This window comes from Enhydra lutris, unplaced genomic scaffold, assembly GCF_002288905.1.
Source record: "Enhydra lutris kenyoni isolate GAN:26980312 unplaced genomic scaffold, ASM228890v2 scaffoldscaffold79, whole genome shotgun sequence".
Lineage (NCBI taxonomy): Eukaryota > Metazoa > Chordata > Mammalia > Carnivora > Mustelidae > Enhydra > Enhydra lutris.
The window spans coordinates 7956053-8028141 of NW_019154163.1; positions in this window are offsets into that span (position 1 = coordinate 7956053).

The window sequence follows — 72089 nt, forward strand, 5'->3', positions numbered from 1 at the left end:
GTGTAAAGAAAGTGGTCCAGTTTCATTCTTTTGCATGATGCTATCCAATTTTCCCAACACCATTTGTTGAAGAGATGTCTTCTTTCCATTGGATATTCTTTCCTGCTTGGTTGAAGACGGGTTGACCATATAGTTATGAGTTCATTTCTGGGGTTTCTATTCTGTTCTATTGATCTATGTGTCTGTTTTTGTCCCAATACCATAGTGTTTTGATCACTACATCTTTGTAAGATAACTTAAAGTCCATAATTGTGATGCTTCCAGCTTTGCTTTTTTTTTTTTTTTTTTTTTTTTTTTCAAGGTTGCTTTGGCTATTCGGGGTCTTTTGTGGTTCCCTGCAAATTTTAGAATTGCTTGTTCTAGTGCTGTGAAAAAAAATGCTGTCAGAACTTTGATAAGGACTGATTAAATGTATAGATTGCTTCATGTAATATAGCTATTTTAACAATATTTGTTCTTTGAATCTATGAGCATGGGATTTTTTTCTACTTCTTTGTGTCACCTTCAATTTCTTTCTTCAAAATGTAATACTTTTCAGAGTACAGGTCTTCCACCTCTTTGGTTAGGTATGTTATGGGTTTTGTGCAATCGTAAATGGGATTGATTCCTTGATCTCTCTTTCTGCTGCTTTATTATTGGTGTATAGAATTGCAACAGATTTCTGTATATTGATTTTATATCCTCTGACTTTACTGAATTCTCATTATCAATTTTAGGTGAAGTCTTTCAGGTTTTCTATATAGAGTATTATGTCATCTGCAAATAGTGACAGCTTGAATTCTCCTTGCTGATTCGAATGTCTTTTATTTCTTTTTGTTGTCTGATTGCTGAGGCTAGGACTTCTAGTACTATGTTAAATAACAATGGTTAGAGTGGACATACCTATCCTGTTCCTGACCATAGAGAAAAAGTTCTGTTTTTCCCCATTGTGGATATTAGGTGTGTGTTTTTCATAGATGGCTTTTGTTATGTTGAGGTATATTCTCTCTAAATGTACTTTGTTAAGGGTATTTGTCGTGAATACCCTTATTGTATTTTGTCAAATGCTTTTTCTGAATCAATGATAGGATCATATGGTTCTAATGTTTTCTTTTATTAATGTGGTGTATCAGGTTGATTGATTTGCAAATACTGAGCCACACTTGCAACCCAGGAGTAAATCCCACTTGATCCTGGTAATTATTCTTTTACTATATTGTTGGATTCAGTTTGCTAATATTTCATTGAGAATTTTTGCCTCTGTGTTCATCAGAGATACTGATTGTAGTTCTCTTTTTTAGTGGTGTCTTTTTTCTGTTTTCTTTCTTTGGTTATTTATTTCTTTAGTAATCTACACCCAACCCCAAGATCAAGAGTCGTATGCTCTTCTGAAGGAGCCAGCTACGCACCTTTTTATCTGGTTTTGGTATCAGGGTAATGCTGGCCTTATAGAATGAATTTGGAAGTTTTACTTCCTTTTCAATTTTTTTGGAATAGTTTGAGAATAAGTACTAACTATTCTTTAAATGTTTGGTAGAAATCACTTGTGAAGCTATCTGGCACTGGACTTTTGCTTGTTTTGTTGTTTTGTTTGTTGTTTTGTTGTTTTGTTTGCTGTGTTTGTGTGTTGTTTATTGAGAGTTTTTTTATTACCGATTCAATTTCTTTGCTGGTTATCGGTCTGTTCAAGCTTTTCCTTTCTTCCTATTTCAGCTTAGGTGTTTTATATATTTCTAGGAATTAATCCACTTCTTCCTGGTTCTCCAATTTGTTGGTATATACTTTTTCATAATATTCTCTTATAATTTTTTGTATTTCTGTGGTGTTGGTTTTTCTTTCTCCTCTCTCATTTACGATTTTATTCATTTGGGTCCTTTCTCTTTTCTTTTTGATAAGTCTAGCTAGAGGTTTATCAATTTTTTAGAGGTTTATCAGTTTTATTAAGTTTTTCTATGTAGTAGTTCCTGGTTTCATTGATCTGTTCTATTGTGTCTTTTTGTTGTTGTTGTTCTATTGTGTCTTTAGTTTCTATATCATTTATTTCTGCTCTAATCTTTATTATTTCCCTCTTGCTGACTTTAGGCTTCATTTGTTCTTCTTTTTCTAGCTCCTTTAGGTGTAGGGTTAGGTTGTTTATTTGAGATTTTTCTTGCTTCTTGAGGTAGTCCTTTATTGCTATATACTTCCCTCTTAGGACTGCTTTAGCTATATCCCAAAGGTTTTGTACCACTGTGTTTTCAGTTTCATTTGTTTCCACATTTTTTTAAAATTTCTTCTTTGATTTCCTGGTTGGCCAATTCATTGTTTAGCAGCATATTGTTTTACCTCCATGTGTTTCTTGTCTTTCCAATTTTTTTCTTCTGGTTGACTTCAAGTTTCATCGTGTTGTGGTCAGAAAAGTTGCATGGTATGATCTCAACATTTTTGTATTTGTTGAGGTCCAAGTTCTGACCCTATATGTGATCTATTCTGGAGAATGTCCCATGTGCACTTGAAAAGAACATGTGTTCTGCTGTATTAGGATGGAATATTCTGAATATATCTGTTAAGTCCATCTGGTCCAGTGTGTCATTCAAAGCCATAGTTTCCTGTCTGATTTTCTGTTTAGATGATCTGCCCATTGTTGTTAGTAGGGTGTTAAAGTCCCCTACTTTTATGGCATTATTATGAATGAGTTCCTTCATGTTTAATGGTTTTATATATTTGTGTCTCCCATACTGAGTGCATAAATATTCATTTATTCAATAATGAATAATGAATTAAATTCATAATTCAATATTCATACTGAGTGCATAAATATTCACAATTTTTAGATCTTCTTGTTGGATTGTCTCCCTTATTATGATATAGTGCCAATCTTTTGTTACAGTCTTTGTTTTAAAGTCTGGTAGTATTGCTACTCCAGCTTTCTTTTGACATTCTTTTGTGTGGTAAATATTTCTCCATTCTTTCATTTTCAACCGGAAGGTGTCTTTAGGTCTAACATGAGTCTCTTGTTGACAATATATGGATGGGTCTTGCTTTTTCTTTCTTTTTTTTTTTAATCTATTCTGACAACTTATGTCTTTTGATTGCAGCATTTAGTCCATTTACATTCAGACTAATTTCTGACAGATATGAAGTTAGTGCCATTGTATTAACTGTTATTTCATTGTTTCTGGAGATTTTCTCTGATCCTTTCCTGTCTTTGTTGCTTTTGGTCTTTCTTTCTCACTCAAGGTGTCTCTAATATTTCTTGCAGGGCTGGTTTAGTGGTCATGAATTCTTTTGTTTGTTTCTCTGGGAACCTCCTTCTCCTTCTATTCCAAAATGATAGACTTGTTGGATAGAGTATTCTTAGCTGCAGAATTTTCCCATTCGGCACATTGAATGTATCATGCCACTTTCTTCTGGCTTGCCAAGTTTCCGCCTGCTTTTGTTCATTTTGATGGGAGTTTTCTGTGCCTTCTGAATCTGGATGTCTGTTTCCTTTCCCAGATTAGGAAAGTTTTCAGTTATTATTTCCTCAAATAAATTATCTGCCCCCATGTTTCTCTCTTCTTCTTTTGGGACTCCTATAATATGAATGTTATTATGTTTGATGGAGTCACTGAGTTCCCTAAGTCTATTCTTATGTTCCATAACTCTTTCTCTCTTTTATTCAGTTTCACGGATTTCAATTATTTTGTCTTCTTGGTCACTAATTCCTTCCTCTCCTTCTTCCAGACTGATGATCATTACATCCAATCTGTTTCCAATTTCATTTACTACATTCTTCATTTCGGATTCTTTTGTAATTCTTTTTTCTCCATGGTAAGGGTCTCCCTTACATTTTCCATTCTTTCTCAAGCCCAGGGAGTATCCTTATGTTTTAACTTCTCCATCAGGCATGGTATTTACATTTGTTTCACTTAGATCTCTGGCCATAGCCTTACCTTGTTCTTTCATTTGGAATGAACTCCTCCATCTTGGCATTTTGTCTAAGTATCTGCCTTCTTCTCTGTGTTAGAAAAGCCAGTTTTGTTCTCTGTTCCTTAGAGTAATGGCTTTATAAAGAAGTCATGTAGTGTCCATGGCCTGGTGCTTCAGGGAGTGTCTCTAGTGTGTGCTGTGTGCACTCTGCTACTGTATTTTGGCTGCTCTATCCTTCAGGCCAATTGTCTGCAGAAGCTCTCCTTGCCTGCAGTGGGCCAGTGTTTGGTCCTTGGCCTGAATGTGGCAAGTTTTAACTAGGTGTGCTCTGGCCTGCTTGTTAAATGAGACCTGATACTACTTCCACTAGAACTGAAGCCCTGCAGAACTCTTGTTTGGAGATGTGTTGTGGACAGGGTCTCCTGGGGGAAGGATCCCACCACCCTGGGACTGAGGCAAGCTTGACCAAGAAGGGCAGTCCCACCAGAGTACAGGGACGTGGAGCTTGGTATAAGCAAGTTAGGGAGGCAATGTCAGCAGTGCACTGCTTCCCACAGATGGCTCTGTGTTTATGTTGAGGAGTGGGGAAGGGGCATGGTGCCAGCCAGTTCCTTTGCCCCTGGAGAGGTGTCTCTCTGTAAATACTGCTTCTCAGGGATGCACTGGGAGAAGAGCAAATAATCTACACCCTGTGTGTCCCAGGTGTTCTTCAGATAGCTGTTTCCATGCTGTCTGCACCCAAGTTGTTTGCCCGCCTTCTCTCCAGGAGCAGGGCAGTGCCCTCAGTGCTCTATCCCAGCCAAGCCTGCTGACCTTTAAAACTCAAGACCTACTAGTTTCAAGAACTAGGAAACCAGCCTCTCTCATTTTTCCAGCCAATGGCTTTGAGGAAATGTTCTCCTATGTGTTCCCATGTGTGCTGTACTCTCTTTTACCCTTCTCTTCAACCATAGCTTTCTTCCCTCCACTGCACCCATGATCCATTTCTCCCCTAAACCAAGTCTCCATATGTCTTACTTTCTTCAATGTGGTCTCTTCTCTCCTTTTAGTTGTGTGGTTTCTTCTTTCAGTCTTCAGGTTGATTTCTGGGGTAATTAGAGTGATTTGATAGTTACCCAGTTGTGTTCATGGATAAGATGAGCCTCGGGTCCTCCTACTCCACTGTCATCTTCACACAGTCTTTTAAAAATCTATTCCATTACTCTATGTCTTTTGATTGGAGTATTTAGAACATTTACCTTAAAGTAATTATTGATAGCTGTGTACTTATTGCCATTTTGTTTATTGTTTTCTCATCATTTTTACAGTTCTTCTGTCTTCCTTTCCTCTTCTCTTGCTCTCTTTCCTTGTGAGGGACAACTTTATTTAGTATTATACTTGGATTCCATTCTTTTTGTGTGTGTATTAGTTTTTTGATTTGTGGTTACCATTAGGCTCATATTAACATATCATATGCATAGCAGTCTATATTAAGTTGATGGTTCCTTAAGTTCGAGTACATTCCAGAAGCACTAAATTTTTATTCTCCTTTCCATGTTTATATATATGATGTCATGTCTTACTTCTTTTAATTTTATGTATCCCTTGACTGATTTTTATAGGTAGAAATTATTTTACTACTTTCATGTTTTATTTCCTGTATTAGCTTTATAAATGTCTTATCTTCTACCTTTGGTATGAGTTTGCATTTACTGTGAAATTCTTTCCTTTTATAATTTTCTTGCTTCTAGTTATGGCCTTTTCTTTCACTCAAGGAATTCCCTTTAATGTTTCTTGTAAGGCTGGTTTAGTGGTGATGAACTCCTTTAATTTTTTTTTTCTGGGAAACTCCTTATCTCTCCTTCTATTTTGAATGTAAATGTAAGGCTTGCTGGATAGATTATTCTTGGTTGCAGGATATTTTCCTTTCAGTACTTTGAATATATCATGCCACTCTCTTCTGGCCTGCAAAGTTTCTTCTGACAAATCAACTGAGAGCCCTAAGGGATCTCTCTGGTATGTAACTGTTTTCTTTTGCTGTTCTTAAAGTGTTCTCTTTATCATTACTTTTTTGCCATTTTAATTATTATGTGTCTTTGCATGGACCTCATTGGGTTAATCTTGTTTAGAGGCTCTCTGTGCTTCCTGGATCTGATTAGGGATTACTTCCCCCAGATAACGGATTAATTAGTAAATTAAAATGCCACAATTTGCTGTTCTTATTAAGAATCAACTACAGTTTTTGGAATAAGAGTTGCCCAAGTTGATTTAAGACTTTGGTTTATTTCCACAGCTCAAATAATGTTGATTTTGACAGTTTTTGTCCATTTGTTCATAGATTTTGTGGAGGGACAAGATTAGGAGTCTTTTACTCTGTCATGATTGCTGGCATCTCTCCTATAATGGTTTAAAAATATGTCTACAGGGGCACCTCAGTGGCTCAGTTGGTTAAGCAACTGAATCTTGATTTCAGCTCAGGTCATGATCTCAGGGTTGTGAGATCGACCCCTGCATTAGGCTCACACTGGTCGTGGAGCCTGCTTATCTCTGTGCATGTCTCTCTCTCTAAGAAAAAGTCTATAAAGTCTCTCTCTCAAAGAAAAAAAAAAAAGGTTTACAATCTCTCTAGTATCCATCCTTTAAATGGTGGCGTCCATCATTCTATAAATGTGGGTTGTATTTAGTGACTCAATCATAATAAATAGAAAAAACTGGAAGTAATAGTACATGACTCAGAAGGACTAAGTCACGAAAAGCATCTTTCTTGCTCTCTCTCTCGGACTATTCACTCTTGGGAAAGCCAACTGCCGCATGCTGTGGGCCACATAGAAGGGAGCATTTCTGCCCAAAACAATGTGATTGAACAATCTTACAAGTTAATCCTACAACCCAGTCAAACCTTCAAGGTAACTGCAGTCTGAGCAGACTCCTTATCTCCAATAGCCCAAGAAATGCTGTGCCAGAGCTATCAACTAAACTACACCCAAATTTCTAACTCCTACAAACTATATAATTAATGTTTGTTGTTTTAAACCACTAAATTTGGGGCAATGTTTGTTACACCACAGTAGATAGCTCATAAACCCCCTTATAAAAAAAAAAAAAGATTAAACTCTTAAGAGCAGTCTTGAAAAATATACGAGATGATAATCATTTCCAGTGCTAATCAAATATTACCAGGTCAAAGCCTATTCAAATGGATTCTAGATATAGTTCTTGACAACTATCTGTTATACTTCTGAAATGATCTCTATAGAGAAGGAGAAAATATTTATAAGCAGAGGGTCAGTTTCTGTAGTGAGTTTGGGAGTTTCTGAGCTGATCTAGGAAAAATATGTGACCACAAGGTGGCAGTAGCATACCATGAACTTTATTCAGGTAGCATTTTTAAATAGATTTCTATGACTAGGGGATGGGTTCGTTCCTTACAGCATGGGACCTTCCAGAGTCTCACCACTCAGAAGAAAAGGAAGCAAAGAAACTTCAAGGAAAGAAGGGAATAGGAACAGGGTCTTACTGTATAGGTAAAACCACTCAGCCCCAAGATGCGGACTCCTGCTCGGAGAGCTCCACAGGGCAGAAGCAGCTTGGGGTCATTTATAGCACCAGGGTTTACCTTATCTGTGACCAACAGATTTATAAGGACAGTTTTACAAAGCATGCAAATCAGGCAAGCCCCAAAAGGCTAAACATATGCTTATAAGGGCTACATTTAAAGCAACTGCATAAAATGTATACATTTGTAAAAATTGTACAAATTTTTAAATGTGTAAAAAATTGAGTTTGCCACTAGTGGGCGTTTAAGCTAATTGCTCTGGTCTGCTGTGAAGGAAATACAGGACTAACATATAGGGGCCATCTTTGGCTTATTTATATAACAGTTTCCCATATCACTTAATATGAAGACAGGACTCTGGGATCATGACCTGAGCTGAAGGCAGAGGCTTTAACCCACTGAGCCACCCAGGCGCTCTGCTACAAACTTATTTTAAAAAGTGACAGGACCAACGGGTGTTGTTACCAAGACATAGTTCCATATTTTAAGAAAACACCCAGCTACTGTGAACTCTATATGTATATAAAATAATTTGCTTGCTTTCGAATATTTTTATTAAAGCCTACAATTGCAATTTACTCTTCAATAACTGGCATATTTAATATCATTACAGTAAAAAACCCAACAAAACATTAACTTTATTTCTATTAGTCTACAAAAAAATCTTGATAACAGACACTTGTGAATATATTTGAAGATATTTAGGGGATAAAGTATCATTAATGTAGCCCAACTTAAGAACACTGATAAGTGGTTAAAATGGTTCTCAAATAAATTTGCCAGAGTAAGGTATAATTGCTCTACTGGTAAATTTTTCTTTTTCATTTTGGGGGGCAAAAGAAGAGGGAGAGAATCTTAAGCAGGCTCCATCCCCAGCACAGAGCTCAACATGGGGCTCAGTCTCACAACAGTGAGATCATAACCTAAGCCAAAACAAGAGTCAGACTCTTAAAAGACTGAGCCACCCAGGAGCCCCATCTACTGATAATTTTTTCTAATTATAATTGCTATAACCTTTTAATGTTAACATTTGACAATATTAAGAAACAGAAATAAGAATTTTAAACTAATGGTTAAAAATCAGTCTTCCGAAATTAATTTGAGCATTCTAAGCCCTGAGATTTAAATTTGAAAGTGTTATTTCTTACTACTACACTTTACACACAAATAAAGTTGTTGTATTAGTCAGGGTTCTCCAGAGAAACAGTGTTCTATCATATAGATCTATATCGATATCTATATCGATATCTCAGATATATATGTGTGTATATATAACTTTGTGATATATACATGTAACTTCATGTAATATATACACACATACACACACATATATATGCAAATGTGTAAGAGGAGATTTATTACAGGATTTGGTTTATGTAGTTATGAAGGCTGAGAAGTCTTATGATCTGCTGTCTGTAAACTGGACAAATGGAAAATCTGGCAGTATAATTCAGTCTGAGTCTTAAGTTCTGGGAACCAGGGGAAACAATGGTTTAACTCTTAGTCAAGACTGAAAGTCTAGGGGAGGGGGCAGAGGTGCTGGTAGAAGTCCTGGAGGCTGAAGCCTGGGAAACAGGAGTTGCAATGTCTGAGAGCAGGAAAGAGAACTCCTTTGCCTTTTTGTTCCATCCGGGCCCTCAAGAGATTGGATGGTGTCCATCCGCATGGGTGTTAAGATATTCTTTATTTAGTCTACTGATTCAAATATTAATCTCTTCTGAATACGCCCTAACAGAAACACTCAGCGAAAAAATAAAGTAAAACAAAACAAACCAAAAATGTTTTAAAGCTATCTGGGCATCACTTAGCCCAGTCAAGTTGAAGCCTGCTGTAACTTTGTTAAATTAACATTTGTTAAGAACTGCAGGTTGTCAAACGGCGATTCACGGCTCAACAAAAGACTGCAAGGGAAAGTGAAATAGAGAACTTTGTTATTCACAGGTTCTGGAGGAGATACATTGCATCCTCAAGGGGCCACATGAGGGTATTCAAGGCAGGGTGCAGGCAGAGAGAGCAGCGAAGGACCTAGGGCACACACCCTTATTAGGGTCTCTAGGTAGAGGGCTTGGGGTTCTCAGGCTAAGGACAGATTGGGCAATGCAAACCAAAAAGAGCAGAGTTTTGTAAGTTTCTTGGGGGGGTCTTATGTAAGACATACACAAGGGGAAGGCTCTGGCAGATGGGGAGAATGCTTATCACAAGGGCAGTTGCTGTAGTCATATCAGGAACTTATATTTTTTTAAAGAGTCCCTTTTTAAAAGATTTTATTTATTTATTTGACAGCGAGATCACAAGTAGGCAGACAGGCAGGCAGAGAGAGAGGAGGGGAAGCAGGCTCCCCGCTGAGCAGAGAGCCCGCTATGGGGCTCGAGCCCAGGACCCTGAGATCGTGACCTGAACCGAAAGGAAGAGGCTTAACCCACTGAGCCACCCAGGTGCCCTATCAGGAACTTACATTTACTTATAACTCTGTGGCCTGTTATCTAGGGGATTCCTGGGAAAGCTAGTGTCAGTTCAAGGTTCCTACAGGACTCTTGGCCATACAAAATGGATACTGAGGCAGCAATATTATGGAGTAGTTTAGCAAAACTCCCCAAAACATATAAAATCAACCCTCATGGTAGTCAACTACATATTACTTTTCATCCATCCTCCATTAAACAAATACATCCACAATAGGAACGTGGAGAAATTTAAAAAAAAATTCGGGTGAACTAAATAAGAAAATGTATACTAGAATGTATAAAATTTTAAAATATATATGCGAAATCTATGATGTTGGGTCATCATACTGAATACAAATCAATATATTTTATACCCATATGATACCTTGCACTGGATTTTTTAAAAGCTAAGATCTCACCATTGTTACATTAAACAAATGGAAAACTGATATGTATAGGGGATCCTCAAACTTAAAAATGGGTTCTACATATAAAATGTATTTGTAAAGTATTTTTTAAAGATTTTATTTATTTATTTGACAGAGATCACAAGCAGGCAGAGAGGCAGGCAGAGAGAGAGAGGGGGAAGCAGGCTCCCCGCTGAGCAGACAGCCCCATGCGGGGCTCGATCCCAGGACCCTGGGACCATGACCTGAGCTGAAGGCAGAGGCTTTAACCCACTGAGTCACCCAGGCACCCCTAAAGTATTTTCATTTTGTCATTCATTTCATCACTCAATCATACAAAAATACTTATTGAATACAATTTAGTAGGCAGGCACTGTATTAACTTCTGGGATTGTGTTTAGAATACCATTAATTCTACTGATCAACTTGGGAAAACTGGCATCTTTACTATACACTGTCTTCCAATCCATGAACACAGTGTCTCTCAACTAATTTAGGTCATTGACTTCTTCCACCACAATTTTGAAGTTGTGGCCAGTTTCCGTAGTGTAGTGGTTATCACGTTCGCCTCACACAATTTTTAAGTTGAAAGGTTATTTAACTATAAATTGAATTTCTTTCATTAATATGAACTTATTTAGATTTTCTATTCGTGGGAGAGTTGTAACAGTGTTTTAGTATTTTTTAATGTCTTTAGGGTATTAGTGATGTCACCTCTCTTACTCCTAATTAGAATAATTTTGTCTTGTCTCTTTTTTCTTTCAGACTTTGGCTGGTAGCTTATCAAATGCATTGATTTTAAAACCTTTTGTTTTTGCTAAATCCCTTTATTGTTTCCCACTTTCCAATGTATTGATTTTTGCTCTCATATTTATTATTCATTACCGTTGTTTGCCTTCACTTTGTTTTTTTCTAGCTTTTTCAAGTTTCAATTAATTTAAGACATTTCTTTAATTCTAATATAAGCATTCAATGTTAAAAATGTCCTAGTTCGTGTGCTATGGTGAGTGCTGTGAAGTGTGTAAACCTGGCAATTCACAGACCTGTGCCCCTGGGGCTAGTAATATATTACATGCTTATAAAAAATTTAAAAAAAAAATTTTAAATGTCCTAGTTCTGTATTAGAAACTTCCCAGTTTTGATGTTATATTTCCTTTTTATTCAGTACAAAACATTTTCTAATTTGCACCAAAATTTGTTAGACCAATCAACTTTTGGAGAAGTTGTTGCTTAATTTCCAAATATTGTGGTAATTATTAGAAGTCTCTGTTACTGATTTCTACTTTAACTCCATTATTGCCACAAATAATGCTTTCTGTGATTATATTACATTTGATCAGATTATCTTTTGGTCAGGTATATGGTGAATACTTCTGAATGTCTCACGTGAATTTGCAAACTACTGTTGTGGAATGGAGTGTTCCATAAATGTCATTTAAGTCAAGTTGATTGATAGTGTTCAGTCTTCTACATCCATGATATTTTCTGTCTACATATTTTAATAAATAATGAGACAGTGAGTGAATAATAATAATAAATTAATGAATAATGAGGGTATAGCTAAGGTCTCCAAGAATAATTTTGGATCTATTTTTCATTTTTTGTTTCATGTATGTTGAAAACCTGCAGTTAGTTGCAACCAAATTTAGGAATAACTTAGGTAATTTTCTCTGTTCTGAAGTCTTGTCCTTCCACCCTTCTTTTGATTCATGTTCACAAGATTTATCATTTTTCTTCCTGTTACTATTGTAACATAACTTTGTTACTCTATTTAAAGTGGGTATTCATAGGATACCTGGGTGGCTCAGTCAGTTAAGTGTCTGCCATCAGCTCAGGTCATGATCCTAGGGTCCTGAGATCAAGTCCTGCATCAGGCTCCTTGCTCAGTGGGGAGCCTGCTTCTCCCACTGTCTGCCACTCCCCCTGCTTGTGTTCTCTCTCCCACTCTCTCTGACAAATAAGTAAAATTTTTTAAAAAATTAAAGTGGGTATTCTTTTTTTCTAGGTGATTTATATTTCTAACAAATTATATTTAAATAATTACAGAGACACAGAATATTGCAAAGACAGTACTGAAAGTTACTCATACCTCTCATCTAGTTTTCCCCACAACTAATACTGTAGCATCACTGTAGTACAATATCAAATCCAGAAAAGCAATGTTGATACAAAATGTGTGTATAATTACATGCTATTTTATCTCATATGTAGATTGGTGTAGCCACCACAGTTTTAAATTCAGAACTATTCCATCATTACAAAGATTTCCTGTAACTGTCCCTCAGAACAATTTATTACTTAAAATATAACCCACGAGAAATTTAGTTGCCAAGCATGTTTAGATATAGGCTTAAGAAAAATATATACTGGCAACAGGCCTCTGGGGAAGAGGATGATATACATCCTTGAGGCCAAGCAGCTGGGAAGGCCCCGACCGCTCAGGCGCTCAGGACAGAACACCGCCTGCTTCATTTTTCCATAATCTCCCCTTCGCCAGAGAGCACCTGTGGCTAATTAGATGATCCCTTTGAATGTGCTTGCTCAACTATAAAGTTTACACTGCCTGGCCAGATACATTTTGCCTTCCTTCTTGTTTATCTACAAGGCATATGATTAATTTGTAGCCTTCTTCAGCTCTTTTGTTGATTACTCTCTGTATCTAATAAATACGGGACTGAGGAGTTGTTCAGGGCAACAGTCTTTTCTACTGTTGTCCCCTGCTCCCTTTCTCTTGTGGCTGACTTGTTTGTACCTTCTTCTCCTGTGTGCCATCAGGAAGCGGCAATTTCCCTTGTGCTACTCCTTTGTAATCACACCCACCATACCATCTGTCATACCTAACAGATGACAATAATGTTTCCATCTGAATGATTTTATGTTAAGTAATCATGCATATGTGACCATTTGAAATGAGTTTTTCATTCACTATACTACACTTGAGAAACATCCAAGTTTTGTGTCTGTCAACAATTCATTGTTGCTGAGTAGTATTCCATGGTATGGATGTACCACAAATTTTAACGATTCGCCTGTTGATGGAAATGTAGATTGATTTGTTTGTGACTATTCCAAATAAAACTGTTGTAAATATTTAAATATAGGCTTTTGGGTAGATACTTTTCATTTCCCTAAAATAAAAACCCATGACTGAAATTACTGATTCTTAACTGTGTGTTCAGTTTAAAAAGAAACTTCCAGGGTGCCTGGGTGGCTCAGTTGGTTAAGTGGCTGCCTTTGGCTCAGGTCATGATTCCAGGGTCCTGGGATCGAGCTCCGTATCGGGCTCCCTGCTAAGCAGAGAGCCTGCTTCTCCCTCTCCCTTTGCCTGCTGCTCTGCCTACTTGTGCTCTCTATCTCTCTGTCAAATAAATAAATAATATATATATATTTTTTAAATTCTAAACTGGGGGCGCCTGGGTTGCTCAGTGGGTTAAAGCCTCTGCCTTCGGCTCAGGTCATGATCTCAGGGTCCTGGGATCGAGCCCCGCATCGGGTTCTCTGCTCTGCGGGGAGCCTGCTTCCCTCTCTCTCTGCCTGCCTCTCTGCCTACTTGTGATCTCTCTCTGTCAAATAAATAAATAAAATCTTTAAAAAAAAATTCTAAACTGGTTTTTAGAGAGTGGATTTGATGTACCCATCAGGAATGTGTAGGAGTTCCAGTTTCTCCACATCTTCCTCAGAATTTTGTATGGTCAGTGTTATATATTTCATTTTTTTAAAGATTTTGTTTATTTATTTGACAGAGAAAGACACAGATGGAGAGGAAACACTAGCAGGGGGAGTGGGAGAGGCAGAAGCGGTTTTCCCATCAAGCAGGGAGCCGGATGCAGGGCTCAATTCCAGGACTCTGGGATCATGACCTGAGCAGAAGGCAGACGCTTAACGACTGAGCCACCCAGGCGCCCTCAGTGTTATATACTTTAACTCTTGTAACAAGTATGTAGTTTCATGTCATCATGGTATTAGTTTGGATTTCCTTAACTGCTAATGATTTTCAGTATCTTTCCATGCCCTTAGTGACATTTCTCTAGCCTCATCAGGAAAATGCTTTTACAACTTTCTTGCCCAATTTCTAACTATATGGTTTGCATCTTTATTGTTGAGTTTAGAGGTTATTTATGTGTTTTAGGCACAAGTCCAATGACATTAGTGCTCTGTGAATATTTTCTCTGAAAACGCAGACTGTTTTTCCATTTTCTTCATAGAAAACTATGCAGAGCAAAAGTATAAAAGCTTAGTTTAGTCCAACTTACCAATTAATTTTCTTTAATGGGTTGTGCTTTTATTTTCATGATTAAGAACACCTTGCCAAGCCTGAGATCCTGTATTTTCTATCACTAGGTCTAAATGTTTCATAGTTTTGCATTTACATTTAAGTTTATGATCCATTTTGAGTTAATTTGGGTAGAAGATACATGAGATTTATGCCAAGGCTTATTTTTAAAATTTATAAATATTTAATTGACCCAGAACCTAGTATTGAAAATACCATCTTTCTTTTATTGAACTGGTTTAGAAATTTGCCAGAAGCCCAAAATAGGTATATTTCTGTAGGTCAATTTCTGGGTTCTCTATGATTTCATTGATATGTCTCTTTCCTTTCATCAAAACCATGCAGACCAATAATGGTGACAATTCAATGTCAAAATCAGGTAGAGTGATAACCCTCACTATAGAAATCTTTTAATAAATTGTTTAAGCCATTCTAGTTACATTGTGTTTCCTACTGAGGGACATTTTAGTTGCTTCCAAATTTGGGCAATTATGAATACAGCTGCTACAAATATACATGTGCAGGTGTTTGTGTGGACATAAAATTCCAACTCCAATCAGTAAATAACAAGCACAATTGGTGGGTCATATGGCAAGAGTATGTTTACTTTTCTAAGAAGCTGCAGAAGCATCTTCTGAAGTGGCTGGCTGTACCACTGTGTATTCCCACCAGTAATGTATAAAGCTCCTATTACTCCACACCCTCATCAGAACTTGAGGTTGTGTTCTAGATTTTGATTAATAGGTGTGTAGTGTTATCTCCTTGTTTTAATTTGCATTTCTCTGTTAACATATAATGGGGAGTGTCTTTCATGTGCATATTTCCCATCTGTATATCTTCTTTGGTGAGGTGTAGGTTAAATTCTTTGGCTCATTTTAAAATCAGATTGCATTCTTATTGCTGATTTTTCAGAGATCTTTGTATATTTTGGCTAATAGTCTTTTCTCAGATGTCAGACTTGCAAGTGTTTTCCGTGTCTTTTATCAGTGTCTTGCAAACATCTTCTATCAGTTTCTGGCTTGTCTTCCTATTCTCTTGGCATTTTCTTTTGCAGAACACGTTTTTAATTCTAACGAAATCTAGCTTTCAATGACTTCTTTCATGGATTGTGCCTTTGGTGTTGTACCAAAAAAGTCACTGCCATATCCAAGATCATCTAGGTTTTCTCCTATTTAACATTCTAGGAGTCTTATAATTTTGCATTTTACATCTAGGTCTATGATCAATTTTTAGTTTTTGTACACAGTGTAAGGTCTGTGTCTAGATTAATTTTTTCACGTGTAAGTCCCAACTGTTTCAGCAACACTTGTTGAAGATACTATCTTTGCTGCATTGTATTGTCTTTGCTCCTTTGTCAAAGATCAGTTGATTATATTTATGCAGATACATTACTGGACTCTCTGTGCTACTCCATTGATTTATTTGCCTATTCTTTTGCCAAAACCACACTGTCTTTTTTTTTTTTTTTTTTTTGACAGACAGAGATCACAAGTAGGCAGAGAAGCAGGCAGAGAGGGGGAAGCAGGCTCCCCGCTGAGCGGAGAGCCCGATGTGGGGCTCGATCCCAGGACCCTGAGATCATGACCTGAGCCGAAGGCAGAGGCTTAAACCACTGAGCCACCCAGGCGCCCCAAAACCACACTGTCTTAATTGCTGCAGCTTTGTCGTAGGTGTTGAAGATGAGTATCTTCAGTTCTGACTTTGCTCAACCTTCAGTGTTTGTGTTGGTAATTCTGTCTTTTGCTTTTTCATATAAATTTAGAGTTAGTTTGTCAAAATCCACAAAATAACTCTGAGATTTTTACCTGGATTGCACTGAATCCATAGACCAAGTTGGGAAGGACTGACAACTTGACAACATTAAGTCTTCCTATCCATGAACATCAAATATCTACTTATCTAATTCTTTTATTTCATTCATCAGTGGTTTGTAACATATTCTCTTAGATTTAGACCTAATTATTTCATTTCAGTTTGTGTGTGCGTGCTAATATAAATGGTACTTGCTTTTAACTTCAAATTCTACTTGTTGATTGATGATATACAGGAATGCATTTGACTTTTGTCTATTTTTTAAAAAAGATTTTATTCATTTGACAGAGAGAGAGACACTGAGAGAGGGAACACAAGCAGGGGGAGTGGGAGAGGGAGAAGGCGGCCCCCAACTGAGCAGGGAGCCCAATGTAGGCTCCAACCCAGGACCTGAACCGAAGGCAGCAACTTAACTGACTCAGCTAACCAGGCGACCCAGCATTTGACTTTTAAATATTAACTTTGGATCATACAACCTTGCTATAATCACATTAGTTCAAGGAATTTTTTTCTTAATACTTTGGAATTTCTACATAATTATGTCATCTCTGACAAAGGTTGTTAAATTCCTCCTAATCAATCTGTGTTATTTCCTTTCCTTATACTATTGAGTTAGGACTCCGAGCATATTTTTTAAAAGTGAGGAGATGAAATACCCTTGCCTTGTTTCTGATCTTAGCAGAAAATTGGCATATATCACCACTTTTTATAATTAATTTTTTAAAAATATTTTTTACTTATTTATTAGAGAGAGACACAGTGAAAGAACACAAGCAGGGGAGTGGGAGTGGGAGAAGCAGGCTTCCCACTGAGCAGGGAGCCCAGTTCAGGGCTTGATCCCAGAACCCTGGGATCATGACTGGAGCCGAAGGCAGACACTTAATGACTGAGCCACCCAGGTGCCTGGCATATACCATCATTAAATATAATATTGCCTGTTGGGTTTTTGTGTAAGTTCTCAAACAAGCTGAGGATGTTATGCTCTATTTTTAAGTTACTGAGAATATCTTTTCTTGTGCATGGGTTTTAGATTTTGTGAAATGATTTTTCTACATCTATTGATATGATCATATATGATTTTTCTTTTTTAAGCCTGTTGTGGATTAGAAACTGATTTTTGAATGTTGAAACCATCTCACACACATAGGATAAATCTCATATGCTTGTGGCATAAAATTTTTATACATTGCCAAAGTTAATATGCTAATATTCTGTTTGGAATTTCTGCATCTGTATTCATGAAAGATACAGGTTTGTAGTTTCCTTATAATGTCTTTGTCTGGTTTTTGATATATAGTAATGATTTCATTGTATGAGTTAGGAAGTATTTTTACAGCTTCTATTTTCTGAAAGTGATTGTAGAGTATAGGTATAACTTCTCCCTTTAAACGGCTGATAGAATTCCCCAGTGAATTCATCTAGACCTTCTGATTTTCTTTTGGGAAGGTTGTTATTCATGGATTTAATTTAATACGTAATAGCTTTTTCGAATTGCCAATTTCTTAAGGAATTTCACAACTGTATTTAAGTGGTACTAATCTGTAGTTCAATTATATTTTCACTGCCTTTGCCTTTGGTGTAATAGTAACACTAACCTTACAAAATGAGTTAGGAAATGTTTTTCCTATTTTCTGCAAGACATCACATACAAATTGGTGATAATTCTTTAAATATTTGGTTTAACTTTCCGGGAAAACAAACTGGGTCTAGAGATTATTTTCCCAGGAGTATTTAAATTATAAATGTAATTTACTAAGTTGGTATTGGGTATTCATTTTATTTCTTTTGTAACTTATAATAATTTGTGTTATTTGAGGGATTGGTCCATTTTATTTAACATCTAATCCAAGGATGACAATTAGTGTTTCCCCTTATTATCCCCTTAAGGCCTTTATGATTTATTGCTGTATCTCATTTCACTTGTGTTATTGAGAATTTGTGACTTGACTTATTCCCAATCTTGGTAGGTTTGTGAATTTCAACCTTTTCAATGAAATAGCTCTCATTTTTTCTATTGTCTCATTTAACTAATTTAATGTAATTTAATTGATTTATGGTCTTATTTTCATTTTCTTCATTATTCTTGCTTTGGATTTAACTTATTTCTTTCCCTGTTCCTTAAAGTGTTTTGTTTACTGATTTGAAGTTTTTGTGTTTTCTATTAGAAGTATTCACTGATATAAAGTTCTCTCAGCACTGGGCTCTGTCTTACATTCTTTATATTTTAAATGTAATTAATTTTCATGTTTTTATTACTGTTAAGACATCATCTTTGACTAATTGCTTATTTAAAAGTATGTGGTTAGTCTCCAAGTGTTTAAAAATTTTCCTGTTACCTGGGCATGTGTGTGGGGGGGGGGGCTGTGCGCAGCAGGGAGTCTGTGGATTCTCTCTCCCTCTACCTCTGGCCCTGCCCCTGCTTGTGCATGCATGCATTCTCTCTCTCAAATAAATAAATATTTAAAAAATAACTTCCCATTACCTTTCAGTTACATATTTCTACTTTGACACTGTTGTGGTAAAAACCCTCTGTATGATTAAAATTCTTTTCAACATGTTGAGGTTTTGTAACCCAAAATTTGATTTTTTTTCTATATGGCCTATATGCATTTGAAAAGAAAGTACTTTGGCATTGCTAAATGGACTGTTCTACACATGTGAATTAAATCAAGGTAACTCATAGTTTTTATCAAGTCTCTACTAATTTTCTAATTCTATCCATTACTGTGAGAAATGTTGTATTTATCAATTCTATTTGTTAATTTTATTATTTCTGTATCTGTTATTGCTTTCTCTATTCTGGAGTTCTGTTGTTTGATGCATAAAATTTAAATCTGTTCTATATTCTTAGTTGATTGTTTTGTAATGCAATCTATTTCTTGCCTCCACAGTTTCTAACGACAAATCTGTCATTTACATTTTTTTCCTACAAGTAATGCATTTGACCCCCTCTGGCCACTTCCAGGATTATCTTTTGTTTTCAAAGCTTTGGTTATTAATGTGCCTCAGACAGATTTCTTTGGGATTCTAAGGTTTAGGGTTCACTAAGCTTTGTGAATCCATAGGTTTATGTGCTTTCAAACATTGGAGGAATCTTTGGTCATTATTTTGTCAAACACATTTCGGACTTAACCACTTTCTTCCCCCCTTTTACAACCCCAATGACAACAATGTGGGCCTTTTTTTTTTTTTTTTAACCTTCTCAAACACCATTGAGGTTTTCTCCATTTTTTTTTTTTAGTCTGTTTGATCTCTGTTGCTCAGTCTGAATAATTTCAATTGTTTTAAGTTCACTAAGTCTTTTCTCTGCCATCTCCATTCCATCTAGTTACCTATTATATTTCTCAGCTGTAAAATTAAACACTTGTTTTTTCATATCCTCTTTCTTGACTTTCTGGTATTTTGTTTCAAGTGTTTGTAATTGCTTGTTAAATAATTCCCATAAGGACTGCTTTAACATTCTCATCAGGTAATTCCAACATCTGTGTCATCCCTATGATGCAGCTATTTATTGTCTTTTCTCAAAGTTGAAATTCTCCTGGTTTATAATAATGGGTGATTTTTTAAATCCTATACTAGACATTTAGGGTACACGAGACTCTGCAATTCATTCGAATCTTATTTTTACAGACCTCCTCTGAGACAAGTCTGGGAAGGGAGATTCTGCCATCTAAGTACCAGGTAGGGGTGAAAGTATAGGTTCTCTTCTTGGCATTCTTTGAACTCTAAGAGTGAGGAAAGGCTCATTACTGTTGTCATATGGAGGCATGAGAGAACAGCTTATTTTATTAATTCTCCTCACTGTATGTCCTCTCCAGATACCAAGATGGATGGATCTTAATGAGGGCTGGGTGGTCAAAGTACCAGCTTTCCACAGGGCTTCTATCTGAAAACCAACAGGGAGTGGGAAGGGCTTTCCTTTTACTGGATGTGAATATAAATCCAAGATGTCTGCAAGGCCTCTACTTACTCTGTGATGGGATTAGTCTTGCCTTCAGTAAAGAAGTAAAGACTTTGCTGTGCAGTGGGTTTTCTCTGACACCATCCTGACACTGGTTGAGGGGCGGATGAGAGGCTCATTATAGCTTGGTACTGCGTAGTCTATGATCTCCACTCAGCCTTTGCTGATGGGGGTGTGGATTGAGTGATTTTTATCCTCAAGTTTGGATGGAGTAGGGCAGCATTATCTAACTGTAGGAAAAGGGTTCTCCTAGGGCTTTGTTCTATTTTGATTTTTGGTCTCTGCCTGTAGATCTATTTGCTAAATTCTCCAGCACTTAACCTGAGATGTATTAGGAATAAGGGGAAAACAAAACAAAACAAAACCAAAACAAAACAGGCATACAATGGGATACTATGCAGCCACCAAAAAAACCCAAAATCTTGCCATTTGCAAAGACGTGGATGGAACTAGAGGGTATTATGCTAAGCGAAATAAGTCAATCAGAGAAAGACAATTATCACATGATTTGATATGAGGAATTTGAGAGGCAGGGCAGGGGGTCATGGGAGAAGGGAGAGAAAATAAAAGATGGGACCACAAAGGGAGACAAACCGTAAGAGACTATCTGAGGAAACAAACTGAGGGTTGGGAGGGAATGTGCTATGATGAGTGCTGTGAATTTTGTAAGACTGATGATTCACAGATGTGTATCCCCGAAACAAATAATAAATTATATTAATAAAAAATAAATAAAAATAAGGAAAATGGTAACCATATACTTTAAGAGCCTCATTGGGTTTCATCAAAAAATAATATTCCACTTTTGGAAGTGATTGGAGAATAGATAGTACATTCTGGGGAGCATCCTCAGTAACTGGTATTTTATTTTAATGTAGTTTCAAAATTACATTACAAAATCTGATACACAGAAGACAGTATAAATTACATGTATATATAAAGGGTAATTTAACAAGCCTTAGGAAGAAAATATTCCCAGTATCACTAAAGTGGCATGCATTCTACTTTAATTGTATTTTCACCCAGAGGAACCACTATCCTGACTTCTTGTTAATACATTCGGCTGCACTGATGAAAACAACGTGAGATACATACATAACATATAGTTACAGTTCATTATTTTTCATTGCCATAATCCACTAAAAGAAAACACCACCAAAATTAATGTATCTATTCTGCTGATAGATGCTTGCATGTTTTCCAGTTTAGAGCTATTATGAATAGTGATGATACATTAACACATGTCTTCAGGTGAACATATATGTATCCATCTTTGTGGTCATATACATGTAAGTTAAATTTTGGAATCACAGGATATGTGCATGTTCAGCTTTACAAACATATCATTAAAAGGTCTTCTAACATGATTTTCACCAATTATACTCCCACGGTTACTCTATGAAAGATACCTGTTAGCAAAATACTCACCAATATCTGGCATCCTCAATCAGTTTCATTTTAGCTATTCTAGAGGGTGAATATTAGTACTGCTTATAGTCTGTTATTTTTCTGTTGCCAAATGAACTTGAGACCCTACAGCTGTGTTTTATGTGGAAAATGCTCAAATCTTTGGCAGTCTCCTATGGGATCAACTGCCAATTTCATACTGATTCCAAAGAGTTGTTCAGAAATTCAGAAAAAGAAGCAGCATTCTGCAAAAAGTCAGATATACCTACTATAGTCTGAGTGATGTCTTTAGTCATCTCATAGAAATTTGTAATTAGTTGTAATAAATAGATTGCAAATTACCTTAAATAGACCCAGGCCAAGGATTAGTAAACTACACCATGCAAGCCAAACCTGGCTCTCCACCCATTTATTTTTTAGGTAACCAATTCCTTTAACTTTTTTTTTTTTTTTTTATTAGGCAGAGAGCACTAGTAGGTACAGTAGGCAGAGAGGCAGGCAGAGAGAGAGAGGGGAAGCAGGCTCCCCACCGAAGCAGAGAGCCCGATGTGGGACTTGATCCCAGGACCCTGGGATCACGACCTGAGCCGAAGGCAGCGGCTTAACCCACTGAGCCACCCAGGCGCCCCTCCTTTGATTTTTTAAATGAGGTTAACACCCACATAAATAAAATTCACCATTTTATTAAGTTTTTTAAATTTTTTTGACACACAGTATTACATTGGTTTCAGGTGTTGCTACGTTTGGTATACTTGTACTTTATTAAGGTTTTTGGCATTTATAGTCGTAAGGTACACTGACCTATAGGTTTTTGTGTTCGTCTGACATTGATATCACGGAAATGTCTCAAAATGAGTTAAAGTGTTCCCTCAATTCTGTTTTCTGAGACAGGCTGAAGACAGGTGTTAATTCTTCTTTAACATCTGAAAGAAATCACCAGTGAAATCATGCGATACACTAGGCTATTCTTTTTGGCAGATTATATTTTAAACCATAATTTCCTAATGTTAAATCCATATAACATTAAAGTAACAATTTTAAAGTAAACAACTTAGTAGCATTAAAGTACATTAACACAATCTAGCTGCAAAATGTTTACCTCATTCAAAAGTAAAACACTATAGTCACTAAATAGTTTGTCCACACTACCTCTCCTCCCAGGTCCTGGCAGCCACTAATCAAAATTCTTTGTTTCAAACGAATTCTATGTATGGAATCATGCAACATATGACCTTTTATGTCTAGTTTCATTCACTTAGCATGTTTTGTAACTTCATCTACACTATATAGCATGTTCTCAGTAATTCGTGACTTTTCGTGACTGAATAGTATTTATTCCCTTTTATGCAAAATTTATCCAAAATTTTGTTATCTTGGACATTTGCACTTTATAGCAGCTGAACCATTTTAAATAGCAGTTATGGAAACAGGTTTCAATTTATGCACATTTTTGCCAACACATTATTTTTCATGCTTTTTAAATTACAAAGTAGTGGCTGTGAAATAATCTCATTGTGGTTCTGATTTGCACTTCACTTATGTCTCATATGAAGAATCTTTCATGTGTTTTTTGTCCATTTACTTTGAAAAAATGCCTTCTTAAAATGTTGCTCATTTTTATTTTTTTAAAGATTTCCTTTATTTGAGAGAAAGAGGACAAGCTGGGGCAGGGGCAGAGAGACAGAGAGAAACAGACACCCTGCTGAGTAGGGAGCTCAACGTGGGGCTCAATTCTGGGACCCTAGGACCATGACCTGAGCCAAAGTCAGTTGACTGAGCCACCCAGGTGCCCCAAAACGTCACCCATTTTTTAACTGTCAATTTGTTATTGAGACCTAAGCAATTTTTTTTCAAGATTTTATTTATTTACTTGACAGAAACACAGTGAGAGAGGTAACACAAGCAGGGGGAGTGGGAGAGGGAGAAGCAGACTCCCCGCCAAGCAGGGAACCCCATGCAGGGCTCCATCCCAGGACCCTGGGACCATGACCTGAGCTGAAGGCAGATGCCTAAGGACTGAGCCACCCAGGCGCCCCTGTAAGCAGGTTTTTAAAAAATATGTAATATGCTCTTGACACAAAACCCTTATTTAGTATATGGTTTGTAAATATTTTCTCATCTTCTGCATATTGTCTTTTTACTTTCTTGGTAATGTCTCAATGAAAGTATTAAATTTTGATAAAATTGAATATGTCTCTTTTTGCTTCTGCTTTAGGAATCACAATTAAGATACCATCAACAAATCCAAGGTCATGAAGATTTATTCCTGTTTTCTACTTAAAAATTCTAGAGATTTATCTCTTGTTTTAGAATGCTGATGCATTTTGAGTTTTGTAGATGGTGTAATGTAGAGGTCCAACTTCATTTCTTTCCATGTTGTTGTCCAAGCACTATTTGTTGAAGGGATGGTTCATTCCTGTAAATCATCTTGGGACCCTCATCAATAATAAACTGGATACAGGTGTATGGATTTATTTCTAGAACCTCAATTCTATTCCAACTCTACTAAGCTTTGAAATAAAAAAAAAACTTGAGTCCTCCAACTTTACTCTTTTTCAAGACTGATTTCGGTAAAAAGAAACCCTAGCAATTCTGTATGAATTTGCGGATTAGCTTTTTCACTTCTGCATAAAAGGCTGTTCAGATTTTGACAGGCATTGCATTAAATCTGTAGATTACTATGGGTGGCACTGACATCTTAAGAACATTATATTGCAATACATGAACACAGGATGTTTTCCCATGTTTTACATGTTTTCCTTTTTTTAAAGATTTTATTTATTTGACAGAGAGACAGTAACATAGGTAATACAAGCAGGAGGAGTGGGAGAGGGAGAAGCAGGCTTCCTGCTGAGCAGGGAGCCTGATGTGGGGCTCAACCCCAGAAACCTGGGATCATGACCTAAGCCGAGGACAGATGTTTAAAAACTGAGCCACCCAGGTGCCCCAGTAAAGTTGCTGGGTTTTTTTTCTTCTTTTTTTAAAGTAGGCTCTACGCCCACCAGAGTCCAATGTGGGACTTGCACTCATGACTGTGAGATCAAGACCTGAGCTGAGATCAACCAACTGAGCCACCCAGGCACCCCCATTCCAGCAAAGTTTTGCAGTTTTCACTGAATATTTATTTTACCTCCCAGGTTAAATTTATTCCTAGGTATTTTCTTCTGTATGATGACATTATTTCCTGAATTTTTTTCAGGCTATAATTAGCTTAAGAAAAAAAAGCAACTGATTTTATGTGATTTTTTTTAACCTTTAACTTTGTTGATTCTGTCTTAAACTGTGCCCTATAGGTGTTAATGAGGTTGAAACTAGCAGAAAATTTAAGCCTGTGTTTCAGAGAACTGTTTTCCCCTTATCAGTCATTGTGTCTTTTCATAGCCCAATAACAAATCCACTCACTGTCTCTGCAGAAGCCTGGACTCAAAGTCAACTGATAGGTTCCAGCCTATGAACAAGCAAAATCCTACATTCCTTACCAAAGATAAGGAGCCCAAGATTCCATCTAGTTTGTACCAGTTCTGAATGCATGCACAGAGTTCCTTCTCCTTGTCTTAAGATAACCTCCTGACCATCAGGGACTGAAGTTTGCCTCACTCACATGTTAAATCTCTACCCTAAAGTCAACATGGAATGTATGTTCCATATGTTTGCTCAATGAGCATGTTCCATCTTCCTCATGAACAGTCACAAGTTCCCCCAACCATTTCATCAAAACCATTTGGCTTTTACCAAAACATCATCTATATGTAGGCATTTTCAATACAGATTCTTTCACCTACCAAAATCCATTTGAAATTCACCTATATTGCTCATGTATCAACAGTTCATTATGCATTACTGCTTGGTATTACAATATATGGATGTAGCATGTTTTATTCATTCAATACCCTGTTCAGGACCATTCAAGTTCTTCCCAGTTTGGGATGACCAAAAAAAGCTACTATGTTGTGATGGTACATAACACTAATAAGCAGTTCTATGTTAGAACACAGGTTATTATTTCAACTTGGATAAATATCTGAAGAAGTCTAACTGCTTAGCCACACAATAGATGTAGGCTTAATTTTCTAAGAAACTGACAAACTGCTTTTACAAAGTACATGTTCCATCTGATAAGCAATACATATGACTTCTATTTATTCTGTATCTTTAGCAGCACTTGGAAATGTTGCTTTTTCTTACTCAACCATTCTAGATGTTTAGCGATATTACAGTAAATTTAACTGCCATTTCCTTAATGGCAAATGAATGCTAAGTATTTTTCTATTTATTTATGCATTTTACCTTTAATACGTATTTCTATCTTCTGTACATTTTATTGTGTTAATTCATACACCATAAAACTAACCCTTTTTACTACCCATTTATCACTCCTTCTAGTCTCTGAAAACTACTCATGTGTTCTCTATCACATAATAAATGGCATTATGTCTAGCTCCTGTCACTTGCATATTTTCAAATGCATCCATATTGTACCAAGTATCAGTACTTAATTATTTTTATTATCATTTCACTTTCTTGACAGCCTCTCTTCAAGCATAAAAGTTACTGATTTTGATGTATTTTAAGTATTTTGTCTTTGGTTGCCTGTGCTTTGTATATGTCAAATTCAAGGTCATGAAGATATACAACTGTTTTAAAAGTCTGGTAATTTCAGCTCTTAAATTTAGGTCTTTGATTCATGCTATCGTCATTTTTGCAGTGTTAAGTCTCTGGACCAACTTCATTCTTGGGAATGAGGATATCCACTTGTCCCCACATTATTTGTTGAAAAGATTATTGTTCTCCACTGCTCTGTCTTGACATCCTTGTCAGGAATCCACTAATCATACACATCAGAGCGTATCTGTGGACTTTCAATTCCATACTTGCCTATTTAACCTATGTCTATCCTATGCCTATTTAACCTATATGTCTACCCTTATAATATTACTATTCTTAATTACTGGATTTTTGTACTAAATCTTAAAATAAATGTTCTCCATTATAGTCCTTTTTCAAGACTGCTCTGTCTATTCTGTATCTGTATTTCCATGTGATTTTAGAATCAGCATGCCAATTTCCACAAAAATTGGAAATTGCAGTCTCATGTTGGAACACCAACATGAGACTGCACTAAATCTCAGAATCAATTTGGAGAGCAGTGCATTTGAGGAGCATTCATTTCCTAGAGCTGTCTAACAAATTACCAAATGGAAAGCTTAAAACAAGAAAAACCGGTTCTTCCACAGTTCTGGAGACTAAAAGTCTGAAATCAAGATACTCAAACCCATGCTTCTTTTGAAAGCTTTAGGAGAGACAACATTCCATATTTCTTCTGGTGTAGCTACCAATCCTTAGTGCTCCTGATCTTGTAGAAACATTACTCCAATATCTGCCTTCGTAATCACATGCCATTTTCCCTGTGCATCTCCGTGTCCTCTCCTCTTCTTATAGGGGTATGAGTCACACTGGATTAAAGCCCCAACCTACTCCAGTATGACCTCATATTAACTTAATGACATCTGCAAAGCCCCTATTTCCAACTAAGATCAAATTCATAGGAAACAGAGATTAAAAGTTAATATATCTTTTAGGAGTACATAATTCAGCCCATGACACCACCTTAACATTACTAATTCTTCCAATTCATGAACAAGAGGTCTATTTGTTTACTTCTCGAATTTCTTGTAATGTGGTTTTCCGTGTGAAAGTCTTACACACTTTTGTTCAATTTATGTCTAAGTATTTTATTCTTTTGGATACTATTGTAGAGGGACTTTTCTTAGTTTCATTTTCAGATTTTCATGGATACTGTACAGAAATACAACTTATTCTCCCAATTTTTCTTATATTCTCCAGTCTTTCTGAAATCATCAGATCTAATTTTATGTGGGTTACCCAGGATTTTCTACATACATGATCATTTCATCTGTGAATTTGGTTTTTCCTCTTCCTTTCTAATCCAGATGCAATGTTTTTCTTGCCATAAACAAACTGAATTTCTGGTATAACGTCAAAAATAGTGAGAGCAGATATTCATGTCGTGTTCCTGATCTCAAGGGGAAAGTACCCAGTCATTTAACATTAAGTTTCTTAGCTGCAGGTTATTCCTAAACAGCCATTAACTGGTTGAGAAAATTACCTTCTATTCCTAGTTTGTTAAATGTTTTTAACATGAACAGGAGTTGGATTTTGCCAAGTGCTTTATATGCATCTATAGTGCTTATGTATATTTTAAAAAGCGGGCTGGTGGGGCACCTGGGTAGCTCAGTGGGTTAAGCGCCTGACTCTTGGCTTCAGCTCAGGTCATGATCTCAGAGTCTTGAGATCAAGCCTTGAGTCTGTGTATGGCTCTGCACTCAGCAGGGAATCTGCCTGATAACTCTCTCCCTCTGCCCACTCCCACTCGTGATCTCTCTAAAATAAACGAGCAAATCTTTTTTAAAATAACAAGAAGTGGGCTGCAGCTTTTAATACTGTATAGATATTTATAATACAAATCCGTTGCAATTTACTCTTCCACTCTGTGGCTTATTAATTTTTTCATTTTCTTGGCACCTTCCCTTGAAAATACAGTTTTCATTTCGATAAAGTCAAATTTACCTATTTTTCTCATTTACGGATAATGCTTTTGGTGTCCTATTGAATAATTCATTGCCTAACCCATGGAATGATCTTCTATTTTATTGTAAAAGCACCAAAGATTTATTTTTACATTTAGCATATGATCAACAGTTAATTTTTTATAATGTGCATTTTTTTCTAGATTAATTTCATCAAGGTTGACTTTCTACTATATAGATAGCCAGTACCAGCATCATTTGTTGCAATGACCACTCTTTCATAAAATCAACTTCAAACCTCTGTAAAATATCTATGGACCATATTTGTATAGGTCAACTTGTAAAGTGTCTTCTATTTCATTAATTGATAGCTCTATCCTTAGACAAAAAACACTGATGTCATAACATAGATTTATATACTAAGATTCTTTTTTTCTAAGATTTTGTTTATTCACTTGAGAGAGAGAGCACAAGCAGTGGGGAGGGGGAGAGGGAAAACAATAAGCAGACTCCCTGCTGAGCAGGGAGCCTAACCAAGGGCTAGATCCCAGAACCCCAGGATCATGACCTGAGCTAAAGGCAAATGCTTAACCAACTGAGCCACCCAGGAGCCCCTGAATTGTGTTTTCTTAAAGTTTTACTTCAAGATTTTGGCTCTTTCAGTGACGATGCCTTTCCATATAAATTTTAGAATCATTTTATCAGTATCTAGAAAAATACCTAATCTTAATTAGGGTAGTACTAAATCCACATAAATTTGGGAGAATAAACAATATTGAGTTTTCAACCCATGAATAATTTGTTGCTCCAGTTATTTGGGCAGTTTTGTACTTTTCAGCACACATACTCAGTGTATCTTTCACTGTATTTTTACCTTCCTACAGATGTATTCTCTTTGCACAGTTCTAATATTCAGAGATTTCTGTTACCATGCCTTAAATAATACATTTGAAAACAATACCAAAGTTCAGTTACAGTGATTTGGAAGCTGAGTAAATGGGTAAAGTAATAAGATTCCCTGTTATCTTCCTACCAAAAATCACATAAATAACTAATGCACATCATGTTCACGGACTACTCCCGTCACTTCTTAAAAAAAGGTTTTTTTTTTCCCCTGGTTCAGGTTCACAGAAAAATTGAGGGGAAGGTACACATATTTCTCATCTACATGCTGTCTCCATGCATATTTTTCCCCCATTATCAACATATCCCAACAGGGTGGTACATTTGTAATAACTGATAAACCCATACTTCCATATAATCACCCCAAATCCCCAGATTACTTTATGGTTCACTCTTGGTGTTGTATATTCTATGGATACATAAAATGTATAATAACATATCTATCATTAAGATAGAGTATTTTCATTGCCTTAAAAATCCTCTGTGCTATACATATTCATCCCACTATTTCCTAACCTCTGACAACCAGTGATCCTTCAATTTTCTCCACAGTATTCCCCTTCTGTCATATAGTTGGAACTATTATGTAAGCCTTTTCAGATTGGCTTCTTTCACTTTTTAATATGTACTTAGAGCTCCTCCATGTCTTTTCATGCCTTCATGTATCATAGTTTTAGCACTGTATAATATGTAATTGTCTGGATGTAGCACAGCTTATTCATCCATTCACCTACTAAAGGACAACTTTGTTACTTCCATCAGGGCAATTATGAATAAAGCTGCTGTAAACATTAATGTGCAGACTGTGTAAACTTAAGTTCTCAACTTTTTCGGTAAATACAAAGAGCAGGATTGCTGGATTGTGTCATAAGAGTATGTTTGCTTTTTGCTTTTATAAGAACCATTTTGAATTTCTACTAGCAATGGAGAGTTACCGATATTCCACATTCTTACTAGTGCACGATACTGTGTTTCAGAATTTGGCCATTTTGATAGGTCTGTAGAAGTATCTCATTGATTTTTAAATTTACATTTCCTGTTTATGTTTACATTGTATCTGTATATTTCCTTTGGTGAGGTGTCTGTTAAGGTCTTTTTTCCATTTAAAAAATTGGGTTATTTTCTTATTGTTGAGTTTTAAGAACTCTTTGTATATTCTGGATTAACAGTCCTTTATCAAATAGGTCTTCTGCAAGTATTTTCTCCCAATCTGTGGCCTGTCTTCTCATTCTCTCGACATCGTACTTCACAAAGCAGAAGTTTATAATTTAATAAAGTCCAGTTTATCAATTATTTCTTTCAAAGACTTACTGGCATACCTAAGGTCATCTAGGTTTTCTCCTATATTATCTTTTAGAACTTTAGATTTGCATTTTAAATTTACTGTAAAATGCTTGGGATCCATTCAGAGTTAATTTTTGCGAAACTGTTAAAAATCTGTGTCTAGATTCATTTTTCTTCCCTATGCATATCCAGCTGTTCTAGCACTTTTTATTAGAAAGACTAGTTTTGCTCTACTGTATTGCCATTGTTTCTTTGTAATAGATCTGTTGGCAATATTTATTTGGGTCTATTTCTGGCTATCTACTCATTTTCATTGATGTATTTTGTCTACTTTTTGGGTAATACCACAGTATCTTGATTACTGGAGCTTTAAAATAAGTCTTGATGTAAAATAGTATCAGTCCAACTCTGTCCTTCTCCTAAAGTATTAGAAATGTAGGATCTTTTGTTCCTCCACACAAACGTTAGAAGTAGTTTATTGATATACACAAAATAAGTTACTGAGATTTTGATTAAGATTACACTGAGTCTATCAATCAAACATAAAGAATAGGCATCTTGAAAAAATAGAGTCTTCCCTATCCGTAAACATCAATATCTCTGCATTTATTTTGTTCTTGAGTTCTATCATCAGAATTTAAAAATTTTCTTCAAATAAATATGGTATATATTTTGTTAAATTTATACCTAAGTATTTCATTTTGGGAGGTATCAAAGTAAATGGCACTGTGTTTTTAATTTCCAATTCCACTTGTTTAGTGCTGGTATATAGAAAAGCAACTAACAAAACCTTATATCCTGCAACCATGCTAAACTCATTTTAGTTCCAATTTGTGTGTGTCAATTTGGATTTTCTACACAATTCCGTCATCTGCAAGACAGTTACATTTTTTCCTTCCCAATTTGTATTCCTTTAATTTCTATGTTTTGTCTTATTGCATTAGCTAGAATTTCCAGTACAATGTTGAAAAGAAGGGGTGAGAGGAGACAACCTTACCTTTTACCTGATTTTAATGAGAAAGCTAGTTTCTCACCATTAAGTATGATGTTAGCTGTAGGTTGTTTGCACATAGATCATCTTTTATCAGGCTGAGGTAGTTACCCTGTAATCCTAGTTTACTAGTTTAGTTTAAATCCTAGTTTAATCCTAGTTTAGATTTCTCATCACAAATGGGTATTGGATTTTATTAAATGCCTTTTCTACATTTATTGCTATGATCATGATTTTTCTTTTTTAGTCTGCTGATATGAAGGCTTACATTAATTTTCAAATATTGAAATACCTTGCATATCAAATTCCAAATTCCATTTAGTTATTATGGGCAATCATTTTCATATATTGTTATACTTGATTTGCTAAATTTTGTTGAGGATTTTTGTATCTATGTTTATGAAAGATATTGATCTGTAGTTTTCTTGTAATGTCTTTGGGTAATGCTAACCTCATAAATGAGTTAGAATAAATTCTCTTAGCTTCTATCCTCTGAGATTGTTGAATATCAGCATCTTCCTGTCCTTTAGAGTTTGGAGGAATTTACCAGGAAGCCACCTGGGACTGGTGCTTTTGTTTGGTTTTGGAAGGTTATTAATTATTGATTCAATTTTTTCATAGATACAGGCCTAATGAGATTATATATTTTTATTGCTCTGGCAAATTGTGTACAATGAGACTGTATACAATTCAAGTGAAGTTGAAAATGTTCCTTTAGTATCTACCATATTCACTCCTCTTTTCTATTTGTTGCCCTTTTTCTCGGTTCCTATTTTTGTCTTCCATCATTTTCTGCCTTTTGTTGTTTCAACAGAGTATTTTAGATGATTCAATTTTCTCCCCTTTATTAGCATATCAGTTACACTTCTTTTGTAACTATTTTTTAGCATCTGCCACAGTTTGCAATACACTTTTACATTTAGAATTAATCTGTTTTCAAACAACACCATACATTTTCTGGATATTTTGAGTACCTCATGATAACAAAATAATCCTAATTCCTCCCTTCCACTCCTTGTATCATCGCTTTCATTTATTTCACTTATATGTAAGTATATATAAGCATATACATGTGTATACGATTATGTCAAAAACATACATATATGTAAGTTTACATAATCAAATACATTGTTAGTATTAGCAAGCTATTTACCTGTTGGATCAATTAAGAATTAAAAAAAAATAAGTTTTTATTCACCTTTATTTATTTCTTTGATGTTCTTCCTTACTTTACAGGAAATTCGAATTTCATGCAAATATAGTTATAACTGGCTGACAATGGGAATGATTACATTACCATTACATGAGACCTCTACATAAGTACCATGGAAACTTATCAATATAAATAAGAATAGTAATTACACTGAAAAGAATTAAGATGTTTAAAAAGGAGTGACATCAATTAAAAAAAAAAAACCTTTAAAGAAAATTTCATAAATACATGGTATTGAAAGCATAACAGATGAAATGTTGAAAGGAAATCTGAATTTATAAAGGGAGAGGGCCAATTCAGCAAACTACAGTGTAAGACACTCCTTATCATGGGGTGCCTGAGTGGACTGGTCATTAAGCAACTGCCTGCCACTCAGGTCATGACCTCAGGGTCCTGAGATCGAGCCCCACATCGGGCTTCATGCTCACTGGGAAGCCTGCTTCTCCCTCTCCCACTTCCTCTACTTGTGTTCCCTTTCTCGCTGCCTCTCTGTCAAATATTATTTAATCTTTATTTTAATCTTTAAAAAAAAGGGTACTCCTTATCATAAGTTTAACAAGAAGCAAGCATTATTAAAGCTTGATACTTTATAATGAAATAAAATAATCTAATTTTAAAAATGATTCTAATGTTTCATATTGTAATATGAAAATTACTTTAAGGTTTTCATTTTCCTATGTATCTGTAATTGACAGTAAGAGAATGTTTAGTATTTTGACAAAAAATTTCTCAGGTAATGGAACAATTGTTATTTTTCCACTAATAAATACTGGTTTGCATGGTTTCAGCTAGCAGTCATTTTTACATTCCTACATTATTCTGAAAAACAAGACTTACCTGTAGCTCATGGGGTGTTTTGGAGGGGGGGTGAGTGGGTGATACTGTAAATTAAATTTTGATTTCCAAATATACTAGCATATCAAAATACATGCTGTTCATTGCTTTTTCCTGCCTTAGGGCCCTGAGTAAAACTTCCAGTGCTAAACTGAAAAGCAGTAGTGAAATCTGAAATACCCACCTCCTGTTCCAAGAAAGAAAAGCCAATCTTTATTTTTTTCCTTAAAGATTTTACTTATTTTGGGGGCGCCTGGGTGGCTCAGTGGGTTAAGCCTCTGCCTTTGGCTCAGGTCATGGTCTCAGCGTCCTGGGATCGAGGCCCACATCGGGCTCTCTGCTCAGCAGAGAGCCTGCTTCCCTTCCTCTCTCTGCCTGCCTCTCTGCCTACTTGTGATCTCTAATGACTGAATAAAATCTTTAAAAAAAAAAAAAAAGATTTTACTTATTTCTATGACAGAGAAAGAGACAGTGAGAGAGGGAACACAAGCATAGGGAGAAGGAGAGGGAGAAGCAGGCTTCCCACTGAGAAGGGAGCCTGATTAAGGGCTCGGTCCCAGGACCCTGGGATCATGACCTGAGCCGAAGGCAGATGCTTAACCATCTGAGCCACCCAGGCACCCCAGAAAAGCCAATCTTTAATAATTAATATAATATTATCATTAGTGTTCATGAGAGTCCATTTATCACATTAATAAATCTGCCTTCTTTTCCAAATTTGCTAACAATTTTTATAAGGAATGGGTTTAAGTAAATCAAACGCTTTTCTTTTTGTTTCTACTGAGATGTTTTCCTCTTCTCTTCAGTGTGCTGGTCTGATGAATTATATAATTGACTTCCAAATATTGAATTACTCTTTCAGTTCCCAACCAGACCAAATGCCATCACGTATTTACCTTATTATGTATTGCTGGAAACAACTTGGTAATACTTAACAGAGAATTTTTAAGTCCATGTTCATGAGTAATATTAGTCTATAGTCTTTATAATACCTTTCTGCAGTTTTGGTATCAGGGTAATGTGGGCCAAATAAAATGAAGTTGAAATATAACGATCTTTTGTACTTCATGAAAAAGATACATAAAATTGATGCTGGGGTGGCTGGTGGCTCAGTCGTTAAGTGTATGCCTTCGGCTCAGGTCATGATCATAGGTCATGGGGTCGAGTCCCACGTGGGGCTCCTTACTCAGCAGGGAACCTGCTTCTCCCTCTGCCTGCTGCTCCCCCTGCCTGTGCGCTCTCTCTCTCTCTCTCTGGGAAATATGTAAAATTTAAAAAAAAAATACGAATTAGTGGGGGTAGGGGGAAACTGGGTGATGGGTATTAAGGAGAGCATGTGTTGTAATGAGCACTGGGTATTCTACATAACTAATGAATCACTGAACACTACATCAAAAACTAATGATGTGCTACACAGTGGCTAACTGAACATAATAAAAAAAATTAAAAATTCAAACAGGGTTCATTTCATCTGTTTTGTGCCATATAACTATTCGTATTTACACCTTATTATTTTAACTTCTACAAGGTCCAATATCGACAGCCCCTCTTTAATTCCTAGTATTTGTTCCTTGAGAATTTTTTTTGCCTTGCTGAGCAAATACAAACACACACACACACACACACACACACACACACACACACACACACATTTATCAATATTACCTATATAAGGAAGAAGCTTTTGGCTTAAGTGATTTCTCAGTTTTCTTGTTCTCAATTTCATTGATTTCTGCTCTTTATATGGGTTTTAGTTGCTCTCTTTTTCTATTTTCTTAAGGTAGAAGCCTAGATTAATGGCTCAAGACATTTCAAATTTTACTAACATTAAATGCTCTAAGTTTCCCACTGAAGTACTGCTTTAGATGCACCACGAATAGTTTGATATGTTAAGACTTTCATTCCTGTGAAGTTTCTTTTGTGTACTGATTCTAGAAATCTGTAATTTAGCTTTCAAATATTTAGAGATTCTCCAAATATTTCTGTTATTTATCACTTGTATAAATCTCTTATGGTCACAGAACATATCTCACATTATGTCAATTACTTAAAATCTAGTAAGGTCTGTTTATAGCCCAAAACAGGGTCATCTTGTTTAGGGTCTATGTGCATGTGAAAAGAATATATTCTACTGTTTACAGTATACTATTCTAACATACCAATTAGGTCGATTGCTGATAACTTTTTACTAGTCTGTCAAATAGTGATTCTCCAGTGTAACTATATATTTGTCTATGTTTTTCTTCAGATCTATCAGTTTTACTTCATGTATCCAGTATGACTTTTGCTAGATACATGTTCATCTATGATTACTGTCCACTCTGTCCATTTATCATCAGGAAATAACATCCCTCCTTAACATTAATAATATCCCTTTATCCTTAAGTCTATTATGTCTGATACAGACACTTAAGCTTTTTCAAATAGTGAAGTGTAGTTGACATACAATGTTGTATTAGTTGGAGGTGGACAAAACAGTTGCTCAACAATTTTATATATTACACTGTGCTCAACATGATAAATGTAGTTACCATCTGTCATCATATCATATTACAAGATCATTGACTATATTCCCTATGCTGTATTTTTTTCATCACTATGACTTTATTTTATATAGCTCAAACCCTGTAACCTTTTAATCCCCTTTGCATATTTCACCCATCTCCCCACCCACTTACCTCTGGCAACCACCAGTTTGTTCTCGTATTTATGATTCTTCGGGGGTTTTTGTTTTTATTCGTATGTTTTCCTTTTTAGATTCCATATATGTATGAAATCATATGGTAACTTTCTTTGGCTGACTTATTTCACTTAGCATAATAAGCTATAGGTACATCCATGTTGTCACAAATGGTAATGCTACAATAAAAACAGGGGTACATATAAGTTTTGGAGTTAGTGTTTCTGTTTACTTTAGTAAATAAATACCCAGTGGTGGGATTATGGGATCATATGTATTTCTATTTTTTTGAGCCACCTCCATACTGTTTTCCACAGTGGCTGCACCACCTTATTCCTAACCAACAGTGCACAAGGGTTCTCTATTTTCTCCATCCTCATCAACACTTTGTCTTTTTTATATTAGCCATTCTGACTGATGGGAGGTGGTATCTCATTGTGGTTTTTGATTTGCATTTCCCTTACGATTAGTGATGTTGAACATACTCTCATGTGTCATTTCTTATCTGTAGGTCTTCTTTGGAAAAATACCTATTCGGATCCTCTGCCCATGTTATAATGGATTGTTTTGTTGGTGTTGAGTTATATAGTTCTTTATATATTTTGGTATTAACCCTTTCTCAGATACATCATTTGAAATATTTCCTCTCATTGAGTATGTTGCCTTTTTATTGCATGGATAGTTTGCTTTGTCAAAGTTCTTTTATTTTGGGTAGTTTCAATACTTTATTTTTGCTTTTGTTCCCCTTGCCTTAGAAGACATTGAAAAATGTTGCAATGCTGATGTCTAAGAGATTACTTCCTATGCTTTCTTCTAGGAGTTTTATGGTTTCAGGTATCACATTTAGGTCTTTAATCCACTGAGTTTATTTTTGTGTATGGTATAAGAAAGTGGCCCATTTTCTGGACAGCTACATGTAAAGAATGAAACTGGGCTGAGGGCTGGGACTTGCTGAGGCAGCAGGCGAGTTAAGTGTGCCCAGACCCTGCTACTGTCTGTACTACCAAAACGGAAGGAAATACAAACATCAGTGCTCCACCAGCCCTTCCAACCCTTAAGAGAATTCCAGCAAGCCACTAACCATTTGGTGGAGGATTAGTTCCTTTATACTCTAGTTGCCTTTTTCAAATAAAGTTTTTCTGTGGCCCAGAGCAGATAAATCTGCTCCTGGTCCCTCAGTACTATCCTTCTCTACCACAGTTGTAAGCATCAGGGGTAGGTTTCCCATTATTATTGTCTCCCCCAACTATTCTCTATGTTGTCTCTATCCTTGGTTGTGCAGAGCTGTTAAAGCCCTCAGTTCTTTTTCAGGAGGAATTATTCTGTATGTAAGTATAGATTTAGTGTCTGTGGAGGAAATGAGTTCAGCATTACGCTGTGTCACACCATCTTGGAACCTTCCCCCAACCTTTTTTTTGATTGGTGTTTGATTGCTGTATCAAGTTCTAATCTTTTACCTTAACATATCTATGTTAGGATACTGAAAGGAGGTATCTTGAACATAGCATATAGCTGGGTTATGATTTCTAAATCATCTGACAGGCTCTGAGGTTTGCTTGATCATTTGTGTATTTAATCTAATTATAGATGTTTGGATTTATGTCTACCACATTATGATATTTTGACCGTATCCTATATTTTATACTTCTTTAGATGTTTTAAATACTCTGTGTATTTGTTTGACTTTTAGCTTATACCTCTTTGGGGAATTTCACTAATAATTTAGATGGTTTTTTTAAAGACATTATTTATTTATTTGAGAGAGAGAGAAAGCATAAGCAGAGGGAGCCGCAGGCAGAGAGAGAAGCAGACTCCCTGCCAAGCAAGGAGCCCAACACAAGACTCGATCCCAGAAACCTAGAACCATCACCCAAGCCGAAGGCAGATGCCCAACCTACTGAGCCACCCAGGCGTACCTAGAATTTTTTTATGATTTAAGAGAGAGAGAGAATGTGAGAGAGTGAGCATGCGAGTGAGGGAACACAAGCAGGGCGAGTAGCAGAGGGAGAGGGAAAATCAGACTTCCCAATGAGCAGGGAGCCCAATGTGGGGCTCGATCTCAGGACCCTTAGATCAAGACCTGAGCTGAAGGCAGCCACTTCATTGATCTGAATCAGGGGCCCCTATTTAGAGATTTTTTTTAAAACGTTAATTAAAAATAATCTTTGTCAGTCTCTTCAACAAATGGTGTTGGGAAAATTGGACAGCCACATGTAGAAGATGAAACTATATATAAAAATTTTCTTATACCATATATAAAAACAAACTCAAAATGGATGAAAACCTAACTGTGAGACAGAAATTCATCAAAATCCTAGAGAACACAGGCAGCAATCTCTTCAACCTTGGCCACTGCAACTTCTTACTAGACACGTCTCCAAAGGCAAGGAAACAAAAGCAAAAATGAACTACTGGGACTTCACCAAGATAAAAAGCTTTTGCACGGCAAAGGAAACAGTCAACAAAACTAAAAGACAACCTACAGAATGGGAGAAGAGATCCAAGATCTATAAAGAATTTACAAACTCAACACCTATTAGAATAGCTAAAATAAAAACGACAAAAAAGGCTGTGGGAGAAAAAGGAAGCCTCATGTACACTGATGGGTGTGTCAAATGGTACAGCCACTGTGGAAAACAGTGTGGAGCTTCCTCAAAAATTTGAAATACAGAAATACCATAGGATCCAATAATCCCACTACTGGGTATTAACCCAAAGAAAAAGAAAACATCAATTCAAAAAGATGTATGTATCCCTATGTTTACTGTAGCATTATTTACAATAGCCAAGATATGGAAGGAATTCAAGTGTCCACCAAGAGACAAATGTATAAGGAAAATTATATATATATAAAAAATGGAATATTAATCAGCCTTAAAAAAAAAAAAATGGATGAGATCTTGCCATTTGCAACAATATGGATAGACCAAAAGGGTATTATGCTAAGTAAAATAAGGCCGACTGAGAAAGACAAATACCATATAATTTCAGTCATATGTGGAACCTGAAATGCGAATAAACAAAAAACAGAATCAGACCTGTAAGTATAGAAAACAAACTGATGGTTGCCGTAAGGGTGAGGAGTGCCATAGAGGATGAGGCGATAGACAAAATGGGTGAAGGGGAGTGGAGATACAGGCTTCTAGTTACAGAATGAAAAGTCATGAGAATAAAAGGCAAAGCGAAGGGAATATAGTCAATGACAGAAACAATAAACAAAACTAAAAGGCAGCCTACAGAATGGGAGAAGATGTTTGTAAATGACATGTCTGATAAAGGGTTAGTATACAAAATACATAAAGAATTTATTAAGCTCAACACCCAAAAAACAAATAATCCAGTTAAGAAATGGGCAGAAGACATGAACAGACACTTTTCCAAAGAAGACATCCAGATGGCTAACAGACACATGAAAAGATGCTCAACATTACTCACCATCAGGGAAGTACAAATCAAAATCACGATGACATATCGCTTCATCACACCTGTCAGAATGGCTAGAATTAACAACACACAAAACAACAGGTGCTGGTGAGGATGCAGAGAAAGGGGAACCCTCGTGCACTGCTTGTGGGAATGCAAGCTGGTGCAGCCACTCTGGAAACCAGTATGGAGGTTCCTCAAAAATTAAAAACAGAACTACCTGGGTGCCTGGGTGGCTCAGTCCTTAAGCCTCTGCCTTGAGCTCTGGTAATGATCCCAAGGTCCTAGGATCGAGCACCACATTGGGCTCCCTACTCAGTGGGGTGTCTGCTTCTCTCTCACCCTCTTTCCCGTACTTCTGCTCACTCTCACTCACGCATTCTCTCTCTAAAAAAAATACATAAAATCTTTAAGAAAAAAAAAAAAAAAAACAGATCTACCCTACGATCCAGCAACTGTGCTACTAGTTATTTACCCAAAGGATACAAAAATACTGATTTGAAGGGGTACATGCACCCTGATGTTTATAGCAGCATTATCAACAATAGCACAACTATGGAAAGAGCCCAAGTGTTAATTGACACAGATGGATAGAGAAGATGCGATGTATACACACAAAGGAGTATTATTCAGCCATCAGAAAGTATGAAAGGTTACCATTTGGGATGATGTGGATGGAGCTAGAGTGTATTATGCTAAGCGAAATAAGTAAGGGAAAGACAAATATCATATGATTTCACTCATATGTGGAATTTAAGAAACAAAACAGATAAACATAAGAGGGGGAAGGGAAACAAACCTTAAGAATCTCTTTTTTTTAAATCTTTAAAAAATTTTTTTTTATTTAAAGATTTTATTTATTTGACAGATATCACAAGTAGGCAGAGAGGCAGGCAGAGAGAGAGGGAAGCAGGCTCCCCGCTGAGTAGAAAGCCCGATGCAGGGCTTGATCCCAGGACCCTGAGATCATGACCCGAGCCGAAGGCAGAGGCTTAACCCATTGAGCCACCCAGGCGCCCCTAAGAGTCTCTTAATAATGGAGAACAAACTGAGGGATAATGGAGGCAGGTGGGTGGGGGAGGGGATAGATGAGTGATGGCTATCAAGAAGTGAACTTGTTATGATGAGCACTGGGGTGGTGTACTTAACAGATGAATCAATGAATTCTACTCCTAAACCAATACTGACTGCCCTGCATGTTCACTAACTAGAATTCAAATAAAAATAAAATATAAAAAATAAAGGAATATAGTCAATGACATTGTAAGAACATCATATTACATATATATGTATGTAATCAATGTAAACAAGTAATGTTGAGCATCTTTACATGTGTCTGTTAGCCATCTGGATGTCTTCTTTGGAAAAGTGTCTGTTCATGTCTTCTGCCCATTTCTTAACTGGATTATTTGTTTTTTGGGTGTTGAGCCTGATACATATATACACATATATATAGATGGCACCTATACTTTGTTGTGAACACAGCATAATGTTTAGAATTGTTCACTCACTATGCTGTATACTTGAAACTAATGTAACACTGTGGGTCAACTATATTTGAATAAAAAAATTAAAAATACATAAAAGAATCTAAAAGCCGCCAAATCAATTGTATTTCTTTACCAGCAATAAAATATCTGAAAATGGAATTAAGAGCATCAAAAAGAATAAAACATTAAAGAATAAATTTCACAAAAGAAAAAATAATTTATATATTAAACACTATACAACATTGCTTGGAGAAATAGAAAAAATATATGGAAATCTATGTTCATGCACTGGAAGATGCAGTATTATTATATAGACAACACTCACCAACGGATCTATAAAGTCAATGAAATCCATACTGAAATCCCAGCAGGATTTTTTTGTATTTAAAAAAATGGGGGGCACCTCAGTGGCTCAGTCAGTTGGGTGTCTGCCTTCAGCTCAGGTCATGATCTCAAGGGTCCTGGGACTGAGCCCCGAATTGGGCTCCCTGCTCAGTGTGAAGTCTGCTTCTCCCTCTCCCTCTGCTCCTCCTCCTGCTCATGTTCTTTCTCCCTCAAATAAATAAATAAAATCTTAAAAAAAAAAAACAAAAAAACGGCAAGCTGATCACAAGTGCAAAGCATACAGAATACCCAAAACACATTTGAAAAACAATGTAGGTCTTTTGTTACCATATTTTAAAATTTACGTTAAAGCTACAATAATCAAGATAATATAAAATTGATTAAAGAGGGGCACCTGGGTGGCTCAGTCAGTTAAGCATCTGCCTTTGGCTTAGGTCATGATCCCAGGGTCCTTATATGGAGCCCCACACCCAGCTCTCTGCTCAGCAGGGAGCCTGCTTTTCCTCTCCTCTGCTTCCAGCTCTGCCTAATTGTGCTTTACCTATCAAATAAATAAATAAAATCTTTTTTAAAAACTGATGAATGAGTAGATACAAAAAATAACAGATAAACTGGACCTCATCAAAATAAAAAAATACAGAAAATGAAAAAACAAGTTACACAGTGAAGAAAATATAAGTCATTTTTTATAAAGGACTTGTGTTCGAAAGACATATATGTATATATAAAGAACTTATAATACAGTAAGAAAAAATTAGAAATGGAGGAAAGATTTAAATGATATTCCACCGAAATCATATGAATGAGCAATAAATAAGCAAATGAAAAAATACACAATCTCCTTAGAGCTTAATTAAGGAAATGTAAAATAAAACCATAATGAAATACCACTTAACAGTAACTAAATTGACTATAATCAAAAAGACAATAACACATGATGAAGATGTAGAGAAATATTAATCCTCATTTATTGTAGGTGGTAACATAAAATAATATAGCCACTGTGGAAAACAGTTTGGCAGTTTCTATAAGAGCTAACCAAATATTTACCCTATGACCCAGCTATTCAAGAAAAATGGAAACATACAAGGACATGTACATTAATTTTCATAGCAACATTTATTAATAGCCAAAGGAAATAAAAGGAATTTAAGTCAACTTTGTATCAAGTGAATTGTGAAACAAAAATGGTATATCTATAATACTGAATATTTAGCTCTAAAAAATATATATAAATACATGCTACCACAAGGATAAACCTCAAAAAAAGTAGTAAGTATAGGAGGTCAAACTCAGCATCATGAACATTCTGTAATTTCATTCATACGAAATATCGAAGAAAGGCTGATTTTAACATAGGGGTCAGTAGTAACATAGGACTGAGGATGGGAATAGGACTGACTATAAATGAGCTTGAGAGAATTTTTGGAAATAATGCAATGTCCTATAACTGGATTGTGCTAACAGCTACAGACTATACAAATTTAAAGAATAAATAAATTGTGTACAAAAAAAGAATAAATTTATCATATGATATACACATAAAAAGAACCAAACTGAAATTCTTAACTAAAAATACAATGTCTATGATTAAAAATATTCACTTGAGGGAGCACCTCGATGGCTCTGCTGGTTGAGTGTCTGACTCTTGGTTTTAGCTCAGGTCATGATCTCATGGATCTAAAACCCTAGGTTGGTTCCATGCTCAGCAAGGAGTCTGCTTGAAGATTCTCTCCCTCTGCCCCTCCCCCCACTTGCACACTCATGCTCTCTCTCAAATAAATCTTTATTTTTTTTTTAAAGATTTTATTTGTTTGACAGAGAGAGATCACAAGTAGACAGAGAGGCAGGCAGAGAGAGGGAGGGAAGCAGGCTCCCTGCTGAGCAGAGAGCCCGATGTGGGACTCGATCCCAGGACCCTGAGATCATGACCCGAGCTGAAGGCAGTGGATTAAACCACTGAGCCACCCAGGCGCCCCTAAATCTTTATTTTTTAGAAAGATTTTTTATTTATTTACTTGACAGAGCAGGTGTACATGTAGGGGGAGCAGCAGGCAGAGGGAGAGAGAAGCAGGCTCCCACTGAACAAGGAGCCCAATGTGGGGCTCAATCCCAGGACTCCGAGATCATGACCTGAGCCAAAGGCAGACGCTTAACCAACTGAACCACCCACGTGCCCCTAAAATAAATCTTAAAAAAAAAATTCACTTGAGATCTCAATAGCAGAAAGGGCACAAGAGTCAATAAATCTGAAGACATATCAACAGAAATTACTCAATCTAAGCAACAGAAAAATAACAAAGAGGTTGAAACAACACAGTCTCAGAACTTATGAAGCAATATTAAAATGTCTAGTATACAAGTCATCGGAGTGCCAGAAGGAAAAAATTTATGGAAATAAATGTCTGTTGGAATATTACTGGAAAAATTCCAGTAATATTGATGAAAAAAACCTAATGAAAGATGAATCCACATATTCAACTACCTAAGCAAATCCAAACAAGATAAACTGAAAGAAAAACACACCCAGAAATATCACTTTCAACAGTCAAACTAAAAATGGAAAATAAAAAAAATTTGAAAGCAGCTACAAAAAGCAACACAGTTCAGATGGATTATCAATGATTCAAACTACTGCAGACTTCTCATCAGAAACCATAGAGAACAGAAATGGTAGAAAAACATCTTTAGAGTGCTAAAAGAAGAGGGGTGCCTAGGTGGCTCAGTTAAGCATCTGACTCTTGATTTAGGCTCAGATCATGGTCTCAGGGTTGTGGGATTGAGTCCCCAGGTCAGGGTCCAGACTCAGTGGGGAGTCTGCTGGAGATTCTGGCTCTCTCCCTGTGCCCCTACCTGCACTTTCTCTCTCTAAAATACATGAATCTTTAAAAGTAAAAAAATTAAAATAAATAAATAAATAAAGTGCTCAAAGAAAAAACTTCTAACACTTTTTTATACAGCGAAAAACTCCTGCAGGAATGAAGGTGAAATAAACACATTCTTAGATGAAAGAAAATGAAGAGAATTCATTTTAAATGGAGTTGAGATGAAATAACTCTGAATCTGAATGATACCCAGGGGAAGTTAACATCTTTAGAAATGAAGAAAGAATAGAACTGGTAAATGAGTAAATATAAAGGCTCACTTTTCTCCTCTTAGGTTCTTTTATATAGGACTCTTAAAAGCAGAAATTATAACACAGTCTGATGGGCTTTTGAATTATGTAAATGTAAAACAAATGGCAACTATTAAAAAATCATTTAAAAAAGTACAGCTTTTGGGCTGCCTGGGTGGCTCAGTGGGTTAAGCCTCTGCCTTCAGCTCAGGTCATGATCTCAGGGTCCTGGGATCAAGTCCCACATCAGGCTCTCTGCTAGGTAGGGAGCCTGCTTCTTCCTCTCTCTCTCTCTCTCTGAAAAAAAAAAAAAAAAAAAAAAAAAAAAAAGTACAGCTTTTGTTCACCTGACAGTTAAAACATTGAATCTATATATAAACCATTAGGTGATGCCTAGGTTATATTTACTGTAATTCCTACAGCAACAACAACAGAACAAATTTCAGTGTTATGACCAAAAAATTTAAAAGAACATTAAAATGGAATACTAAAAATATTAAAAAACTGCAAAAGAAAAAAATGAAAAACAGAGACACAAGCAATTACAAAGACAACAAGGCTCAGACATGCAGAAAGCTAGAAAGAGCATCACTACATCCTTTAAGAGAAGAAACAGGCTTAACAACTGCAAATTAGTGATTCTATTAACCATAGAAGTGAAGTCACAGAGTAAAAAATTTTATGGAAATTTAGAGACAGGTAAGTACCTGCAGAGAAAAACATAATCTGATCATCTGATCATTGGAATAAAAGCCACAAAAAGTGGTAGGAAAGAAGGAAGATATAACTAAAATTAAAATATACTGCTAAGGGGTGCCTGGGTGGCTCAGTGGGTTAAAGCCTCTGCCTTCAGCTCAGGTCATGATCCCAGGGTCCTGGGATTGAGCCCCACATCAGGCTCTCTGCTCAGCGGGGACCCTGCTTCCTCCTCTCTCTCTCTGCCTGCCTCTCTGTCTACTTGTGATCTCTGTGTGTCAAATAAATGAATAAAATCTTTAAAAAAAAATACTGCTAAAGGCAAAGTGTAGGCTATCATGAGAATGGCAAGCCTTTGCGGGGAGGGGCATTTCAAAAAACAGGGAGCGAGCTGCACCCACCTGCATATTTTACAAACAGGTGGCCAAAGCGAAGATCACAGAGAGATTCCCTCGGTGCTATTTGGGGGAAGGGAGCAGCAACTATGGCTGAAATTCTCCCTAAATATATCCTTCTTATCTCTCTTATTTAAAAAAAAAATGCATTCTTAAACTAAAAGGAAGATCATTAAAACCTATACTCTGGGGGTAGGATAGCAAGATGGTGGAGGAACAGCAGACTGAAATGACATCAGGTCACAGGAGTTCAGCTAGATAGTTCTCAAACCATTCCGAACACCTACAAACTCAACAGATCAAAGAGAAGAGCAGCAGTTCTAGGACCATAAAATCAACCACTTTCTGAAAGGCAGGACAAGCGGTGGAGCAGCAGAGCACAAAATCAGAACTTTTAGAAGTCTGCTCCACTGAGGGATATCGCTCCAGAGGCTAAGCTGGGGTGGAGCCCTCGCTGGGACAGTGTGGTCTCAGGACCCATGGGGTCATTGAACGTTCAGGGGTGTCTGAGTGTGGCAGAGCTCCCAGGTATTAGAATGGGGAAGCCAGCTACAGAGACGGAGCCAAGGGGTGCGCGCTCAGCTTGGGGTTACGTTAAACCGTGATCTGCGGCACATTCAGACCACCGCTCTTTGAGCAGGGAACCTACAAGTGGCAGATCCAGGGAGACTCACTTTCCTCCTCTGGAGGCAGGAATCTTCTGGGTTTGGAGATTCCAAACGGGGCTGTGCAACTGAGACAGAAACACTAGGTCACAGGCCGGGTGAGCCCAGAGCATAGCCGGAGGCTGGGGAGATGGGAGTGACTGACCCCTTTCCTCTAAGGGCGCACTGAGGAGAGGGGCCCCAAGCTCTCAGCTCCTCTGCGCTGGAGATTGGGAGGCCGGCATCTTCATTACTGTCCTCCAGAGCTCTACGTAAAGTGTTCAGGGAACAAAAACTCCCGAGAGCGAACTTGAGCAGACTTAACCTGGCCCCTGGCAAAGGTGGTGCAATTCTGCCTCGGGCAAACACATCTGAGAGTCACTATAACAGGTCCGTCCCCCAGAAGATGAGCAAGAACATACAGCCTAGACCAAGCTCACTGATCAAGAAGAACTGCGGAACTCCAGAGCCAGGAGAAAGCAATGCATGGAATTCATGGTTTTCTCCCCATGATCCTTTAGTTTCCCAAGGTTAAATATTTTTAATTTTATTTTTTTCTTATTCTGACTTTTTAAACTTTTCCTCTTTCCTCCTTTAACATTTTTTAATTAGCTTATTTTAACAATATCTTTCTAAAAAAAAAAAACTTTTTAAACCTCTACTATTATAGTCATATTTTATCCTTCATTGTATTTAGCCTTACTTTTTGTATACATACAGGGTTTTTTTTTTTTTTTTCCTAAAAAATTTCGGGATACAATTTATTCTAACAGATCAAAATATACCCTAAATCTACCACAAGGCTTTGTTCTAGTCTCCAGTCTAAGCACATTCTCACCCAATCTTTTTCCTTCTTTCTTTTTCCAACCAACTTATGTTATCAATTCCACTTTTTAGAATTTTTTTTTAAAATTTACATCTTTACAGTCATATTCCATCCCTTCATCATGTTTACCCTTGTTTTTGTACATATATATTTTTCTTTCTTTAAAATTCTGGGAGTAGTTTCTTCTAAGATAAAATCAAGTGGGTGGCACTCTTCCATTCACCAGTCTAATATATATACTTACATGTTGTTTTTTTTTTATTTCTTTTTACCCTCCTTTTTCCTCCCCCTGGTCTGGGGTCTCTTCTGATTTGGTTAGCATATATTTTTATACAGTCTTTGCCACCCTTTTAGTATTTTATTCTTTTGTTCATATATTCTTATCTGGATAAAATGACAAGGTAGAAAAACTCACCACAAAAAAAAGAACAGGAGGCAGTACCGACGGCTAGGGACCTACACCGTGATCTGCGACACAGTCAGACCACTGCTCTTTGTTCAGGGACCCTACGAGTGGCAGATCCAGGGAGACTCACTTTGCTCCTCTGGAGGCAGGAATCTTCTGGGTTTGCAGACTCCAAACGGACTCCAACAGAGAATGGCAGAAATGTTAGATTGACAGCAGACTAATCCACAGAGACCTGGCAGGCCAGAAAGAACTGGCATGATATATTTAGAGCACTAAATGAGAAAAATATGCAGCCAGAAATACTATATCCAGACAGGCTAACAATGAAAAGAGAAGGAGAGATAAAAAGCTTCTAGGACAAACAAAAATTAAAAGAATTTGTAAACACCAAACCAATCCTACAGGAAATATTTAAAGGGGTCCTCTAAGCAAAGAAAGAGCCTAAAAGTAGTAGACCAGAAAGGAACAGAGACAATATATAGATATTGGTAATATGTGAGATCTAGAGTTCAGGATGACAATTCTCAAGGTACTAGCTGGGCTCGAAAAAGACATGAAAGATATTAGAGAAACCGTCCCCGGAGAGATAAAAGCCCTTTCTGGAGAAATAAAAAAACTAAAATCTAACCAAGCTGAAATCAAAAAAGCTATTAATGAGGTACAATAAAAAAAGGAGGCTCTTACTGCTAAGATAAATGAGGCAGAAGAGAGAATTAGTGATATAGAAGACCAAATGACAGAGAATAAAGAAGCTGAGCAAAAGAGAGACAACTACTGGATCACGAGGGGAGAATTCAAGAGATAAGTGATACCATAAGATGAAACAATATTAGAATAATTGGGATTCCAGAAGAAGAAGAAAGATAGAGGGAGGCAGAGATATACTGAGCGAATTATTATAGAGAATTTCCCCGATATGAGGGAACAAACATAAAATTCCAGGAGGCGCAGAGAACCTCCGCCTCAAAATCAAGAAGAATAGGTCTACAATCTGTCATCTAACAGAAAAATTACAAGTCTTCGTGACAAAGAGAAAATCCTGAAAGCAGCTCGGGACAAGAAGCCTGTAACAGAGAATGGCAGAAATCTTAGATTGACAGCAGACTAATCCACAGAGACCTGGCAGGCCAGAAAGAACTGGCATGATATATTTAGAGCACTAAATGAGAAAAATATGCAGCCAGAAATACTATATCCAGATAGGCTATCAATGAAAAGAGAAGGAGAGATAGAAAGCTTCAATATATAGTAACAGTCACCTTATAGGCAATACAATGGCACTAAATTCATATCTCTCAATAGTTACCCTGAATGTAAATGGGCTAAATGCCTCAATCAAAAGACACAGGGTATCAGAATGGATAAAAAAACAAAACCCATCAATATGATGTCTGGAAGAAACTCATTTTAGACCCAAAGATACCTCCAGATTTAAAGTGAAGGGGTGGAAAACAATTTACCATGCTAATGGACATCAAAAGAAAGCTGGGATGGCCATCCTTAGAGCAGATAAATTAGATTTTAAGCCAAAGACTATAAGAGGTGAGGAAGGACGCTACATCATACTCAAAGGGTCTGTCCAACAAGGAGATCTAACAATTTTAAATATCTATGCCCCTAACATGGGAGCAGCCAACTATATAAACCAATTAATAACAAAATCAAAGAAACACATCGACAATAATACAATAATAGTAGGGGACTTTAACACTCCCCTCACTGAAATGGACAGATCATCCAAGCAAAAGATCAACAAGGAAATAAAGGCCTTAAATGACACACTGGACCAGATGGATATCACAGATATATTCAGAACATTCCATCCCAAAGCAACAGAATACACATTCTTCTCTAGTGCACATGGAACATTCTCCAGAATAGATCACATCCTGGGTCATAAATCAGTCTCAACTGGTACCAAAAGATTGGGATCATTTCCTGCATATTTTCAGACCACAATGCTCTGAAGCTAGAACTCAATCACAAGAGGAAAGTTAGAAAGAACTCAGATACACGGAAGCTAAAGAGCATCCTACTAAAGAATGAATGGGTCAACCAGAAAATTAAAGAAGAATTGGAAAAATTAATGGAAACAAATGATAGTGAAAACACAATGGTTCAAATCTGTGGGACACAGCAAAAGTGGTCCACAGAGAAATGTATATAGCGATACAAGCCTTTCTCAAGAAACAAGTATAGTCTCAAGTACACAACCTAACCCTACAACTAAAGGAGCTGGAGAAAGAACAGCAAAGAAAGCCTATGCCCAGCAGGAGAAGAGAAATAATAAAGATCAGGGCAGAAATCAATGAAATAGAAACCAAGGAACAGTAGAACAAATCAACAAACCTAGGAGCTGGTTCTTTGAAAGAATTAATAAGATTGATAAACCACTGGCCAGACTTATCAAAAAGAAAAGAGAAAGGACCCAAATAAATAAAATCATGAATGAAAGAGGAGAGATCACAACCAACACCAAAGAAATACAATTATAAGAACATATTACGAGCAACTATACGCCAGCAAATTGACAATCTGGAAGAAATGGATGCATTCCTAGAGATGTATAGTCTACCAAAACTGAAGCAGGAAGAAGAGAAAACCTGAACAGACCCATAACCAGTAAGGAGATTGAAGCAGTCATCAAAAATCTCCCAACAAACAAGAGCCCAGGGCCAGATGGCTTCCCAGGGGAATTCTACCAAACATTTAAAGAAGAATTAATTAACAGTTTCTTCTGAAACTGTTCCAAAAAATAGAAATGGGAGGAAAACATCCAAACTCATTTTGTGAGGCCGGCATTACCTTGATCCCAAAACCAGACAAAGATCCCATCAAAAAAGAGAATTACAGACCAATACCCTTGATAAACACAGATCCAAAAATTCTCACCAAAATACTAGCCAACAGGATCCAACAGTACATTAAAAGGATTATTCACCACGACCAAGTGGGATTTATTCCAGGGCTACAAGCCTGGTTCAACATCCTCAAATCAATCAATGTGATACAATACATTAATAAAAGAAAGAACAAGAATCATATGATACTCTCAATAGATGCTGAAAAAGCATTTGACAAAGTACAGCATCCTTTCTTGATCAAAACTCTTCAAAGTGTAGGGATAGAGGGTACACAACTCAATGTCATTAAAGCCATATATGAAAAACCCACAGCGAATATCATTCTCAATGGAGAAAAACTGAGAGCTTTTCCGCTAAGGTCAGGAACACGGCAGGGATGTCCATTATCACCAGTGCTATTCAGCATAGTACTAGGAGTCCTAGCCTCACCAATCAGACAACAAAAAGAAATTAAAGGCATCCAAATTGGCAAAGAAGAAGTCAAACCATCACTCTTTGTAGATGATATGATACCTTCTATGGAAAACCCAAAAGACTCCACTCCAAATCTGCTAGAACTTGTACAGAAATTCAGTAAAAGTGTCAGGATATAAAATCGATGCACAGAAGTCAGCTACATTTCTATACACCAACAACAAGACAGAAGGAAGATAAATTAAGGAGCCAATCCCATTTACAATTGCACCCAAAACCATAAAATATGTAGGAATAAACCAAACCAAAGAGGCAAAGACTCTATACTCAGAAAACTATAAACTACACATGAAAAAGATTGAGGAAGACAAAGAAATGTAAAAATGTTCCATGTTCATGGATTGGAAGAACAAATATTGTGAAAATGTCTATGCTACCTAGAGCAATCTACACATTTAATGCAATCCCTATGAAACTACCATCAATTTTTTCAAAGAAATGGAACAAATAATCCTAAAATTTATATGGAACCAGAAAAGACCCCGAATAGCCAGAGGAATGTTGAAAAAGAAAGCCAGTGTTGGTGGCATCACAATTCCAGACTGCAAGCTCTATTTCTAAGCTGTAATCTTCAAGACAGTATGGTACTGGACGAAAACAGACACATAGATCAGTGGAACAGAACAGAGAGCCCAGAAAGAGATCCTCAACTGTATGGTCAACTAATCTTTGACAAAGCAGGAAAGAACGTCTAATGGAAAAAAAGACAGTCTCTTCAACAAATGGTGTTGTGAAAATTGGGACAGCCAGATGCAGAAGAATGAAACTGGACCATTTCCTTATACCACACACAAAAATAGACTCAAAATGGATGAAAGACCCCAATGTGAGACAGGAATCCATCAAAATCCTTGAGAACTTAGGCAGCAACCTCTTCAACCTCAGCTGCAGCTGAGGAAAGTATATAGCGATACAAGCCTTTCTCAAGAAACAAGAATAGTCTCAAGTACACTCCATGTGCACTAGAGAATGTTCTTCCCAGGAACATCACCAAAGGCAAGGGAAGCAAGGGCAAAAATGAACTATTGGGACTTCATCAAGATCAAAAGCTTTTGCACAGCAAAGGAAACAGTCAACAAAACTAAAAGACAACTGACAGAATGGGAGAAGATATTCACAAACGACATATCAGATAAAGGACTAGTATCCAAAATCTATGAAGATCTTATCAAATTCAACAACCCAAAGAACAAATAATCCAATCAATAAATGGACAGAGGACATGAACAAACATTTCTGCAAAGAAGACATCAAGATGGCCAAGAGACATAGGAAAAAATGCTCAGTATCACTCTGCAACAGGGAAATACAAACCAAAACCACATGAGATACCACCTCACACAAGTCAGAATGGCTAAAATTAACAAGTCAGGAAACGACAGATGTTGGAGAGGATGCGGAGAAAGAGGAACCCTCCTACACTGTTGGTGGGAATGCAAGCTGGCGCAGCCACTCTGGAAAATAGCATGGAGGTTCCTCAAAAAGTTGAAAGTAGAGCTACCCTACGACCCAGCAATTGCACTACTGAGTATTTACCCTAAAAATACAAATGTAGTGATCCGAAGGGGCATGTGCACCCGAATGTTTATAGCAGCAATGACCACAATTGCCAAACCATGAAAAGAACCTAGATGTCCATCAACATATGAATGGGTAAAGAAGATGTGGTGTATATATACAATGGAATACTCTGCAGCCATCAAAAGAAATGAAATCTTGCCTTTTGTGATGATGTGGATGGAACTAGAGGGCACTATGCTGAGCAAAATAAGTCAATCAGAGAAAGACAATTATCATATGATCTCCCTGATATGAGGAATTTGTGAGGCAGAGTGGGTGGTTTGGGGGGTAGGGAAGGAAAAAATATGAAACAAGATGGAATCAAGAGGGAGACAAACCACAAGAGACTCTTAATCTCACAAAACAAACGGAGGTTTGCTGGGGGAAGGCGGGGTATGGAGAGGCTGGTCGGGTTATGGACATTGGATAGGGTATGTGATATGGTGAATGCTGTGAAGTGTGTAAGCCTGATGATTCACAGACATGCACCCCTGGGGCAAATAATACATTATATGTTAATAAAAATAATTAATAAAAAAAAAGAAAACCTATACTCTGAAGCACTAAATACAGGCAGTCAAAAGTTAATACCAGGCCTATCTTCCCTAAGGAACAAAAGCCTAAGGAGCACAATGTGGGGATACAGTGGTGAAAACCAACCAGAGCTGGGTAAGGGGTGAAAAACCAACTAAAGCTTTAGCCCTGGGGGAGAACTGAAATACATGCTGGCAATAGCATTATACCTGAAGGTACAAGAAAACGTGTGATGGCCATACCACAAAACCCAGATTCACAATGCCTGCTTAAGACTAAGTCTCAATCCAAACATTAGAGAATGCTCCCATTTTCTACCCCCAAACACATGCTGACAAGTACTGACTGAAATCTGAGTGAAATTAGAAGACAACACACAGAGGAAAGCTGAAGAAGACAGACCCCCCCCGCCCGGGGTGTAGTGCAAAAGCACAAAAACCACACAGAAACACAACAACAAAATATCATTACAAGGTTCCAAGGCTCTGGTGCGGAGAGAAACCATAGTAAGAAACTCTAAAACCAGTCCAATTCTGACTAGTCTGACACAAAATTCTACATAAATAGCATAGAAAAAGGGAGGGTGTGCTTTTCTCAAAGAATAAAAAATATTTACTTCATGAGGAAGAGGATGTCTGAGTAAAAGGAACCTGAGCTCACCCTATCCCACGTTTACAACTAGATATCATCCACATTCAAGCCAGTAAATCAGACAACACTCTGAAGACTGACAAAAGAAACTCCACAAGTAAGTATGGAGAAGCTGCTCCATCTGAAAGGTCAAGTAGGTCAGAATGGCATAGAGAGGCTGCCCGCAGGAGGGAGGAAGCTGCATGCATGCACAGAGGGCAAAGAAACAGGCCCTAATACCAGGGAGCTAACACAGGGAAGATTAATCCCCATAATGTTTGGCTTTTAAAAACACAGGCTGGTACAGGTGAGTCAGGAGAGGTTATCAAAGATGATATTAGGCCAAATCCATTACAGTACTACTTGGCTCCTAATATGGATAATGAAGAGGAAGGAGATGATGATGACGACGAAGAAGGAGGACTGAAGATACTGATGAAGGGGTGCCAGGGTGACTCAGTCAGTTGAGTGTCAACTCTTGGTTTCAGCCTGGGTCTTGAAGATGTGAGATGAAGCCCCTCACTGGGCTCCGAGTTCAGCCAGGAGTCTGTCTGAGGACTTCTCTCCCTCTCCCTCTCCCCCTGCTCACTTGCATGCTCTCTCTCTCTCTGATAAATAAATAAATCTTACCCCAAAAAAAGAAAAAAAAAGATATTGATGAAGAAGGAGATGACGAGGGGCGCCTGGGTGGCTCAGTGGGTTAAAGCCTCTGCCTTCGGCTCAGGTCATGATCCCAGGGTCCTGGGATCAAGCCCCACATTGGTCTCTCTGCTCAGCGGAGAGCCTGCTTCCTCCTCTCTCTCTGCCTGCTTCTCTGCCTAGTTGTGATCTCCGTCTGTTAAGTAAAAAAAAAAAAAAAAAAAAAAAAAAAAAAAAAGAAGGAGATGACGATAAAGGTGAAGATAAGGTAGAGAAGAAAGGACAGGAGGATGAAGGAAAAGATGACTAATGGAACACTGATGGATTCCAACCTTCCTTTTCTTTAATTTCCTCCAGTCCCTCGGAACAAGTTGCAGTCTTTTTGTTTCCTCCTTTTGTGCTCACCCACCCTGTTTTTTTGAAGTCATTTTTCTCTCCCTTTAAAACATGGTTCTCAACTTATGCTGGGGGGAAATACCTTGAGCAGAATACAGTGGGAAAAGTATCTACCACTTTCCTTTCCAAATTTTTATCCCTTCCTGTCTCAACAAAAACATTATGAAATCCAACATCACCATGCTTTGTGGGGGAAAAAGGAAAACTTGCTCCCTTACATCTGCTGGAAGCTGGAGAATGCTAGGCCCCTGTATTGCAGTATACGGAATTCTAACTTTTGTCCTCCTTTCTCTGTATAATGTGCTCAGAGATTACACTGTGTCTTTATGTGAATATGGGCAGTTAGTGTTTGCCAACATGTATCTTTCCACTTTCTCTTATTTAAAAATAAGAAAAAGAATTTAAAAATGAGATTACAGAAGGTCAGGAAAGGATGGGTTTGAGATGCCTGGGTGGGTTAAATGGGCATTTTGACAACATGGCTTTTCCTTCAGCATGTTTAATTGTGATGTTTAATGGACATCCTTGCAGTTTAAAATGATACTTTTAAAATTATATTCTTTACTTACGATGACTAGAGCCCTGCTACTCAGTAGATCAGCAGAACCTATATATAGGATCTTACTTAGAACTGACATTCCCTATTATAGTTTTGCTCCTGTTTATTTTTAAATTTTGTGTTACACTGGAAAGGAAAGATGATGCTCAGTTTTAAACGTTAAAAATGTACAAGTTTGTTACAATAAAACTACCTACCTACTTAACTAGTACAGACATACATACCAAAGGGGCTGAATTTCATCAGTTTGCAAAACCAGTAGGACTTGGAGCTTGGAGCTTTAAAAGTCAGCTGAGTCAGCACTCGGTAAACCAGCAGAGCTAGTTATAGGAGGGTCACAGGCCTTAAAGAGACAGCAGCTTGTGTGGAGCGGCAACATAAAAACAGCAGTTAACACAACACCATGGGCAAACGGGAGAGACCTATTCATACTGATTTCAGAGTGTGTTGGGGGACTTCTCCAAAAACAAGGGAGCCAGCAGGGGCCATTTTCTTCCCCTGCCGCACAGCATAAACACAGAGACACTTGTTACCTAACCTGCTAGCAGTGCACCCTGCCCAAGGTGTCTCCTGAAGACTCCCCCACTCCCAGCCTGCTAGCTTCAGCCCTGACCTCAGGGCAAATTTCTTAAGCCCCTGCTTTCGCCCCACTGAGCCAGAGGGTACAAAGCTGCTACAAAGCTGCTGTTTCAAGTCACACCCATCTATCACAATCACAATCACAATCCAATGTGTCCGTAGCCACCACCTTGCACCACACCCACCTGCATGCTCCCCCAACCACTGCATTCAGCCCCTAGCTGCCACAGAGTTTCAGGAGATCCGGCACAGACTAGTGGCCCAGTATACACTTTGTTAATACCACTACCCTGCCCCCAAGTTCCCTGGTAGGCACGCCCCCTCAAAGCTGGCCTGTCTGGGTCCCACTAAGGCCACAAACAGCAATTACAGCCCACAACAGGCAGAGAGTCAGTGCTGAAAACTGCACTACAAGGAAAAATGACTCAGACACAACAACAGGGTGTATGTAACACACATAGGTGCCAGGTTCTGGTGAATAAGGGACACTGCACTACAGGCCACTCCAGGACCTCTTCTTCATAAAGCCACTACTTCCAACAGCAGAAGACACAGCTGAATTTCTTAACATACAGAAACAGACGGGGCACCTGGGTGGCTCAGTGGTTAAGCCTCTGCCTTCAGCTCAGGCCATGATCTCAGGGTCCTGGGATCAAGTCCCACATTGGGCTCTCTGCTCAGCAGGGAGCCTGCCTCCCCCCACCTCCTGCCTGCCTCTCTGCCTAGTTGTGATCTCTGCCTGTCAAATAAATAAATAAAATCTTAAAAAAAAAAAAAAAAAACATACAGAAACAGACACAGAAAAGCAAAAAAAGTGAAGAGACAGAGAAATTGATCCAAAGAACTGAACAAGACCACAACCAGAGATCTAAGTGAAACAGATAAAAGTAAAATGACAGACAACGCAAAGCAATGATCACAAAGATATTCACTAGAATGAGAAGAGACAATGAGACCCTTAGCACAGAGATAAGGAATAATACAGCAGAGATAAAGGGCTTGATATGAAATGAGAAACATACTTGTTGGAATGAACAGTAAGATGGAAGAAGCAGAGGAATGAAATAGTGACCTAGAAGACAGGGAAATGGAAAGTAATCACGGTGAATAAGACAGAAAAAATTTTTTGCAAAGTGAGAACTTAGGCAACTCAGTGACTCCATTAAATGTAAAAGCGTTCATATTTTAAGAATCCCACAAGAGGAAGCGAGAGAAAGGGGGGCAGAAAATTTATCTGAAGAAATAATAGCTGAAAACTTCCCTACCTGGAAGGGAACAGATATCCAGATCCAGGAGGCAGAGAGAACACCCATCAAAATCAACAAAGACACCAAGATATTTAATATGTAACAAAACATAATTAAATTTGCAAAATATAGAGATAAAGAAAAAAATTTAAAAGCATCAAGACAAAAGAAGCCATTAACTTACAAAGGAAAACCCATACAGAGAGCAGGAGATTTTCACAGAAAATTGTAAACCAGAAGGGAGTGGTATTGATGAAGTTTTAGAACCTAGGTGAGGTTCGGTGGGGTGAGGTTCGGAGCTGAAGGCTAAGAAAGAATTCTTAAGACGTCTTTGGTGCAAAAAGGTGGTTTATTAGAGCACGGGGACAGGACCCGTGGGCAGACGGAGATGCTGCCCCGTTATCCTGAGGAGTGGCTGATTATATACACAGGAGTTGGGTAGGTGAGGACAAAGAGGGTGATGTTAGTCTCTAAGGAATTTTGGAAGCAAGGTCTCCAGGACCTTGAGGGGCTAGCTATTGTTGGGAGAAAGGTTATTTATTACTAGTAGTAAAAATCTTCTTGCGAGACCCTTTAGATGTGTATCAGTGGGCCATATGCTTGGGAATGATTTTCGACACTATCTTGGAGATCCAGAGATAAAGTTTCACATTTCTCCTATCAAGTGTCCTTGTTAGTGAGATTTGGGTTTAGAAGAAATTTAACTTTATTTAGGGCTTGAGGAACTGAGTTATTTGCCTCTGGAAATTGTGCTATTGTTAAGATAGCTTGTTTGTTGTAAATCTCTAGGACATTGGTAAACCAAGGGAGACTCCTGTCTGGCAGGATTGTGATCTCTGCAAGTTAACTATTTGTTTTTCTTGTAGGGCAGCCAGAGGTGCCTGAGGAATGTCACACGTATTACTGAGGGGAGCGGGTGGAGAGGGGGTGCAAGGTGCCAGCTTTTGCTTTGTCCTCAGCCAACCTCCTGCTCCCTCATCAGTATGATATAATCATATATTCATAGTGCTGAATGGGAAAAATCTATAGCCACGAGCATTCTTTCCAGCAAGGTTATCATATACAATAGGAGATGCAGAGTTTTCTAGATAAACAAAAACTAAAGGAGTTCATTACCAATGAAAAATGAGAAAATACTAAATGGGACTCCTTGATGGAAGGAAAGATGAAAAAAGACGGTACAAAGTTAAGAAATACAAAAGCAGTAAAAATGAGTATTTTTGTAAAAAAAAAATCAGTTAAGGAACTAACCAACAAAAAGGGATATGAAAATAATTAAAACATCCCTAAAACATGGGGAGGAGAGGAGTAAAGAATTGGTTCATATTTAAATGACCATAAAGTTAATATAGACAGCTATTTGCAGAAGAGGTTATATACAAGCCTACTGATAATGATCTATCTAAAACCACTAATATATAGGCAAAGAACAAAGAAAAAGACACCCAAATATATCACTAAAGAAAATCATGAAAGAAAAAAAGCATCAGAGAAAATCTTTAGAAACAACCAAAGAACAAGTAATAAAATGGCAATAAATATTTGTCAATAATTACTTTGAATGTAAATGGATTAAAGGCTTCATTTGAAAGACATAGGATGACAGAATGGATAAAAAAACAAAACCCATCTATATGCTGCCTACAAGAGACTCATTTTAGACCTAAAGACACCTGCAGATTGAAAATGAGAGGATGGAGAAGCATCTTTCAAACAGACATCAAAGAAAACCAGAGTCCAATATTTATATTGGACAAAACAGACTTTTAAAAAAGACTTTACCAAGAGACAAAGCAGAACACTATATTATCATAAAGGAGAAAATATAACAATAAAATATAACAATTGTAAATATTTATGCACCCAACATAGGAGTTCCCATATACATAACAGTTAATAACAAACAAAGGAAATAATTTCTAAAACCATGATGATAGTGGGGGACTCTAACACCTCACTTACATCAATGGACAGATCATCTAAACAACATCAAGGAAACAATGGCTTTGAATGACACACAGGAGCAGAAAGATTTAACAGATCTAGCCAGCAGCTCTTTCTGTCCATGGATCCTGTCCCCATGCTTTAATAAAATCACCTTTCTGCACTAAAAAAACAAAAAACAAAAAACAGATATATTCAGGACATTCCACCCTCATCAGCAGAATACACATTCTTTTCAAGTACACATGGAACATTTTCCAGAACAGATCACATATTAGCACATTAGAAAAAACCTCAACAAGTTCAAGAAGATCAAAATCATACCATGCGTATTTTCTGACCACAATGCTATGAAAATAGAAATCAACCGCAAGAAAAAAATCTGGAAAGACCACAATACATGGAGGTTAAATAACATATTATTAAACAATGAATGGGTCAACCAGGAAATCAAAGAAGAAATTTTAAAAAATAAATGGAAACAAATTAAAATAAAAACACAATAATCCAAAACCTGTGGGATGAGGCAGGGGTTATAAGAAGGAAGATTACAGCAATACAGGCCTACCTCAACAAACAAAAAAAATATCAAGCAACCTAACCTTGCACTTAAAGGAACTAGAGAAAGAACAAAACTAAAACCAGCAGATGGAAGGAAATAATAAAGATTAGGACAGAAATAAATGATAGAGATTTAAAAAAAAAAAAACACAACAGTACAGATCAATGAAACCAGGTCCTGATTCTTTGTAAAAAAAAAGAAAACCAATAAAATCGATAAAGCTATAGCCAGAATTATCAAGGAAAAAAAAAAAAAGACTCAAAATCACAAATGAGAGAAAAGAAATCACAACTAAAACCAAAGAAATACAATCATAAGAGAATATTATGAAACACTGTAGGTCAACAAACTGGACAACCCAGAAGAAATGGATAAATTCCTAGAAACATATAAACTACCAAAACTGAAACAGGAAGAAACAGAAAATTTCAACAGACCATTAGATAATCAGCAAAGAAACTGAATCTATAATCTAAAAACTCCCAACAAACTAAAGTCCAGGATCAGACAGTTTCACAAGCAAACTCTACAAAACATTTAAGGAAGAGTTAATACCTATTCTTCTCAAACTATTCCAAAAAATGCAAACAGAAGGAAAACTTCCAAAATCATCTTATGAGGCAAGCATTACCCAGATACCAAAACCAGATAAAGACACCACAAAAAAAGTACAGGTCACAATCTCAGGGTCATGGGATTGAGCCCCGTGTCAGGCTTCATGGAGCCTGGAGCATGGAGTCTGCTTGGGATTCTCTCTCTCCCTCTTTCCCTCCCTGCCCCCCCCCGCCCCTGCACACTCTCCTTCTCTTGCTCTCAAATAAATAAATGAATAAACCTTCCAAAAAAAAAAAAGTATAGGTCCATATCTCTGATAAACATGGATACAAAAATCCTCAACAAAATACTAGCAAACTAAATTCAACAATACATTTTAAAAATTATTTTTAGATTGTATTTATTTGACACACAGAGAGAGAGTGCACAAGCAGATGGAGCAGCAGAGGGGCAGGGAAAAGCAAATTCTCTGCTAAACCGGGACCTTGATGCAGAACTCGATCCCAAGACGCTGGGATAATGACCTAAGCTGAAGGCAGACGCTTAACCAACTGAGCCACCCAGGCACCCATCAACAACACATATATTGAAGAAAAAAAAAAAAAAATCATTCACCAAGAGTGACTGGGATTTATTCCTGGGTTACAAGGGTGGTTTATATCCACAAATTAGTCAATGTGATAGATACATCACTAAATGAAAGAGTAAGAACCATATGATGTGTTCAAAAGATACAGAAAAAGCATCTGACAAAACACTGCATCCATTCATGATAAAAACCCTCAGCAAAGCTGGTTCAGAAACATATCTCAACATGATAAGGGCCATCTACCGGGGGGAAAAAACCAGCTAATATCATCCTTAAATGTCAGGAATAAGACAAGGATATCCATTCTCGCCACTTTTATTCAACATAGTACTAGAAATCTTAGCCACAGAAATTAGACAACAAAAAGAAATAAAAGAAATCCAAATCAGCGAGGAAGAAATAAAACCTTCACTATTTGCAGATGACATGATATAGACGATATACAGAAAACCTAAAAGACTCCACCAAAATCTGCTAGAACTGATCAACAAATTCAGTAAGGTTGCAGGATACAACATTAATGTACAGGAATCTGTTGCATTTCTATACACCAATAATGAAGCAACACAAAGAGAAATCAAGGCATCAATTCCATTTACAACTGTACCAAAAATCGTAAGATACTTACAAATAAACCTAACCAGAGGTGAAAGAGCTATACTCTGAAAACGATAATTAAAAACACTGAAGAAACTGAAGATGATACAAAGAAATGGAAAAACATCCCGCGCTCATGGATTAGAAAAACAAATACTATTAAAATGACTAAATATTATTAACATGACTATATTACCCAAAGCAATTTATGCATTTAATGCAATTCCTATCAAAATACCAGCAGCATGTTTCACAAAGCCAGAACAACCCTAAGATTTGTATGGAACCACAGAAGTCCCCAAATAGCCAAAGCAATCTTGAAAAAGAAAAACAAAGCTGGAGGCATCACAATTCCAGACTTCTACTTAAATTACAAATGTGTCGTGATCAAAACAGTATGGTACTGGCACAAAGACACAGAGATCAACAGAACAGAAAATCCAGAGATAAACCCACAATTATATCATCAATTAATCTTTGCCAAAGCAGGAAAGACTAACCAATGGGAAAAAGACAGCCTTTTCAACAAATGATATTGGGAAAACTGGAGAGCTACATGCAAAAGAATGAGACTGGACCACTTACTTACACCACACACAGAAGTAAATTCAAAATGGATTAAAGAACTAAATGTGAGATCTGCCACCATAAAAGTCCTAGAAGCAAACACAGGCAAGTAACTTCTTTAACACATCGGTTGTACCAGTATCTTTTTAGAGAAGTCTCCTGAGGCAAGGGAAAACCAAAGTAAAAATAAGCTATTGGGACAACACTGAAATAAAAAGCTCTGAACAGCGAAGGAAATAATCAACAGAACTAAAAGGTAACCTACAGAATGGGAGTAGATATTTGCAAATAACATACTTGATAAAGGCTTAATATCCAAAATATATAAAGATATATACAATATGTATACAAAATACAATATATATACAAAATACAATATATATACAATATACAACTCAACACCCAAAAAACAATCCAATTTTTTAAAAGGCAGACAATGGGGTGTTTGGGTGGTTCAGTCAGTTTAGCGTCTGCCTTCGGCTCAGGTTATGATCCCAGGGTCTTGGGATCAAGCCCCACATCAGGCTCCCTGCTTTGCGGGGAGCCTACTTCTCCCTCTCACTCTGCTTGCCACTCCCCCTACTTGTGCTCACTTTTTCTGTCAAATAAATAAATAAAATCTTAAAACAAATAAATAAATAGGCAGAAGACATTAACTGGTATTTTTCCAAAGACCTACAAATGGCTAACAGACAGATGAAAAGATGCTCATCATCTCTTATCATTAAGGAAATGCAAAAGTACAATGAGATACCATGTGACACCTGTCAGAATGGCTAAAATCAACCACAGAACAGGTATCTGTGAAGATGTGGAGGAAAATGAACACTCGTGCACTGTTGGTAGGAATGCCAACTGGTGCAGCTACTCTGGAAAACAGTATGTACGTTCCTCAAAAAGTTAAAAACAGAACTACCTTATGATCCAGTGATTGTACTACTGGGTATTTACCCCCAAGAATTCAAAAACACTAATTCAAAGGGCTACATGCACCTCTACTATTACAGCAGCTTTATTCACAACAGCCAAAATATGGAAACAGTCCAAGTGTCCCATCTATTGATGAATGGATAAAGATAAGGTGGTATATACATACAATGGAGTATTATTCAGCCATAAAAGAATGAAGTCTTGCCATTTCAACAACATGGATGGGGCTAGAGGGTATAATGCTTTGTGAAATAAGTCAGTCAGAGGAGGACAAAAACCGTATCATTTCACTCATTCACTCAAACCATAGCACTTCACTCAGAATTTAAGAAACAAAGCAAGCAAAGGGAAAAATAAGAGAAACAAATCAAGAAACAGATTCTTAATAGAGAACAAACTGATGGTTACCCGAGAGGAGGTGGGTGGGGGGACAGGTTAAATAGGTGATGGGGATCAAGGACTACACTTGTGATGAACACATGGGAATGCGACATATGGGAAACACTGAATCAGTATACTGAACACCTAAAACTAATACAACATTGTATGTTAACTAACTGGAATTAAAATGAAAACTTAAATACTTCAGTATCTACTATCTTATATAATATGCCTTCCAGCAAAATTATAATGTATATAAAAACAAAGGGACAAAAAAATAGTGAAGAAAATGCAATCTTTTTTTTTTTTAAAAAAAAAGATTTTATTTCTTTCTTTATTTGACAAAGATCACAAGTAGGTGGAGAGGCAGGCAGACAGAGGTGAAGCAGGCTCTCTGCTGAGCAGAGAGCCCAATGCAAGGCTCGATCCCAGGAGCCTGGGATCATGACCTGAGCTGAAAGCAGAGGCTTGAACCCACTGAGCTGCCCAGGAGCCCCAAGAAAATGCAATCTTCAAAACCAGATTGAGATATGAGATGTAGAAACTAACGGTAAATTTAAAATAACTAGGATATGTTAAAAACATAGACAACAGGCCACATCACATAGGTAATAACAGAAGAGTTGGAAATTATATAAAAAAGAATCAAATGAAAATGGTAGAAATTAAAAACACATTGACAGAAATGAATATGCCTGCTTTTTAAGTACACTCAACACAAATGAAGAATCAGGGAACTTCAACATAGGTCAACAGTAATTACCCAGTCTAAGATGCAAGCAGAAAGTAGAGCGGGAAAAATCATTCAGAACAGACTATGGAGGCAGTAAGATCAATGGTTACCATTAGTTGGGGGCTGGAGGAAGGGAATAAATAGGTCAAAGACAGGATTTTCAAGGCAGAGACTGTATGATACTTCAGTGATGGATAAATATCATAATACATTTGTCCAAACTGTGAGCCCTAAACTAATGACCTTAAAGATGATGATGTGTAAATAATGAAGGTTGTAACAGCTGGAACAAATGTACCACTCTGGTGGAGGATGTAGATAATGGGAGAGGTGATGCATGTTGGGGGGGAGGGAATATATAGGAAATTCCTCTACCTCCCTCTCAATTTTGCTATGAACCTAAAACTGCCCTAAAATTAAATTGTTAAAAAAAAAAAAAGTTGTCCATACTTTTTTAAGAAATAAATTTATCAATTAGCATTAGTATTGTGCCTTCAGTGCTCTTTCTAAAACTATAGAGGTTTTCCTGTGTTTTCTTCTAGATGTCATATAATTTCTCTGTGACTCATTTTAATTAATATTTGTATAATGAGGGGCGCCTGGGTGGCTCAGTGGGTTAAAGCCTCTGCCTTCGGCTCAGGTCATGATCCCAGGATCCTGAGATCGAGCCCCACATTGGGCTCTCTGCTCAGCAGGGAGCCTGCTTCCCTCTCTCTCTGCCTGCCTCTCTGCCTACTTCTGATCTCTCTGTCAAATAAATAAATAAAATATTTAAAAAAATATATTTGTATAATGAATAAAGTATGTGTTCACACTTTCTTTTGGCATGTGGCACTCCAATTGTTTCAGCAGCTTCTGTTAAAGAGATTATCCTTTCAACATTGAATGGTCTTTGCATCTGTGTTGAAAATAATTAACTAGATTTCTGTAGATCTCTTTCACTGATCATTGTCTTCCTCCTTTCACCAATACCAAATACTACTGATTATCATCTTTATCATGAGTCTATAAATAGTGTGTCCTTTCAAACTTTTTGAGAAAGAGAGGGAGAGGCAGACCCCCTGCTGAACACAGAGCCTGATGTGGGGCTCGATCCCAGGTCCCTGAGATCATGACCTGAGCAGAAGTCAGAGACTTAACTGACTGAGCCACCCAGGCGCTCTGCCTTTCCAACTTTTTATTTTTTAGAACTGTTTTGGTTATTCTAGTTTCTTTGCATTTTCATATCAATTTTAGAATTAGCTAGCAATATCTACGAAAAGACCTTGCTGAAATTTTGACTGAGACAACTACTGAATATACAGATGAAATTCAGAATATGTGATATCTTACCAAATCTCCTGAATCAGGGATGTTGTATTAATCCCTAATTTTCTAGAACTTCTTTGATTTATTTTACTAACATTTTGTTGCTTTCAGTAAAAATTATAAAAGCAACAACAGAAAAAACACACAAATGACCCAAAGAAACTTTACTGGTGATTTCTCATGAGAAACAATGAGGACCAGAGGCATTGGTTGTACAAAAAGTAGTAGTAGTAGTAGTGGTAATAGTAGTACAAAAAGTAGTAGTATTATAAAAAGTGCTAAAAGAAAGAAAAAAAAAAAAGGGCAAGCAAGCAGCTTATATCCAGAAAACTATCTTTCAATAATGAGAAAAAATTAAGACTGACAAAAAAGGACTAAGAAAGGGGTGCCTGGGTGGCTCAGTGGGTTAAAGCCTCTGCCTTCGGCTCGGGTCGTGATCCCAGGGTCCTGGAATGGAGCCCCGCATCCGGCTCTCTGCTCAGCAGGGAGCTGGCTTCCCTTCCTCCCTCTCTGCCTCCCTCTCTGCCTCCCTGTGATCTCGGTCTGTCAAATAAATAAATAAAATCTTAAGAAAAAAAAATGGCTAAGAGAATTCAGTTAGTTGATGTGCCTTCGAAGAAAAAAACAAAGTTGAAAAGAAATGACTTTAATTCAATTGAATTAAAGTCAAATTCCTATGAAGAAATAAAAAAGAAGCCCATATGAAGAAATAAACAGGCTCTAAAAAGCTAATTACACAGATAAACGTAAATGACAGAAGAAATATAATTTTTACTCCTTTTTTCTAAAATTTAAGAGAGAGAACTGCATAAAAGATACAAGTATAATGTACATTATAATCTCTTGAGCAACAATTTTAAAATGAATTAAAAAATACACTAGAAATGAGCATTTCCTATTGCTATACATTCCAGCCAGCAACTGGAATTTTCAAGTTTTAAAAAATTTTAAACATTCTAATATGGGTATGGGGATTTCTCATTTTTTTTTAAAGATTTTATTTATTTGACAGACAAAGATCACAAGTAGGCAGAGAGGCAAGCATTGGGGGTGGGGGGGAGCAGGCTCCCTGCAGAGCAGAGAGCCCAAGGCGGGGCTCCTAGGACCCTGGGATCATGACCTGAGCTGAAGGCAGAGGCTTTAACCCACTGAGCCACCCAGGCACCTGCAATTTCTCATTTTTTTAATTGAATTCCTCCAACTGCAAATGAGCATCTTTCCATTTGGTCATTGGCCATTTCTGTATCTTCTTTGATGAGGTGTATGTTCAGATCTTTGCCCAATTTCTAATTGGGTTGTTTTCTTATTACTGAATTTAAAGAGTTCTTTGTATATTCAAGTCCTTTACCAGATATGGGTTTTGCAAAATTGTTTTCTAGTCTGCGGTTTGTCTTTTCATTCACTTGACACTGTTTTTTTCAGAGCAAACATTTTTAATTTTAATAAAGTCCTGCTTACCAATTTCTTCTTTCATGAATTACACTTTTGATGTTGGATCTAAAACTGATCACCTAACCCAAGTTCACATATTCTTTTGTATTTGCTTTTAGAAGTCTTACAGTTTTCCATTTTGTATTTAAGGTCTAAGATCCATTCTGAGAGAATTTTTGTTAAAAGTGTAATGTCTCTAGGTAAGTTCACTTTTTAAACTGTGAACATACAATTGGTTCCAACACTATTTGAAAACACCACCCTTTCACCACTGAGCACTCTGTCTGCCTTTGTCAAAGATGAGTTTACAATATTTGCGTTGTCTCAGTTCTCTATTCTATTGATCTATATTCTGCCCTATCTTCGTAACTATACTTTTATAGTAAGTCTTGAAACAAATGGTGTGAGTCCTTCAACTCTGTGCTTCTTCCATACTACATTATTTGTTATAATGTTTGCCTTTCCATATAAAGCTCAGAATCAGTGTCACAAATGACGCCAAAGACATTAATAGGAAAATGAGGAAATACTACAAACTATATGCTCTCTCTGGGTCGAGAGATTGAGCACTGACTCAGCTCCTTGCTCAGTACAGAGTCTGCTTCAGATTTCCTCTCCCTCTCCTGCTCTGTCCCTCCCACTCATGCTCACTCACTCGCTCAAATAAATAAATCTTTAAAAAAAAAAAACAGCAACAACAACAACAACAAAAAACCCCTCCAGACACTCAATAGACTGGGAAGTGCTTAACCTACTAAAGGGCATCTATGAAAGACCTATAGCTAACAAAGACTGGAAAGAAGGAAAGTATGCCATCCCATTCCACACTGTATTGGAAGGCCTGCCAGTTCAATAAAGCAAACAAAAACTATTTTAAGGCACACATGTTAGAAAGGAAAAAGTTAATCTGCAGGAAACATTACTCTCCGTCCAAAAGATCTCAAATAATCTACCCAAAGAAACCCCAAAATACCCTCTTAGAATGAAAAAGTGGGTTTAGCAAGGTAGCAGAATATAAGGTCAATAGACAAGTCAATCATATTCCTATATATGGCTATAATTGGAATTCAAAATGAAAAAAATAAAAATAATAAAATTTATAATAGCACCCCCCAAAATAAAAGTTATTATGTATAAATCTAACAAAATACATGCAAGAACAGTATGTGGAAACAAAATATTAATAAAATATATCAAAACAAATCCAGAAAAATAGGGAGAAATATTATGCCCATGAATTGGAAAACTTAGTAAAATATCAATCTATCAATCTCCCCAATTTATCTATAGATTCAATGCCATCCCAATCAAAATCTCAGCAACCTCTTTTTACAGATTTTTTTTTAAAAAGGTATTTTTGTAGATAAAATGAACATTAATGTGGAAAGAGACCTTCTCTGACACACAGCGCAAAGGAAAAACTTAACCTGAAGCTGAAACAATCATTTAGGAAAACTAGAGGCTACTACCCTAGCCAAACAACTCTGCTCCCTAAGTGAGGGTGTCACACTGAGAAAAGCAAGTCATTTCCCCTCCTCTCAGCTCTGGAGCAGCAGTGCAGAGGTTGTGACAAGGGGCAGAGACAGGCTGTAAAAGAGAGCTCAGAAGGTATCCCCAAGGGAATACACTGGGAATGTATTTGGAATACACTGGGGGGGGGGTAATCAATCCTAAGAATACTCCCAAGAACAACAGAAATTTTGCTGGTAAGCAGTTGAATGGAGACTGGTAACTACATGAGAGCAACAAGCTAAAAAACACCAGTTAGAAGTTTACCAGAGAGAACCAGAGAAAGAGAGAGATAACAGCATCCCTCTTGTGGTCTGTATATACACTATCAGACCACAATGGAATTAAATCAGAAATCAGTAACAGAAACACAAATGGAAAACCCCCAAATACTTGCAGATTAAATAACACAATCCTTAACAATCTATCAAAACACACACAAGGAGGGGCGCCTGGGTGGCTCAGCGGGTTAAAGCCTCTGCCTTCAGCTCAGATCATGGTCCCAGGATCCTGAGATCGAGCCCCACATCGGGCTCTCTGCTCAGTGGGAAGCCTGCTTCCTCCTCTCTCTCTGCCTGCCTCTCTGCCTGCCTCTCTACTTGGGATCTCTGTCTGTCAAATAAATAAATAAAAAATCTTTAAACACACACACACGGAGAAACAGACAATCTTATTAGACCAATATCTATTAAAGAAATGGAATCAATAATTAACCTTCCAAAACAGAAAGCATCACACCCAAATGGGTTCACTGGTGAATTCTACCAAACATTTAATAAAATATAATACCAATTCTCTAAAATCTCTTTCAGAAAATAGAAGCAGAGGAAATACTTCATTCTATGAGGCCAACATTACCCTAACAGCGAAATGAAAAACATTACCAGAAAAAAATACAGCATATCAACATTTCTCATTAATAAAGATGCACAAATACCCAACAAACTAGCAAACTGAATCCAAAAATATAATTATATACCATGACAAGCTGTATGTCTCAAGTATACAAGCCTAATTCAACATTAGAAAATCAATGTAAACCATCACATTAACAACTAAAGAAGAAAAATCAAAAGATCATATCAATAGATGCAGAAAAATCATCTGATAAACCCCAACACCCATCCATGATTAAAAATGCTCAGCAAATTTGGAATATAGAACTTCCTCAACTTAATAATGAGCCTCTACAAAATAAATACAGTTAACATCATACTTAATGGTGAGAAACTGGAAGAATTCCCACAAAATTCAAGAAGGTAAGGATGTCTATCTCTCACTACTCCTTTTTTAATTGCACTAGAAGTCCTAACTAATGCAAAAAGACAAGACAAGAAAAGGAATACAGACTGGGAAGAAAGAAATATGACTGTCTTTGTTCACTGATGATATGGTAGTCTATGTAAAAAAATCCTACTAAAGAACCAACTAAAAAAAACCAAATTGGAGCTAAGAAGCAATTACACCAAAGTTGCAAGATACAGGGTTAATATACAAAATCAACAGCTTTCCTAGAGACCAGGAATAAGTGGAATTTGAAGTTAAAAACACAATACTAGTTACATTCATATCACCCAAAATGAAATACTTAGGTGTAAATCTAACAAAACATATACAAGATCTATATGGGGAAAACTACAACACCCAGATGACAGACATCAAAGAACTAAAAAATGGAAACATATTACAGATAGATAGGAAGACTAAATACTAATCTTCATCGCCTCATGATGAGGTTACATCCCCCCAAAAAACTCGTCGTAAGTTGAAAATATAAGTATAAAATGTGTTTAATACATCTAACCTACTGAACATAATTGCTTAGCCTAGCCTAACTTAAACATGCTCAGAACAATTATACTAGCCTATATTTGGGCAAAGTCATCTAATACAAAGCCCATGTAAAGTGCTGAATATCTCATATAATTTATTGAATAATGTTCAGAAAGTGAAAAAAAAAAACAAAATGGCTGTATGGGTACAGACTGGTTTTAAATGTATTGGTTGTTTATCCTTATGATCTCATGGCTAGAAGCTCACTGCCACTGCCCAGTATCACGAGAGTATCATACTAGATATTGCTAGCCCAGGAAAAGATCAAAATTTTAAATTTGACGTACAATTTCTACTAAATGTGTATCACCTTTCTACTACCATGAAGTTGAAAAATCTAAGTTGAACCATTATAAATTGGGGACCATCTGTATTGTCAATATGTCAATTCTTCCCAATTTGTTTCAACATACTTAATGTAATCCCAATCAAAATCCTAGCAAATTATTCTACATATGATCAACAAACTGATTCTAGAGTTTATATGGAGAAGTGAAAGATCCAATATAACTAATGCAATACTGAAGAATAACAATGTTGTAGGACTGACACTGTCTGACTTTAAGACCTGCTATAAAGCTACAGTAATCAAGACACTGTGATACTGCAGAAGGAATAGACAAATAGATGAACATAACAGAAAGCCTAAGCCCAGAAACTCACACAGACACAGTCAACTGATCTCTGACAAAACAGCAAAGGTCATTCAGTAGAAAACAGTGTCACCCATAAATGGTGACTGAATAACTGGATATCCACATGTGAAATTAACTCAAAATGGGTCACAGACCTAAATATAAAATGCAAAACTATGAAACTCCTAGAAAAAACACAGAAAAATCTAGATGAATTTGGATATGGTGAAGACTTTCTAGACATACCAAGATCTATGAAAAAAATTTTTGATAAGCTGGACTTCATTAAAATTCAAAACTAATGCTCTGCAAAAGATGGGGGAAAAAAAGGGCACAAACTAAAAGAAAATATTCGTAAAAGACATTATCTCATAAAAGACTATTATCCAAGGGCACCTGGGCAGCTCGGTCAGTTGAGCGCCTGCCTTTAGCTCAGGTCACTATCTCTGGGTCCTGGGACTGAGTCCCATGTCGGGCTCTCTGCTCAGCAGGCAGTCTGCTTCTCCCTCTCACTGTCCCTCTGTGCCCTTCCTCCCCAAATAAATAAATAAATAAAAAACACTTATCCAAAATAAACAAACACCCTTAAAACTCGACAAGAAAACCCAACTAAAAAATAAGCAAAACACTTGAACAGACACACCTGACCAAAGATACATAGATGATAAATAATTATGTAAGATGCTCCCCACAACATATCATCAGGGAAATGCAAATTAAAATAACAAGGAGATACCACTATATACCTATTACAATGATCAAAATCTGGAACTCTAAGAACAACAAATAGTAAAGAGGTTGTGGAGCAAAAGGAATGGTACAGCCACTTTGTAAGACAGTTTGTTAGCTTCTTAAAAGATTAAACATACTCTTATAATACAATTCAATAATCACACTTCTTGGTATTTACCTAAAGGAGCGGAACACTTACATCCACACAAAAACGTGCACACAGATGTTTCCAGCAGCTTTATTCATTAACTGCCAAAACTTGGACACAATCAAGACATCCCTCTATAAATGAATGAGTAAACTGGTACACTGAGATAACGGAATATTCAGGGCTCAAAAAGAAATGAGCTATCGAGCCATGAAAAGACAAGCAGGAACCTTAGATGTGTATTACCAAGTGAACGAAGTCAATGTGAAAAGACTACATAATGTATGCGATTCCAACTATCTGATATTCTGGAAAAGACAAAATCATCAAGACTGTAAAAAGATCAGTGGTTGCCTGAGGCTAAGGGAGAGAGAAGCACAAACTGGCAGAGCACAGGGGATATTTAGGGCAGTGATGGGAAAACCAAGAAACTAGAAGAGCCAGAACAGTTTTGGGGGAAAAAACTACAATTGGAGCACTCACAATACCTGTTTTCAAAACTTATCTCAAGGGGCGCCTGGGTGGCTCAGTGGGTTAAAGCCTCTGCCTTCGGCTCAGGTCATGATCCCAGGGTCCTGGGATCGAGCCCCACATCGGGCTCTCTGCTCAGCGGGGAGCCTGCTTCCTCCTCTCTGTCTGCCTCTCTGC